General features: G+C 48.5%; 1 protein-coding gene across 2 annotated transcripts; it reads left to right on the forward strand.

The window, feature by feature from the left end:
• The first annotated feature begins 4465 nt into the window (after positions 1–4465).
• Positions 4466–53132, forward strand: ZFP1 (ZFP1 zinc finger protein). Of its 2 annotated transcripts, none has more exons than XM_079759919.1 (4): positions 4466–4649; positions 12829–12885; positions 47934–48060; positions 49984–53132. In XM_079759919.1, the coding sequence occupies exons 2-4, from the start codon at positions 12871–12873 to the stop codon at positions 51057–51059; spliced, it is 1218 nt and encodes a 405-aa protein (XP_079616045.1). In that variant the 5' UTR covers positions 4466–4649; positions 12829–12870; the 3' UTR covers positions 51060–53132. The 2 variants fall into 2 exon arrangements, with proteins under 2 accessions (XP_079616045.1, XP_079616046.1); XM_079759920.1 differs by lacking the exon at positions 4466–4649 and adding an exon at positions 5024–5327.
• The last annotated feature ends 543 nt before the right edge of the window (positions 53133–53675 follow it).

Here is a 53675-nt window from a genome sequence, read left to right on the forward strand (position 1 = left end):
GAAACATCGATGAGAGAGAAACATCGATCAGCTGCCTCCTGCACACCTCCTACTGGGGATGTGCCCGCAACCAAGGTACATGCCCTTGACCGGAATCGAACCTGGGACCCTTCAGTCCGCAGGCCGACGCTCTATCCACTGAGCCAAACCGGTCTCGGCTAACCTGATAATTTTGTATGGCCCGTGAATAATGTTATAAATATCCAAATGGCCCTATGCAGAAAAAAGGTTCCCATAGGGACACCTGGACACAGTCACATTATCATTTTGAAACCATAAATAGATTATCTTTGTCAGAATTAAAACTTGCTGTTTTTATTTTGTTTCATGTTTTTATTGATCTTTACAGAGAGAGGAAATGAGAAGGATAGAGAGATAGAAACATCCATGATAGAGAAACATCATCTATCGGCTGCCTCCTGCATGGCCTCTACTGGGGATCAAGCCCACTACCCAGGCATGTGCCCTGATTGGCAACCAAACTAGTGACCTCTTGGTTCAGGGGTTGAGGCTCAACCACTGAGCCACACTGGCTGGGCAGAATTAAAACTTGTTGACTTCTCCAGGCTTTAGTTTTTTCCATTTATAAACAGATATTTGGACTAACAGGTCCCTGATCCTTTTTATCTCTGCGTCTGCACATATGGGAAGCTGTGGTTCAACTGCTTCATTTTCTAATAGTACTTTGCCTGATAATAGTTATACCTGTGTCGTCCTGACCTACATGAAGTTATCTCTAAATCCTCTATAAAAACAATACTTACAATACTAGAACTTACTCAGAATGGCGACGTCTCTTTTCCTTCTCAGTGTGGAATAAATAGGATAATCTTTAGGTGTTTCTCCACAAGGAGGGGATAGAGCAAGGAACTAGCTGGAGTTCTTTGCATTCCTGAGACCTGGCCAAGAGGAGAGAGGGGCTGAAGGGGCAGCTACCTACTCTGGCACTATGCAGGGGCACACCTGTTTCACTCACATGGGCGGCACTGAAAAATGGGGTGATGCTGGTACTGCCCACTCCAGCAGGATGCAGGATGCATGGGCAGCACTTGTTATACTCAGGTGGACAGGACCACAGGATTGGATGATACTGGTAGTAGTTGGGTTTCAAGCATCATCAGGTCATTCATCCATTTCTCATCTATGCCAAGCACAGTGCTGGGAAGGCAGAGATAAATGAGAAAGACAGTCCTCGTATGCCCAGAGGCTCCTTTCTAAGTCATTGGCCATGTAAGAATCCTTCATTCATCAAAGAGAAAGATTGACTTGTCAAATGCTCAGTAAAATAACTGGATTTTGCAAGTTTAGGCTGTTTCATTCCCCAGAGTTAACTTACGTTAAAAATAAAGGAAAGAGCATGAGATATTCACTTTGCTCCATGTCAGGATAATTGTTGCAGGCTTCCTGCTTTGTAATTTTGCCATGAGAAAAAATAGATTGAAGGCCACTTATGAGAGCCCAAATAAGGAGGGAAAAGCTGTGATTATGTATCATTCCTTCCCATCATCTCAGGTATAAAAGGAGACAGGTCCACTTGCCGTGAAGAATTGGTGCTTAGATGGAGTGGTGTTCTCAGACATTGGAAATAATCCAAGAAAAGGAACATCTGCCAATAGGGATCTGATTATGGATCCTAATATCTGATTATGGGTTCAGCCTTATCTGTTCAGTAAAGACTTCTCTATTCACTCTGTTCAAAAATGCACCACCACCACCGGCTGCCAGCACTCCTGATACAAACTTTTTAGCAGTGAATGCCACCTGACATGCTGTATTTCACTTAGTGCTTACTGCCTGTCCTCCCAACTGGAATGTAAGCTCACAAGGCGCTCCCAGCTGTGCCCTAGCATAGTGTCTGCTACCCAGAGGATGCTTGGCAATCTTTATTGCAGGAATGCTGAATAAAAGAGTAGGAACTAACAACACTGGGGGAGCCTTAGCCACTTTGTCTCAGTGGATAGAGCATCGGCCTGTGGACTGAAGGGTCCCAGGCTGGGCCTTTGGACTGAAGGGTCCCAGGTTCGATTCTGGTCAAGGGCACATGCCAGGGTTGTGGGCTCAATCCCACTGTGGGGTGTGCAGGAGGAAGCTGATCAATGATTCACATCATTGATGTTCCTATCTCTCCTTCCCTTCCTTTCTGAAATCAATAAAAATATATTTAAAAAAACAACACACACCTGGAGGAGAAACCTAAACCCATCACTCAATAACTTAAAAAAAAGAATAATTATAAGACCTGGCAAGGAGTGAGGAATCACTGCTAAAATTTGGCCAACATTTCTTAAACATCGACCTTCTCAAGTTCAGAGTCCAGATGAAAGAACAGAAATTGATAATTAAAATTTAAGGTCATTGCCCTGGCCGGTATGGCTCAGTGGATAGATCGTCGGCCTGTGGACTGAAGGGTCCCAGGTTCGATTCCGGTCAAGGGCATGTACCTTGGTTGCGGGCACATCCCCAGTGGGAGTGTGCAGGAGGCAGCTGATCGATGTTTCTAACTCTCTATCCTTCTCCATTCCTCTCTGTAAAAAATCAATAAAACATATTTTTTTTTAAATTAAGGTCATCAGGAAAATCCAGATTGCCTGGAAATACTTCAGAATAAACAACCCAGTGTTTTCAGCATATAAATGGCAAAGAAAACGAAAAGAAATGGAAGGTTGATTCAATGTAGTAAAAAACAGCAATCACAGGATATGGACTCATTTGGATCTTGAGTTTTAAAAATTTGAAGATCCCAGCTGGTGTGGTTCAGTGGTTGAATATCAACCTATGAACCAGGAGGTCACGGTTCGATTCCCTGTCAGGGCACATGCCCAGGTTGCGGACTCGATCCCCAATGTGGGGCATGCAGGAGGCAGCCGATCACTGATTGTCTCTCATCATTGACGTTTCTATCTCTCCCTCTTCCTTCTTCTCTGAAATCAATTAAAAATATATTTTAAAAAACTTTAAAAATTTGAAGAAATGTATAATGTCTATGAAAAGAATTTGGAACTATGAACACCAAATGGCCATTTGAATACTATTAAGTACACATTGTTAATTTTTTAGGTGTGATAATGGCATACAGTGATTGTGCTTTAAGTGTGATCTGAAGACCCCTGAGTTTTCCCAAGACACTTGCACACTTGCAAGGGATCCAAGAGGTCAATATTATTTAATAATAATAATACCTACACATTATTTCCCTATTTCATTGACTCGACATTTGCACTAATGGTGCAAGAGCAGTTGGTGGGGAACCTGCTGTTGCCATAGCAGGATTCCAGACAGTGGCAGCAAAGGGACCTAGAGTCATTGCACTCTGCACTCTCACGCAATTGCAGAAATGTTTCACTTAACTTATTGAAACAGAAAGAATTGCTAATTGTATTATTAAGTCTTAACCTTTGAGTGCATGTGATTTAATATTTTTATTGATTTCAGAGAGAAAGGGAGAGGGAGAGATAGAAACATCAATGATGAGAGAGAATTATTGATCGGCTGCCTCCTGCACGCCCTACACTGGGGATCAAGCCTGCAACCCAGGCATGTGCCCTGATCTGGAATCAAACCATGAATGAATAAATTATAGTATATCTAGACAATGGGATATTGTTCAGTGCTAAGAAGAAATGAGCTATCAAGCCTTAAATACATATACTAAGTAAAGAAACCAATCTGAAAAGACTACATACTGTATGATTCCAACTATTTAACATTCTGGAAAAGGCAAAAACTGTGAAGAAAATAGAGAGATTAGCCAAGGGCTCAGGGAGAAAGAGGGAGAAATGAATAGATGGAACACAGGGGATTTTTAGGGCAGTGAAACTATTCTGATACTATAGTGGTGGATACATGTCATTTCATATTTATCAAAACCCATAGAATATATAACCCCAAGAGTGGACCCTGATGTAGACTATTGACTTTGGGTGATGTGTCAGTATACATTGGATTGTAACAAATGTTCCACTCTAGTAGGGGATGTTAATAGTGGAGGAGGCTATACATGTGTAGGGAAAGGTGGTATCTGGGAACTTTTTGTACTTTTTCCCCCTCAAATTTTACTGTGAACCTAAAACTGCACTAAACAAAGTAAAAAAGCTAGTTGCAACACATAATAGCTTTATGGCCAATGCTATTTTAAATATGTGAATTTAACACAGTTATCTTTGAAAAGTGAGATTATGGGTATTTTTTTTCTTTCTTTCATTTTATACATAGATTCTATTTCAAATACAGATACCATAGATTACCTGTGTAACCTTTAAAAGGCAGGTTTTTGTATTGGGGGGAGGTAGTGATTGTAACCCATAACCTGACCTGGAGGAAATGAACAGTCCAAGCCAAGGGATTCAGCGCTCATCCCAGCGGGCTAAACCAGGCGAAGACTTTCCTGACAGTCCCTAGCTAGAGCATGGCCCCGCAGGCTTATGGGAAACGTAGTCTCGACGATCGCTGGACCGGTCCTCGGAGGACCCTGGGATGGCTAGCAGCCCCTGCATCTGCGCATGTGCAAGGCTGTGAGCGCACCGGTGGCTGCCCTTCCCCCACCTGTGGCCGCGAGTGGGTGTCAGGGCCCGGGGTTTCCACGTATCTTCGCCGCCCCGCGCTGTGACCGGGCCTGGCACTGAGCCACGCGTGGAGACTGGCCCCTCTAGGTATGAGGGAGGCTGACAGGCAGCTCCGTGGGGCCCGGGGACCGAGAGGAAGGAGATGAGGCATGGGCTCGTGCCCCCACGGGCTGGGAGCTCAAACTTCGGCGACTCGCTGGAGGCGGTGACCCTTGGGGCGGCGTCGGGGGCCGCCCGACGCTCTCCTCGGCGCGGGGTTGGCAGGGCTCGCCGGGCCGGACGTGCGGGGGCGGGGACGGCGGAGGGGCAGGGTGGCTGCGAGGCTTGCCTTCCTCCCTTTGTCCGGAGAAGCGCCTCGGACCGCGGCGAGGGTCCGGCGGGCGGGCGGGCGGGAGGGAGTCCGGAAGTCCGGCCGGACGCGCGTGACTAGGCCGGCGGGGGCGCGGCGAGGCCGGGGGCGGGGCCGGACACACCTGGCCGCGCTCACGTGCCACGTGCTGCGTCCCGCCGCGGCCTCGCGGGGTGGTGGGCGGATGGAAAGCGCCGGCAAGTTTCGCTGACGGAGAGCGCGGACCTCTCTGCAGGAGCCTTTCCGGCTAGGTGTTCCCCCAGCCCGCACCCCTGCCCTGGCACTTCGCTAGCCTCCCAGGCGCCCCCGAAGGAAAGGTCCGCTCCGCAGGGGAAGTGATTTGCGCGGGTCCCACGGCCCGTTGGGACTCATGTGGGTGGCACATCTCTCCCTCTGCCTTTTGACGCTGCTCACTGGTAGGTTTTGCTCTGCAGGCGTTTTCAATTTCCAGTTGACTTTGCGGCACCCCAAGCCTTCACCACTTGGGATTATACAAGTTTCCTGATGATTCCCACTGGTACTTGAGAATCGTGTGGGTTTTTTTTTTTTTAATTGCTGGTACTCTTTTTTGTGATCCCGGTAATGGTTACATTAAATTAGGGGGAATGTACACCTTTATGTTGTTGGGTCTTACTGTAGACCTTCCCCATTTGTTCAAATCCTCTTTTTTTTTTTTAATATATTTTATTGATTTTTTTACAGAGAGGAAGGGAGAGGGAGAGTTAGAAACATCGATGAGAGAGAAACATCGATCAGCTGCCTCCTGCACACCCCCTACCGGGGATGTGCCCGCAACCAAGGTACATGCCCTTGACCGGGATCCAACCTGGGACCTTTGAGTCCGCAGGCCGACCCTCTATCCACTGAGCCAAACCGGTTTCAGCTGTTCAAATCCTCTTTTATTTTTACCCCCCTGCAGTATTTTAAAATTCTTATAAAATGATTGCGTTTTTCTTAACTTTATTCTTATGTAGTTAATTTCATTGCTATTGAAGATGGAATTTTTCGATTATTTTATCTTTTTTCCTCTCGTATTTGCTATTTCCCATTTTTTTAAGTTTGTGTATTTGAGATTTGTCCCTTTTCCCCCTCCATTAGTGTAGCTAATGGTTATCTGTTTTATACACATAGGAAACATTCAGACCTGTAGAAAATTTTTGTGAGTTTATTTGAGCCAAGCTGTCGATAATTACCAGGAAGCAAAATCTCAACAGATTGAGAAAATGCTCCAGAGAATGGCAGTTTTGCATCTTATTTTATACTGGGATTGGATAAAAAGTAAAATGATAAACACATCTTTTACATAGGTGGGTACAGGATAGTTAACAGGATAACAATGAGAGGATTCTTGGTCTCTGCCTTGGTGAATTGGTTGTGTCCTGACCAGTCTGGAAAGAGGGAGGTATAAAAAAGAAAAAAGCCCTAGCTGGTTTGGCTCAGCTGATAGGAGCTTCCGCCTGTGGACTGAGGGGTCCCAGGTTTGATTCAGGTCAAGGGCACATGCCTGGGTTGCGGGCTGGATCCCCAGTAGGGGGCGTGCAGGAGGCAGCCAATTAATGATTCTCTCTCATCATTGATATTTCTGTCTCTCCCCTCTCCCTTCCTCTGTGAAATCAATAAAAATATATTAAAAAGAAAAAAAAAAAGGGAGGTTACCTTAACATTCCAAAGGTACGTTATGGTAGATGCTAAAAGACAAGAGGTTTAATTAAGGTAAAGGTTGACTTTTGTCAGGGAAGATTCTAGCCTAGAGAATATGACTACCTTTTAGAAACTCCTTTTAGTTAAAAAGTTTTTTTAAAAATATATTTTTATTGATTTCAAAGAGGAAGGGAGAGGGAGAGAGAGATGGAAACACTGGGGATCGAGCCTGCAACCCGGGCATGTGCCCTTGACCGAAATCGAACCCGGGACCCTTCAGTCCTCAGGCCAAGGCTCTATCCACTGAACCCAACTGGCTTGGGCAGTAATATTTTTAAATAACCAGCTTTGGTTTCATTGGATTTCCCTATTTTTCTGTTTTCAGTGTCATTGATTTCTGCTCTTACCTTTATTATTTCCTTCCTTATGCTTGCTTTGGGTTAAGTTTACTTTTTTTTTTTTCTTTCTCTTTTTTCTTAAGGTGGAAGGTGAGGTCACTGAAACCTTTTTTCTTATAGTAATAGTTTAATGCTATAATTGTCCCTCTGAATACTGCTGTAGCTACATCTCTCAAATTTTTATATATTGTTTTCATTTCTGTGTGTTTTTTTAAACATCCCTTGTGATTTTTTTTTTTTTCACCCATTGGTTATTTAGAAGTCTGTTTAATTTCCAAGTATTTGGGGATTTTCCAAATCTCTTTCTATTAATGATTTCTACTTTAATTCTGTTTTTTTAAAAATATACTCTCAAATTTCAATTCTTTAAAACTTGTTGAGGTTGGCCCTAGCTGGGTAGCTCAGTTGATTAGAGCATCGTCCTCATGTATGCCAAGATTGGGGGTTTGATTTCCAGTCAGGGCACATACAAGAGTTAAGCAATGAATGCATAAATAAATGGAACAACAAATTGATGTCTCTCTCTCTCCCCCCTCTCCTCTTCTCCCCCCTCCCCCACCCCCTAAAAACCAATCAGTAAATTAATTTAAAAAAACTTTGAGGTTTTGAATATGATTTATTTTGGTGACTGTTTCATATGTACTTAATGACTATTGTACTGTCAGTGGAGTCTTCTAGAAATAATACTAAATGGGTTAGGGTAGTTCATACTGTGGTTCAGTTCTTCTGTATCATTACTGGTTTTCTATCTGTTCTGTCACTGAGGAAAAAGTATTGACGTCTCCAACTATAATTATGGATTTATCAGTTTTTACTTTTTTAAATCATTTCTTCTTGTGTTTTGAAGTTCTTTTGTTAGATACATATACATTTAGGATTATTCTGTCTTAGTGGTGATTTGCCACATTTATTATTATGAATAATCACTCTTTATCCCTCGTAATATTCCTTCTGAAATTTATTCTGTCTGATATTTATATAATCATTACAGCTTTTTTTTTCTTTGGGTCTGCAAGGTATATCTTTTTTGATCCTTTTGCTTTTGACCTAGTTATGTTTTTATATTTAAAACAGTCTGCTTATATACAGCACATAATTTGGCATTGCTGCTTTTTTTTATTAAATCTTTATTGTTCAGATTATTACAATTGTTCCTCTTTTTTCCCCCCATAGCTCCCCTCCACCCAGTTCCCACCCCACCCCATGCCCTTACCCCCCCCCACTGTCCTCATCCATAGGTGAACGATTTTTGTCCAGTCTCTTCCTGTACCCCCCACACCCCTTCCCCCCCCCCCAGGATTGTCAGTCCACTCCCTTTCTATGCCCCTAATTTTATTATATTCACCAGATTATTCTGTCCATCAGATTTTTTATTCACTTGATTTTTAGATTCACTTGTTGATAGATATGTATTTGTTGTTCATAATTTTTACCTTTTTCTTCTTCTTCCTCTACTTAAAGAATACCTTTCAGCATTTCATATAATACTGGTTTGGCGTTGATGAACTCCTTTAGCTTTTTCTTATCTGTGAAGCTCTTTATCTGACCTTCAATTCTGAACGGTACCTTTGCTGGGTAGAGTAATCCTGGTTGTAGGTTCTTGCTATTCATCACTTTGAATATTTCTTGCCACTCCCGTCTGGCCTGCATAATTTCTGTTGAGAAATCAGCTGACAATCGTATGGGTACTCCCTTGTAGGTAACTAACTTTCTCTTGCTGCTTTTAATATTCTCTCTTTGTCTTTTGCTCTTGGCATTTTAATCATGATGTGTCTTGGTGTGGTCCTCTTTGGATTCCTTTTGTTTGGGGTTCTCTGCGCTTCCTGAACTTGTAAGTCTATTTCTTTCACCAGGTGGGGGAAGTTTTCGGTCATTATTTCTTCAAATAGGTTTTCAGTATCTTGCTCTCTCTCTTCTTCTGGCACCCCCATAATTTGAAGTTGTCCCAGAGTCTCCTTACACTATCTTCATATTTTTGGATTCTTTTTTCTTTTCCGGTTGGGTGTTTTTTTGCTTCTTTGTATTTCAAATCTTTGACTTGATTCTTGCGATCCTCTAGTCTGCTGTTGGATCTCTATATTATTCTTTATTTCAGTTAGTGTATGCATAATTTCTGGTTGGCCCTTTTTCACATCCTCGAGGGTCTCACTAAATTTATTGGCCTTTTCTAGAAAGTTCTTGAAAAACCTTATAACTGTGGTTTTGAACTTTATATCCAGTAGTTTGCTTTCCTCCATTTCTTTCATTTGTGACCTGTTTCTTTGTCTCCGCATTTTGGCTGCTTCCCTGAGTTGATAGAGTGGCTTTGTGTGCTAGGTGTCCTATAGGGCCCAGTGGCTCAGCCTCCCCAGTTACCTGAGGTGGACACTCTTGGTGCACCCTTTTGTGGGCTGTGTGCAGTCTTTTTGTTTTGTTTTTATTTTTTTATTTTTTACATAGAGGAAGGGAGAGGGATAGAGAGTTAGAAACATTGATCAGCTGCCTCCTGCACTCCTCCTACTGGGGATGTGCCCGCAACCAGGGTACATGCCCTTGACTGGAATTGAACTTGGGACCTTTCAGTCTGCAGACCGACACCCTAGCCACTGAGCCAAACTGGTTAGGGCTGTGTGCACAGTCTTGTTGTGTTAAGTCTTGATTGTTGGTATCACTGGGAGGAGTTGACCTCCAGGCCAATTGGCTGTGAGGATCAGCTGTTTCTACGATGGGAGAACTTCTGTGCTGGAGACACCCTTATGAGGCAAGACTTGCTTCAGTGGGGCTTTGGTGCTCACTGAGTCTGCCCCCTAAGTGTGTCCCTTGTGGATCTGAGGAGTTGTATCTGGATGGTGCCACTCTGACCACTGAGTACACTGGCTCTTGGATTTCCAATGAGGTGCTAATTTAGCCTCTGCCTGAGGCCACCCAGCAGAAGCTACAGAGAGATCTGCAGATTCCTCTCTGTTTGGGGTTTGGAGGTGCCCAGATGAGGCCCAGCTGTGAAGCAATGCAAGCTGCTGTGGGGCCTTGGGCCTTCTTTTGGATATTCTTGGTCTCTCTGACTCAGCTGCAGTTTGTTAGGTAATTTTAGATTTTAAAGAATCAGGCCAGTGGTCGGCAAACTCATTAGTCAACAGAGCCAAATATTAACAGTACAACGATTGAAATTTGAGAGCCAAATTTTTTAAACTTAAACCATCTTGCTATGTAGGCACATTGTTATTTAACTTAATTAGGGTACTCCTAAGCTGGCCTTTGCTAAAAACTCAAGGGACCAAAGAGCCGCATGTGGTTCATTTGCCGACCACTGGACCAGGCCATTCATATGCAAAAGCCTCTGTGCACAGCTGGGGTGGGGCGAAGTCTCAGGGCAGAGCAAACAGCAATGGCTTTCCGTCAGCCCTGCCCTAAGAGGCCACCAGGTCTCAGTGTCCTGCGGTAATTGCTGCAAGCACCTCTGAGAGAAAGCCGCCCTTGTGTTCCAGCCCGATGCCAGACAGTCCAGTTTCTTCCCATATGAGTCTGGGTCCCCAGAGTCCTGCCCGGAACTGGAGTTCAGAGCAGTCGGGAGCTTGTGTCTCCCTCCCGCTTGAAAAAGCCAGCCATGTACTCAGTTGTCAGCCCTCTCTGCACACGCTCCTCTATACTTCTGCACTTTACTTCCGCAGCTCCTCTGAGTCTCAGTGTGCTTTTCTCTTCCCTTCTAGTTGTAGAATTTCCATTCAGCCAGCCTTCCTGTGGTTCTGGATGATGTCTGTTTTGTCTTTTAGTTGTAGTTTTGAAGTGGTTGTGCAAGGCAGCAAGTTCAGGTGTTTACCTATGCCATCTTGGTTTCTCCTGGCATTGCTTTTTTATTGGTAATCTTTGTCATTTAATTGGTGCGTTTATACCAGTTGTTGATGTGGCTGCATTACAATCAACCATCTTGCTAGTTTTTTTTCCTACTTGTCCCATGTGATCTTTGTTCTTATTTTCCTCTTTTTCTGACTGCTTTTGGATTTTGTGAGGATTTTTTATGATTTCACTTTTTTCTCACCATCTGCTTATCATTTATACCACTTTTAAATTTTTTTTCTGTTGTAATCACAGTGGACCTTTAAATAATATTATGCTATGTAATGTAAAATAGTACACTCCCAATTTCATTACCTCACTCTTTGTGCTATTATTTATCTTTATTTTTAACCATTGGGGAGATCATTATTTCTTTGTGTAGACCCAGGTTTCTGTCTGGTATTATATTCCTTCTATCTGAAGAACTTGTTTAAATAAAATATTTCTTACAGTAGAGGTCTATTGTAATGAATTCTGTTTTTGCTTAAAAAGGATTTTATATCTTTTTTTATTTTGAAAGGTATATTTGGCCCTAACTGGTTTGGCTCAGTGGATAGAGCTTTGGCCTGTGGACTGAAAGGTCCCAGGTTCGATTTCAGTCAAGGGCATGTACCTTGGTTGAGGGCACATCCCCAGTAGGAGGTGTGCAGGAGGCAGCTGATTGATGTTTCTCTCTCATCGATGTTTCTAACTTGCTATCCCTCTCCCTTCCTCTCTGTAAAAAATTAATAATATATATTAAAAAAAAGAAAGGTATATTTGCTGGGTATAGAATTCTGGTTGATAGGTGTTTTTTTAAAGCACATTAAAGATGTCAGTACATTGTCTTCTGACTTGTATATTTTCTGATGAAAATGGCTATGATTATTTCTTTCTCTGTATATAGTATGCCTATTTTTCCTCTGGCTGCTTTCAAGACTTCCTCTTTGACTTTGGTTTTCAGTGGTCTGACTATGATGTGTCCTTGTGTGTCTTTGTTTTTTGTGTGTGTTTTTTTCTTTTATTGATTTTTTTACAGAGAGGAAGGGAGAGGAATAGAGAGTTAGAAACATCAATGAGAGAGAAACATCGATTAGCTGCCTCCTGCGCACCCCCTACTGGGGATGTGCCCACAACCAAGGTACATGCCCTTGACTGGAATTGAACCTGGGACCTTTCAGTCCACAGGCCGACGCTCTATCCACTGAGCCAAACCGGTTTTGGCTTGGATCTGTGATTTGATATTCATTATTTTTGGAAAATTCTTGGCTATTATGTCTTTAAATATTTCTGTCCCATTTTTCCCCCCTCCATTTGGGTTTCCAATGACATGTTTGTTAGGTCATTTGATATTGTGCCACAGCCCTTGGATACTCTGTCCTTTTATTTTTTTTTTCTTCCATTTTCTCTTTTTATTTCAGGTTGAGTAATTTTTTAAACCTATCTTAAGATTTCCTCAGTTTAATAATGAGCCTGTTGAAGGTGTTCTTTCAACTTGGTTACTATTTTTCTTTCTTAGCATATTCATCTGATTCCTTTCTTGCAGTTTCCATCTCTTCTGAAATTTTTTATTTATTCGTGTTGTGGATAACCTTTCCCATTAAAGCCTTTAATATATGAGTTATATTTGCTTTAAATTCCCTGTCTATATTTATTAGTTGAGGTTTCTGTTGATTACTTTTTCTCTTGATAGTGGGTGTTTTTACTCATGCCTTTTCAGGTGTGTCATAATGTGTGATTGAAGGTGAATGCTGCCAATATGATTCTTTCTGCCCCTTTTTGGTTTTTTTAAATATATATATTTGTATTAATTTCAGAGAGGAACGGGGAGAGAGAGAGAGAGAAACATCAATGATGAGAGAGAATCATTAATCGGCTGCCTCTGGGAATCTAACCGTGACTTCCTGGTTCATAAGTAGATGTTCAACCACTGAACCACACCAGTTGGGCCTTTCTTCCCCTTTTGAAGAGGCAAAGTGACTATCCCAGGAGGTAATGTTTTCCCAGGTGATGTGCAGGGATTTCTTGGAGTTCTGAAGCAGGTCATATCTTTAATAACAGTACCTTCCTTTTTGCTTTATTCCAGGTCTGCCTTTATATCTGTGCCTTTACCTAAAAGCTACCGAAAATGAACAAATCCCAGGTGAGTTGTTTATTCCCAATTTTGTTTTTTTAGTACATTTGAGGAAGTTTATAAGGATTCAGAATATGAAACAGAAAAGTATAGATAAGTGAAATGCAAGGAAAACAGAGTAAATACAATACCAACAGCTGAAAAGCAAACCAAGTTAATTAAATGCCTTACATTGGTTATGAATATCATTTTCTTGGTTGTTTAGCATTAGGTCTGAAGAAATTTTATAGACCTTCATTTAGATGGTGTTTTGGACAGCATCTGCAGAAACAACCCAAATTAAAAGGGTTATTAATTTGTCTACAGTTATTTCATGTACCATTCTTTAGTACAAATGCAGAATTTTATTATATGTATTTTATTCTTCTAATCAAATTAGCATAATGCAGAAAACTCAGTAAATACTTGGGTGTGTATTTAAATTCTCATCTAACTTCACAAGTTTCATTGTTATTATTTTCTTGAGTAGCTTCCCAGAGTTTATTTGTACATATGTACAAAGTACAAATATAGGTTATTATAAGGTAGATTATTAATCATACTGTTCTATTTATATGTTTTGTTTTTAATTAATAGGCTTCATTTTTTAGAGCAGTTTTGGATTTACAGAAAATTTGAGTGGAAAAGTACAGAGAGTTCCCATATACTCCCTCTCCACACAGTTTCTCCTATTATCTACATTAATGTGGTATACCTTAGAACTTTTGAGTCAATATTGATACTTAAACTAAAGTTAGAACTGATGAGTCAATATTGATACTTAAACTAAAGTACATAGATTACATTGAGATTCACTCTTGGTATTGTATATTCTGTGGGTTTTGACTATATATAATGATGTGTATCTACCATTTTAATATAGCGAATAGTTTCACTGTCCTAAAAATCCCATGTGCTCTATTTATTTATCCTCACTTCTCTCTGAGCCCCTGGCAGACACTGCTTTTTTTTTTTTTTTTTTTTTGGACAGCAGTTATTCTCTTTTACAGATGGAAACTGAGGCCCAGAGTGGGCAAATGCTTCCTAAGATTGCAAAGAAGTAGGAAGTGTGGAATCTAACTGTTTGCAGTTATTGGGGCCTTTTTCAAGCCCAGTTTCTCTTATGATTCCTTCCAACATCCTTGTAGGGGAAGAATTACCTTGTAAAGCTGAGGAAACCAAGTTCTGAGATAAGCTACTTGCCCAAGGCCAGGCCTACAACATGTTGGTGGGTAGTCCTGGGCCTTCCCGTGCCAAGGCTTACCCGTGACCCCATGGGCCCAGTACCTTGTAGCTGACTTCTTGTTCTGTGCCTTGGCAATGGAGTCATTGAGCTTCCTCTCAAATTGCCAGGGGGGAATCCACACAGCATTCATCATCTCCACCAAAACAAACATTCCGGCCCACGCTGGGGGTTTGCACATCTACACGCAGCTGGCATTGCATGACTTTCCCACTGCTCTTTTTACTGTCTTTGTTGTTGAGCTTTTCCAGAATATAGTTGGAACCATACAGTATGTAGTCTTTTCAGATTGGTTTCTTTCGCTTAGAAATGCATTTACGATTCCCCTGTGTCTTTTCATAGCTTGATAGCTCATTTCTTTTTAGCACTGCATAATATTTTGTTATATGCCTGTACCACCATTTATCCATTCACCTGTTGAAGGGTCATCTTGGTTACTTCCACGTTTTGGTAATTGTGAATAAAGTTTCATATAAACATCATGTGCAAGGTTTTGCATGGACATAAAATACTAAGCATAAATTTCCAGATTGTATGTCAAGAGTATGTTTTGTTTTGTAAGAAAAAGCTAAACTGTCTTCCAAAGTGGCCGTATCATTTTGTATTCCCACCATCAGTGAGTGAGAATTCCTGTTGATTCACATCCTTGCCAGCATTTGGTGTTGTCAGTGTTGTAGATTTTGGTCATTGTGTAGCAGTGTCTTGTTATAATTTACAAGTCCCTGATGACATGATATGGAGCATATTTTCATGTACTTATTTTCCATCTGTATATCTTCTTGCATGAGGTGTCTGTTATGACCTTTGACCCCCCCCCCTTTTTTTTAAAGATATGCCTGTTTTTTATGTGTGTGTGTGTATTTTGTTTGTTTTCTTTTAATCCTCACCCGAGGATATTTTCCATTGATTTTTTTTTTTTTTTAGAGAGTGGAAGAGAGAGGGAAAGACAGAAAGAACTATCCATGTGAGAGAAACACATGGATCGGTTGCCTCCTGCACAAGCCCCAACCAGGGCCCTGACCAGAGAGGAGCCCACAACTGAGATATGTGCCCTTGACTGGAATTGAACCCAGGACCCTTCGGTCCGCAGGTTGACACTCTATCCACTGAGCCAAACCGACTAGGGCTTTTGGCCCATTTTTAAATCAGGTTGGTTGTTTTCTTATTGTTTTTTAAGAAAAACAATCTTATAAGATTTTTTAATCTCTTATAAGAGATTTTTTTTATACAATTTGGATACCAGTTCTTTATCAGATACGTGGTTTGCAAAGATTTTTTTTCCATCTGTGGTTTGTCTTTTCATTTTCTTGATTATGTATGTTTTTATTACTCAGTAACATATCTTTAGTTTTTCCATACCTGAGCATAGTTTCCTAAATTTTTATTGTGTAATGTAACATGTATACAGTATTATAATACTCTTTACTTGTGGTATAACAAATATGTATACTTTAAATAAAATGGGCACCCATATACTTACCTAGGTTAAAAAATAGAACATTATCTGTTTTCTTTCTTTTTTTTTCTTCTTTTTTTGGTGTCTTTAAAAATTTTTTTATTTTTCAATTACAGTTAACATACAATATTATATTAGTTTCACAATACAGCATAGTGATTATACATTTATATATCTCACAACATGATCATCCCAGTAAGTCTAGAATCAATCTGACACCATACATAGTTATTACAATATTATTGATGATATGCTTCAATACATCCCTGTGACTATTTTTATAACTGGGAATTTGTACTTAATCCCTTTCTGCTTTTTCATTCCTCCCCCCAACCCTCCGCTCACTTAGCAATCATCAATTTGTTCTCTGTATCTATAAGGTTGTTTTTGTTTGTTTTTTAGATTTTATGTCTAAGCAAAATCATATACTTGTTTTTCTCTGAAAGACTTATTTCATGTATCTCTTTTGGGATTCTTCTGCACTTCCTGGATTTGTATGTCTCTTTCCTTTGCTGGGTTTGGGAAGTTTTCAGTTATTATTTCTTCAGATAGGTTTTCAGTCCCTTGCTCTCTTCTTCTGGTACCCCTGTGATGTGAATGTTGGTATGCTTGATGTTGTCCCAGAGTTCCCTTAAACTAGTGGTTGCCAACAAGTGGTCCACCACTGGTGGTCCATGAGGTCCAAGGTTGGCGACCACTGGTTTAAGGAAACCTTTGGAGCAGTGGTCACCAACCGGTGGTCCGTGGACCACTGGTGGTCCATGAGGTCTGAAAGTTTGGCAACCCACTGCCTTAAACTATCCTTTTTTTTTTTTTCTTTTTCTTCGCTGTTCCATTTTGGGTGTTTTCCAGGTCACTGATTCAATTCTCTCCTTCATCTAATCAGATGTTGATTCCCTCTAATGTATTCATTTCAGTTGTTGTATCCTTCATTTCTGACTGGTTCCTTTTTTTTTAAATTCTTTTTCTCTCTTTTATTTTTCTTATAAATATATTTTATTGATTTTTTACAGAGAGGAAGAGATAGGGATAGAGAGTTAGAAACATCGATGAGAGAGAAACATCAATCAGCTGCCTCTTGCACACCCCCTACTGGGGATGTGCCCGTAACCAAGGTACATGCCCTTGACCGGAATCGAACCTGGGACCCTTGAGTCCGCAGGCCGACGCTCTATCCACTGAGCCAAACCAGTTTCGGCCTGACTGGTTCCTTTTTATGTTTTCTATCTCTTTTTATGTTTTCTATCTCTCTGTTGAAATTCTCATTGAGTTCATCTCTTCTTCCCCTGAGTTCATTGAGCATCCTTATAACCAGTGTTTTGAACTCTGTATCTGATAAATTGCTTGTCTCCATTTTGTTTAGTTATTTCTCTGGAGTTTTGTTCTGTTCTTTCATTTGGAACATGTTTCTTTGTCTCCTCATTTTTGCTGACTCCTAGTGTTTGTTTATATGCATTAAGGCAATCTGCTAAATCTCCCGCTCTTGACAGAGGGACTTTATATAGAAGCTGTCCTGTGGGGCCCAGTGGTACAGTCTCCCTGGTCACCTGAGCAAGTTGCTCCCTGGTTGTTATCCCCTGTGTTGGGTTGTGTGTGCCCTCCTGTTGTGGTTGAGCCTCTATTGCTGTTGGTCTGTCAGTGGGTGGGGTTGATCTTTAGGATGACTAGCTGTGAGGCCCGGCAGTGACTACAGCAGACAGGCTGTTGTACTGTGGCTGACCCCATGACGCAGAAGTCACTTTAGTGGGGCTCTGGTGCCAATCAAGTTCTCCTTTCAGGTGTCTCATTTGTGTAGCTGGTTGGGTGGTGTTCTGGTGTGGTCTGAAGCCAGCCACTGGGTATGGTGGTTCTGGAGCAGGCCAAGTTCATCTGTCACCTGTGCCAAGCTTGGGGCCTCTTGGTAGGAGCTACAAAGTGATCTGTAGTTGGTTGCCACTTGTTCTGGTCTTGGAGGCACTTGGGAGAAGCTACAGTGCAAACTGAGGCTAGCACCATAATGTGAGATGAGGCCAGCTGCCCACGTATGCTGGGCTTGTGACTTAATGGAAGCTATATTCCAGACCAAGACTGGCTGCCACTTATGCCAGGCTTGGGCCACTGAGGGGAGTTACAATGCAAGTTGAGACTGGTCACCATTTGTGCTGGACTTGGAGGCGCTTATCAAGAGCTACAAGGTACACCAAGGCTGCCTGCTAATCATTCGGTGTTGTGGACCTTTGAGAGATTTTGGGAAAATTCACAGCATGAGCCAAGGCAAGCCACTTATAAAGATGAACCACTGGAAGAGGCTTGGGCCGATGGGGTGGGGTCTTGGTGAATCACCAGGGCCGGGTGAGCAGTGTTAGCCAGGCTAGTGGAGAGCACAGATTTGATGTCTGCCTGCATCTGGCCAGCTGGGTGGGAGGAGAATTACACAAAGGAACAATGGCTGGGGCCTGCCAGCACTTTCAGCCCCAAAAGACTTGCCCTGACCCTACCCCTCTGGCCCTACCCCTCTAGCCCCTTCCTGAAGTTAGTCAATGTAGTTCCTTTCCTTACCTCCCTGGCTCTTGTGTGCTGCTGCCCCTGCACTGAAACTTGTAGCGAATTGGTGCGCAATTGAGTCTTTGCATGGCCCTTTAACACGTTAAGCACCATGTCAGTCACTGGTGACTGACACTATACTTTCTGTCCAGACCGGTCAGTCACTGGTGCCGCCAGCTTATCCGTGAAATCAGATATCGCAGGCTAAACGGAAAGGAAGACAAAACAGGCTTGGCGCTTAACATATTAAGACCTGTAAGGCCTCAGTCTCTAGCAGCCCTTTATCTTTCTGGGATACAATCCCCACTGGTTTTCACAACCAGATGTTATGGGAATCTCAGCAGCTGAGCTATCTCCCCATCATGGGAGTGGGACCTGTTTCAAGTCTCTGCCCCTTTTACCAGTCTCCACATTGTTGTTTCTGTATATCCTTAGTTACAGGAATTCTGTTCAGTGGTTCTCAATGATGGTTCTATCATTTAGTTGTAATTTTGATGTGGTTGGAGGAGAAGTGATCACAGGGTGCACCTACACTGCCATCTTGACAGGAAGTCCAATTGTCCAATATCTGTTTTTATGATACCTTCTCTGATTGAATCCTCCCAGTAGGTAGCTATCTTTCTTTGTTTATAAATATGTTTTTATCGATTTCAGAGAGAGGAAGGGAGAGAGAGAGAGAGAAATATCAGTGATGAGAGAGAATCATCTATCGGCTGCCTCCTGCATGCCCCAACTGGGGATCGAGCCCACAACCCGGGCATGTGCCCTGACCAGAAATTGAACCAGGACCTCCTGGTTCATAGGTCGATGCTCAACACCTGAGCCACACCAGCCGGGTGGTAGCTATTATTTTTATATTTTTGATAATTATTTCCTTAAAGATTTTACCACTTACATGTGCATCTCTAATCAATATAAACCCTAATAAATCAGGTTTGTTTTGTTTTTTTATCCTTACCTGAGGATATGTATGTTTGTTTTAATTTTTAGTTAATCCTCACTTGATATTTTCCCATTGATTTTAATTTTAATTTTTTTAAAATTAATCCTCATTCTATGATATATTTTTTCATTGATTTTTTTTTTTTTTTTTTTTTTTTTTTTTAGGGAGAGTGGAAGAGAGAGGTCTTGAAAGACAGAGGGAAAAAATTTTTTTTAAATATATCTTTATTGATTTCAGAGAGGAAGGGAGAAAGGAGAGAGAGAGATAGAAACATCAATGATGAGAGAGAATCATTGATTGGTTGCCTTCTGCATGTCCCCTACTGGAATTCAAGTCTGCAAACCGGGCATGTGCCCTTGACCGGAATCAAACCCGGGATCCTTTGGTCTGCAGGCCAACGCTCTATCCACTGAGCCAAACCGGCTAGAGCTACATTAATCTTTAGAGAGAGGGAGAGGGAGGAAGGGAGGCCAGGGTGAAGATAAGTTTTTTTATTTTTACAGAGAAAGAGAGATGTCAATTTGAGAAACAAACATCGATAATTTGCCTCCCATACACTCCCCGTCTGGGATCGAACCCATAACCTAGGTATGTGCCCTGACCAGGAATCGAACCCACAATCTTTTGGTATACAGGATGGTGCTCCAATAAACTGAATTGGCAAAAACTCAGTTTTGGAAAACTATAACTGGAATTTATATTGCCATGTTTTACATAATTTTCTGTCTGATTGGTGGAGGGTTTTGTTTTTTTTTCTTCCAGATTTGAAAGATGTTCTTTCGTGCATCCATGTTCCTTGTGTCAAGATTCAGGGTTTTTGTTGTTGTTTTTTCAAGTTACATTAGCAAATGTCAGCTAAAGAGAAGTGATTCCACTCATGCATTTCTGGTGGTAGTATAAAATGATGGTTTTACTGGGGAGCAAGCAGTGTAGCAAAACTTATCAAGCAAACACAAATCTAGTTGTGTCTAGAAATTTTGCTGGTATTGGATAAAAGCTTTAGGAGAAGATGAGCTGAATAGTCTCTGGATTTACAAAAATTTCTATTGGAGAAGTCATTGTCATTGGCAAGGTCATGAGAAACAGGAAAACATAAGATTGAGCCATCTGGCAGGGTCATAGTGTGGATCAGGTCTGGCAGGATTATAATTAGAATGAGTGGGCTGCTCTTTATTCTCTGACTAGAGGCTTGGTGCATGAATTCATGCACCAGTGGGGTCCCTCAGCCTGGCCTGCGGGATTGGGCCAAAACCGGTTCTCTGGCATCCCCTGAGGGGTCCTAGATTGCGAGAGGGCACAGGCCAGGCCAAGGGACCCCACTGGTGCACAGTTGGGACTGGGAAGGGACCGTGGGAGGGCTCCAGGGCATGTCCAGCCCATCTCACTCAGTCCCAATTGGCCGGACCCCAGCAGCAAGCTAACCTACTGGTCAGAGCCTCTGCCCCCTGGTGGTCAGTGCACATCATAGCGAGTGGTTGAGCGGCCTTAACATATCATTAGCATTTGATTGGTTGAATGGACTACCGGACACTTAGCATATTAGGCTTTTATTATATAGGACTAGAGGCTCGAGGCACAAAATTTGTGCAAGAGTAGGCCTTCCTTCCCCTGGCTGCTGGCACCGGCTTCCCTCTGGTCACCAGCAGGCACCCGGGACCTGGGCTTCCCTCACAGCCCCGGCTTCATCTGGAAGGTCATCTGGAAGGACGTCTGGTCTAATTAGCATATTATGCTTTTATTATTATAGATTCTTAGCTCACTAGTTAACTGCCAACTCTCAGGAGTAGATCAGAGTAGAACACTTCTGTGAGATGAAATGAATATCCTCATTTGATCCAAGGCAGTCTGGTGTGAAGGGGAGAGATAAATGTCATCACCACATGCTCAAGATAAGCCAAGCCATGTACAGATAAGAATTTGGACTAAGAATCTTGTGTATCAATTCATACGTGTGAGAATATCTATATATATAAAAAACCCTAATATGCAAATAGACCAAATGTCGGAACAACACTCTATCCACTGAGCCAAACTGGCTAGAGCTCTGAACAACTGGTCGATATGACTGCGCTGACCACCAGGGGGTGCGTGCGGAAAACATGGCGGGTGTCAGTCGTGGCGGGATGGTAGAGCAGGTGAGTGGAAGCGTGCCAGACCAAAGTGGGATACCGTTCGCTGTCATCCAGGTGAGCCTCTGGCGGTTACTGAAAAATACTTGCTCCCGTGTGCCGCGGTCCCACCCGGCGCTCATACCCACTGCCGGTGCTCAATGCCATCAGCAGGTGTGAGCAACGGCTGCCAGCCCCAATTACCCCTCAGGGCTTCTCCATCTCTCCCTGCTCCTGAGAGGCGATCGGGGCTGGCAGCCGCTGCTCGCACCCGCTGCCAGTGCTGGAGCCACCGCTCGCACCCACTGCCAGCGCCTGGCGCTGGTCCTGATCGCTTGGCGCTGTCAGTGGGTGTGAGCGGCGGCTACTGGCCCCAGTGACCCCTCAGGGATTCTCCATCTCCCCCTGCTCCTGAGGGGCAATTGGGGCAGCAGCTGCCATTCACACCCACTGATGGCAATGGTCCCGCTCGCACCCGCTGCTGGCACCAGCCACAATTGCTCTGCACCATCAGTGGGTGCGAGCGGGGCTGGTGCCATCAGAGCGTGGGAGCGGTGGTGGCGGGAGTGGGGCTGCGGTGGGAGGGGCCGGGCAGGGGCGCGGAAGATGGGCCGAGACTTGCCCCTGTGCCCACCACAGCTTCGTGGCCTGCAGTTCCTTTCAAAGTACATGAATTCGTGCACTGGGCCTCTAGTGTGTTTATAAAGCGTGGATCTTGCAAAAGAAAAAGAATTTGGGCCCTAGCTCGTTTGGGTCAGTGGATAGAGCGTAGGCTGTGGACTGAAGGGTCCTGGGTTCAGTTCCGATCAGGGGCACATGCCCAGGTTGCAGGCTCAATCCCCAGTGGAGGGTGTGCAGGAGGCAGCCAATCAGTGATTCTCTCTCATTGATGTTTCTATCTCCCTTCCTCTCTGAAATCAATGAAAATATATTTTAAACAAAAAGAATTTGGGCCAGGTTCACTCAGGCATTCTGCCTCAGGTTGAAAAGGTTAATCAGTGGTTGTAGGCATCATTTTAATGACAGCCTTCAAAATGTCTTCTTTTGAATCACACTATTCCAGTTTGTACAAGCAATTTGATACCAGTAGAGAAACTGCCATCTTGCAGTCTCCTTCAAATCCCTCTTAGGAATTTCCTTCAGCTCCTTCCCATATCATTGTCTTTTTGGATTACTATTGCTTTATTGGAATCCATTGTTAATTAGCTTCTTGAGAAAGGGTACGTGAGAAATACATTTTTTTGATACTTTGTAGTTCTGAAAATGTCTTTGTTCAGTTCTGATACTTGATTGATAGATAATATGGGGATTTCTCCATTCCTTGCTTTAGTTTAGCTTAGTTCTGTCAGTTTTAGCTTATGTAATTTGAACTATGTTATTGAGTACATACACATTTATTATGTGCACATTTATGTATGTTCTATCGCCCTGATGATTTACCCTTCTATCATTTTGGACTGTCATTGTTTATTTCTGGTTATAATCCTTGTTTGATATAAATATAGCCTACCTACTTTTTTGTGTTATATCCTTTTCTTTTTCCAGTCTTGTTTCAACCTATATGTGTCTTATGCATTTCCTCTAAGCAGCATATAGTTGAATCCTTTTTTTAAAAACAAACTTGACAATTTTATTTTTATTTCCTTTATAATTAATTTAATTATAGGCACTGTTGGATTTGTGTCATCTTGCTATTTGTTTTTTTATAAATTTTGTTTGCACATGCATTTTTTATTTTTTTAAATATATTTTTATTGGTTTCAGAGAGGAAGGGAGAGAGAGAGAGAAACATCAATGAGAGAGAATCATTGATTGGCTGTCTCCTGCAAGCCCCACACTGGGGATCAAGCCCGCAACCCGGGCATGTGCCCTGACCAGGAATTGAACCGTGACCTCCTGGTTTATAGGTTAATGCTCAACCACTGAACCACACCAGCTGGAGTGTACATGCATTTTTTTATATATATGTGTGTGTTTTTTATTGATTTTTTACAGAGAGGAAGGGAGAGGAATAGAGGGTTAGAAACATCAATGAGAGAGAAACATCGATCAGCTGCCTCCTGCACACTCCCCACTGGGGATGTACCCGCAACCAAGGTACATGCCCTTGACTGGAATCAAACCTGGGACCCTTCAGTCCGCAGGCTGACACTCTATCCACTGAGCCAAACCGGTTAGGGCTGTACATGCATTTTAAAAAATATGTTTTTATTGGTTTTAGAAAAAGAGGGAGAGGGAGAGAGATAGAAACATGATTGGCTGCCTCCTGCACGCCCCCTACTGGGGATCAAGCCAGCAACCCCTGGCATATGCCCTGACTGGGAATCGAACCAGCGACCTCTTGGTGCATAGGACGATGCTCAATCCAATGAGCCACACTGGCCAAATTTATTGGGGTGACATTGGTTCACAAAACTATACAGATTTCAATTGTACAATTCAACAAAACGTCACTTGCTATTTGTTTTTTAATCTGTCTTTCTGTGCTCTTTTCCTTTGCATCTTTTGTTTTTAAGTGGTTTCTGTAGGGGTTACAGTTTATATACCTTACCGATCACCTTGAAGTAATATTATACTACCTTACAATTCAAGAATACTATACAGTATAAATCAGTGAATTCTTGCAACTTTTGTTTATCTGTATAAGCTTTTATTTTGCCTTCATTTTGAAAAGTATTTTTTCCTGGATATAGAATTCTAGGGTGTTTTTTTTCCTTTCAATATTTAAAAAATGGTATTTTACTTTTGACTCAGTTCTCTGGTGTGTTTGTTAAGAATTAAGTCTTCATTTTTATTGCTGTTTCTGTAGGTAATGCATCTTTTTCTTCTGGCTACTCTTTTGTTGTTGTTAATCCTCACATGAGGATATTTTTTTCCCATTGCTTTTTAGAGAGAGTGAAAGGGGGCAGGAGCGAGAGAGAGAGACACATAGACTGGTTGCCTCCTGCACACCTCCTGACCAGGGGCAGGGAGTGAACCTGCAACCCAGATACATGCCCTTGACCAGGCATCGAACCCGAGACTCTTTGGTTTACAGGCAGGTGCTTTAACCACTGAGAACACTGGCCAGGGATGCTTGGGCTTTTTTGAGTTTTTTAGATTTATGGTCAATGCCTTGTTTTTGTTTTTTCTTTCAACATTCTAAGCGATAATAAGTTAAATTTTTTTACCATGTCTCAAATCTCTTTTATATTTTCCCCCCATTTTTTCTCTCTGTGCTTCAGTTTGGATATCTTCTATTAACCAATATTCAAGTTCACAATTCTTGTCTTCTGTTGTGTCTAGTCTGGTATTAAGTCTACACAATTATTTTTTATTTCAGTTACTATATTTTGCAGTTTTAGAATATCTATCTGGTCATTTGCCTTTTAATTTTGTTGGTTTCTTTGCTGTGCAAAAGCTTTTTCATTTAACTTAGTCACACTTGTTTATTTTGCTTTTCAGCCATTTTTATGGCTTGGCTATGGTGGAGAGATCTTTATGCCTGATATTATGTCTTATAACGAAATTAATATTTTGCCTTTAAATATTCCAACCTGTGTGTAGGCTTCGCCACACCAACAAGCAATTCTCAGAATTCAGCTTAATTCTGACACTGTCTACTTGGAATCAGATTCCACAGGTTAAGGGTTCAGTCCTACCCAACTTTAGTTGCCAGTTGGAAGCCCAGGTTGTTACCTGTGCTTCTAACCAACTGGCTACAGATTGGAGGTTCCATCAATCACCCTTCCCCCAACCCAGGATGCTAACTGCAAGTCTGGTATGTTCGCTGTGCTTCTGACTGGCTATGAATCAGAGTTGGGTTCAGTTGCTTTTATAGAGTAGCTCACAGAACTCAGAAAAACATTTTACTTAGTAGATCGCTGGTTTATTGTAAAGGACATAACTCAGGAACAGCCAGGTGGGAGGGATGCATAGGGCGAGGTTTGAGGAAAGGGCACAGAGCTTTCATGCCCTCTCCAGGGGTGCCACTCTCCCAGCTCCTCCAAGTGCTCACCAATCCAGCTCTTTGGATCCTTTCTCCTTCAGTACATGGTCGTAATTGATTACATCATTGACCGCTGACCATCCATCTCTTCTCCGTAGAGGTCCTGGGACTGAACGTTCCAACCCTCTAATTCCAAGATTGGGTCTCCTGGCCTCCAGCACCCACATCTTTGAGTGTTTTCCAAAGGTCACCTCCTTAACAGAACAGAAATATTAGTCACTCTCCACACTTAGGAAATTCCAGAGGTTTGGGGAGCTGTGAACAAAAATCAAATATATATGAGAAATATAATTTGGTCATCTGAATAACCAAGTGTATATTTCTTATAAATCATAATACAGTCTGCCCCTGATCTTCAAACACATCCTGGTATAGTAAAACAGTCATAAAGGTCAAAAGCACATTATTTAAATCCCATTCAGTTATTAATAACTATCCTGCCCATCATCATATTGTAAGAAGAGTCTCCCAGGCCAAATTCGCTCAGGGTTGCAGACTTCTGTTCCAGCTTGTGAGGTTCCAAAAGCTGTATTTGGCTTCACCCCTTCAGGTGTTGGGAGTGAAAATTTTTGTCTTGCCCTGGCCAGTGTTCTCAGTGGTTAGAGCATTGGCCCTCGCACCAAAGGGTGGTGGGCTTGCTCCCTTCCCTGGGTCAGGGCACGTGCAAAGGCAACCAGTTTATGTGTCTTTCTCACATTGCTGTTTCTCTCTCTCTCCCTCCCGCCCTTTTACTCTCTGAAAAGCAATGGGAAAATCCTCTGGTGAGGATTAACAAAAAAATTTTCTGATCTTCTCTTCTAGGTTCTTGTGGTTGGTCTAATAATCAAATTAACATGAGACAGGTTAGCAGGAGAAATACAAATTGAATTTTAAGAACATGTATACTTCCTGTATGTGTGGGAGAGACCCAAGAAAATGGAATAACTAGCCAAAATGGGGGAAGCCATCACCTTCAGCTACAGACAAAAGATGTTGGGGGAGGGGAGTCAGTTTGGGGAGGTTACCAAGAAAAGTACAGAGAGGGAAAGAGGAATGAGCTAGTAGAAAGAGAGTGGGAGAGGGAGGAGTAGAGAGAGAGAAACGAGAGAAGAGAGAATAGACATAGGGAAAGAGAATACAGAGAAGGATGTGAGAGGAGAAGAAAATGAGGACTGAGAGGAGGGCAAGAGATGGAGACCATGAGGAGGAGAGGGAGAGAGAAGAGCAAGGGAGGAATGAGAAAAAGACAGGGTTAAGAGAGGAGGGAGAGAGAGGGAGAGGACAAATTAAAGAGGTGGTGAGAGAGAGACTAGACAAGGAGAGGGTGTAGCGAGAGAGGAGGTCAGGGAAAGAGATGAGTGGAGAGAGGATGAGGAGTGAGAGAACAGGGATAGATGCTACATGAGCAGAGAAGGAAAGAGATGAGCGAGAGCAGGGAAGTGAAAGAGCAAAAGAGTAAAGTAAGCAGAGCCAGAGAGGAATGAGGGAGGTAGAGGGAGAAAAATGAGTGAGACACAGGGAAGAGTTGGGTGTGTGTGCAGGGGGAGGGGGGCGGCGGTGAGAGAGAGAGAGGAGGAGACTGAGGAGTGAAAGGGATAGAGGAGAGAAAATGAGCATAGGAAAGATAGACGGGGAGGCGTGAGACAGATTGAGAGAAGGCAGAAAGGAAGCATGACGAGATAGAGGAGAGGAGAGACTAGCAAGAGAATAAAGAAAGGAGTGAGATAACAGAGATAGGAAGGAGTATGAGTATAGTGTGGGGAGAGGGAGAGAGATGGGGAAGAGCTTGTCAGGGAAGTGATAGAGGAGGGAGAGAAGACGAATGAGGAGTGTGAGAGAGGGGAGTGATAGAGACAAAGAGAAAGGAGTTAGGGAGATTAGAGTTGGGGAGAGATTAGGGAGAGTAGAGCAAGGGGGTGGCAGAATGAATGGGGGGGGGAGATACAAAGAACAGAGTTAACAAGAATGAGAGAAATGGAGGGAATAGGGGGAGAAGTAGGCAAGTATAGAAGGGTCCTGGGAAAGAGTGTAGAGAGAGAGTTGGAGAGAAAGTATACATGGGGGGAGGGGGGTAGTGTGTGTAGAGAACAGGAGCAGCAGAGGGAGTAAGAAAATGGAGAGAGAGAGACTAGAGAGTGTGTTAGAGTTGAAACAGTATGAAAGAGTATAGAGAGGACCAGTAGAGAGGGTGGAGAGAGGAAGTAAGAGAGTAGAGAATGTGCGACAGTGGAGAGGAAAATGAGAGAGTATAGAGAGGTGCTGTAGAGCGAGTCCCCAGAACACAGAATATAGAGAGGAGCAGCAGAGAGAGGGGGAGATGGGGTTGGAGAGAGTAAAGAAAGCAGCAGTAGAGCGAGTCTGGACAGTGAATAATGAATAAGTGGAGAGAGCATAGAGAAGAGCTGTAGAGCGGGTCTAGAGAGGGACTAAGAGTATAGCGAGGGTGGAGAGGGATTTGAGAGAGTTTATAGAAGATCAGTAGAGTGAGTCCAGAGCAGGAGTAAGAATGTGACATGGGCTTGAGGGAGTTTAAAGAGAACAGAGACTGGAGAGGAAGTTCGAGCGTGGAGATGGGGTCGAGAAAGTATAGACAGACGGTGGAGATGGAGTCAGAGTGGAGAGGGGGATGAGAGAGTTAGAGAGGAACAGCACAGCCAGTCTAGAGAGGGATTGAAGAATAGATAGCAGTACAAGAACGTATAGAAAAGAGCAGCAGAGAGACACTGGAGAGGGAGTTAGAGAGGGTAGATGGGGCTGAGAGTATAGAAAAGAGTCATTGAGAGCAGCAGTCACCAACCTGTTGGACCTCACATACCATCGGTTGGCGACCGCTGGTTTAGAGAGTCTAGGGAGGGAGTAAGAGCATGGAGAGAGAATAGAGAGGTAGTAAGAGACAGTGGAGAGGGGGGAGGAGAGGGACGGAGAGGGAGGGAGAGAGAGAGAGAAACAGGAGTGGGGCATGAAAGCATAGAATAGAAAGGCAGAGAAAAACGAGGGAGGGAGGGAGGGAGGAGATAGAATAGAGAATGTGTGATAGACTGGAGGGGGAGGGAGAGAGTGACATGGATTGAGAGAGTATAGGGGCGTGAGAGAGTATAGAGAAGAGCAGTCGGGAGTGGAGAAAGAATAGAGTGTATGACAGAGTGGAGAGGAGGATGAGAGTGAAGAGAGACTGGAGCGGGAGTTAGAGAGTGGTCTTGGGATTGAGAGAGGAGAGAGAGGAGCAGTAGAGTAACTCTAAAAAGGGTTAAGAAAGTGGAGAAGGGAAGGAATTAGTATATGGAGGAGCAGTAGAAAGTGTAAAGAGGATGTTAGAAAGTGTAAAGAGAACGGATGAACGAGTTCACACAGGAGCTGCAGAGGGAGATGGGAGGGGGTAAGAGAGTTGAGAATGTGCGACAGAGATTGGAGAGGAGGATGCAAGAGTGGAGAAAGGGTAGAGGGGGATTAGGCATTTAGAAAGGAGCTGGAAAGAGCCTTAGAGTGTGTGAGAGCTAGGGGGGAGGGTGGTGAGAGGGTATAGAGGGGAACAGCAGGGAGCATCTACAGAGGGAGAGAGACGGCAGAGCGGAGCTAGAGGAAGTGGAGAGAGTAGAGAAGTGGGAGAGAGACAGAGTGCCAGGGAGTGGGAAGGGGAGATGTTAGAGGAGTAAGAGAGAGACTAGAGTGGAGGGAGGGGGGGCAGCAGGAAAGAGATTGCAGGGGTGGGGGCAGCAGGAAAGGGTAGAAGAATAGAGAGTGGCTTTGAGAGAGAGAGGATGGGGAGACAGTGGGGCGGAGAGAGGGGAGAGACAAAGAAGAGAGAGAAAAAAGAGTGAGATAAGGAAGAGAGGGAGTTGGTGAAGTGTTCCAGCCAGAAGAAAAAGGAGTGAGACAAAGCAGAGAGGGAGTAGAAGTGAGGGGGTGAGAGAGAAGAGGGACAGAGGCCTGAGAGAGAGAGAGAGGGAGGGAGGAACCTGAATGAGAAGGTGGTTAGATTCAGAGAAGAGAGTGGCAAAAGGGAGAGGGCGTAGAGGCGGGGGAAGGAGAGAAGGGAGATGAGCGAGAGAGGGCTTGAGAGAATCGAGGAGGTCAGGGAGATTAGAGAGAGCTGGAACTAGGGAGTGAGGTGAAGCTACAAGAAGGGGTGGAGAGAATACAGTGAAAACACTGTTAGAGAGTAGAGGGAAAGTGGTTAAAAGGTAGGGCCGCAGGAGTAAGATCGGAGAGCAATGAGAGAGAGAAGTTGCAGAGAGTGGATGGGAAGAGTGAGGGAGGGGAGACGTTAGAAGTTAGGAAGAGCGGAGGGAGATTATAGGGACAGGAAGAAGACTTATAGAGAGACGGAATTAGTGAGAGACAGAGCAGAAAGAGAGAAGACAGAGGGGAGGGGAGTGAAAGGGAGAGAGGACTGAGCAGTCTATAGAGAGGGGAGTGAGTGTGAGAGGAGGAGACAGCAGTGGCAGTAAAGAGTTGTGAGAGAGGGGGATGGTGAGAGAGAAAGGAGCAGGGAAGAGAGTAGGGACAGAGAAAGGGAGATGTGTGACCCAGGACAGGAGAGAGAGAGACTAGAGAGGGAGGATTGATAGATGAGGAGAGAGAGAGAGAGAGAGAGAGAGAGAGAGAGAGAGAGAGAGAGGAATGATAGAAAGAATATGGGGAGATTGAGTGTGAAAGGGAATGGTTTGAACATGGAGACTGGATTGAGAAGCATAGGGAGGAATGAAAGGAGAGATGAGAGACTGAGTAGAGACTAGAGAGTGGACTGAGAGGAGTGGAAGACTGGAGACAGGCATGAGGGGGGGGGAGACAAAGGAGAGACTTGAGAGAGGGGTGAAGAGAGCTGAAGGAGAGACCAGAAAGAGAGAGAGAGAGAGAGAGAGAGAGAGAGAGAACACGGAGAGACAAGGGGGAGAGACCAGAGAGCGAGACTGAGGCCGGAGAGACCAGAGGGAGAGACAGAGAGAGAGAGATGATGGAGAGACAGTGGACAGAGAGACCAGAGCGAGAGACAGGACGGAGAGAACAGAGGGAGAGACCAGAGGGAGAGACAGAGAGAGAGACAGATGATGGACAGACAGAGGACGGAGACCAGAGCAAGAGACAGAGAGAGAGAGACAGAGGACGGAGAGCCCAGAAGGAGAGACAGAGGACGGAGAGACAGAGGACGGAGCGACCAGAGGGAGAGACAGAGGACGGAGAGACAGAGGACGGAGAGACACAGGACGGAGAGACCAGAGGGAGAGACAGAAGACGGAGAGACCAGAGGGAGAGACCACAGGGAGAGACAGAGCACGGACAGACCAGAGGGAGAGACAGAGGACGGAGAGAAAGAGGAGGGAGAGACAGAGAGAGAGACAGATGAAGGAGAGACAGAGGAAGGAGAGACCAGAGAGCGAGACTGAGGCCGGAGAGACCAGAGCGAGAGACAGAGGAACGAGAGACCAGAGGGAGAGACAGAGGGAGAGACAGAGCACGGAGAGACAGAGGACGGAGAGACAGAAGAGGGAGAGACCAGAGAGAGAAATAGAGAGAGAGACAGATGATGGAGAGACAGAGGACGGACAGACCAGAGCGAGAGACAGAGGACGGAGAGACCAGAGCGAGAGACAGAGGACGGAGAGACAGAGGGAGAGACAGAGGACGGAGAGACAGAGGGAGAGACAGAGGACGGAGAGACCAGAGCGAGAGACAGAGGACTGAGAGACCAGAGTGAGAGACAGAGGACGGAGAGACAGAGGATGGAGAGACCAGAGAGAGAGACAGAGAATGGAGAGACAGAGGACGGAGAGACCAGAGAGAGAGACAGAGAACGGAGAGACAGAGGACGGAGAGACCAGAGGGAGAGACAGAGGAAGGAGAGACAGAGGACGGAGAGACCAGAGGGAGAGACAGAGGACGGAGAGACAGAGGGAGTGACAGAGGACAGAGAGACAGAGGGAGAGACAGAGGACGGAAAGACAGAGGGAGAGACAGTGAACAAAGAGACCAGAGAGAGAGACAGAGGACGGAGAGACAGAGGGAGAGACAGAGGACGGAGAGACCAGAGAGAGAGACAGAGGACAGAGAGACCAGAGGGAGAGACAGAGGACGGAGAGACCAGAGGGAGAGACAGAGGACGGAGAGACAGAGGGAGAGACAGAGGACAGAGAGACCAGAGGGAGAGACAGAGGACGGAGAGACCAGAGGGAGAGACAGAGGACGGAGAGACAGAGGGAGAGACAGAGGACGGAGAGACCAGAGGGAGAGACAGAGGACGGAGAGACAGAGGACGGAGAGACAGAGGACGGAGACACCAGAGAGAGAGACTGAGAACGGAGAGACAGAGGACGGAGAGACCAGAGAGAGAGACAGAGAACGGAGAGACAGAGGACGGAGAGTTCAGAGGGAGAGACAGAGGACGGAGAGACCAGAGGGAGAGACAGAGGACGGAGAGACCAGAGGGAGAGACAGAGGACGGAGAGACAGAGGACGGAGAGACAGAGGACGGAGACACCAGAGAGAGAGACTGAGAACGGAGAGACAGAGGACGGAGAGACCAGAGAGAGAGACAGAGAACGGAGAGACAGAGGACGGAGAGTTCAGAGGGAGAGACAGAGGACGGAGAGACAGAGGACGGAGAGACCAGAGGGAGAGACAGAGGACGGAGAGACAGAGGGAGTGACAGAGGACAGAGAGACAGAGGGAGAGACAGAGGACGGAGAGACAGAGGGAGAGACAGAGGACGGAGAGACCAGAGGGAGAGAGAGAGGACGGAGAGACCAGAGGGAGATACAGAGGGAGAGACAGAGGACGGAGAGACCAGAGGGAGAGACACAGGACTGAGAGACCAGAGGGAGAGACAGAGGACGGAGAGACAGAGGGAGAGACAGAGGACGGAGAGACCAGAGAGAGAGACAGAGGATGGAGAGACCAGAGAGAGAGAAAGAGGACGGAGAGACAGATGGAGAGACAGAGGACGGAGAGACCAGAGGGAGAGACAGAGAACGGAGAGACAGAGGGAGAGACAGAGGACGGAGAGACCTGAGGGAGAGACAGAGGACGGAGAGACCAGAGAGAGAACAGAGGACGGAGAGACAGAGGGAGAGACAGAGGACGGAGAGACCAGAGAGAGAGACAGAGGACGGAGAGACAGAGGGAGAGACAGAGGACGGAGGGACCAGAGGGAAAGACAGAGGACGGAGAGACAGAGGGAGAGACAGAGGACGGAGAGACCAGAGAGAGAGACAGAGGACGGAGAGACAGAGGACGGAGAGACAGAGGACGGAGAGACCAGAGAGAGAGACAGAGAACGGAGAGACCAGAGGGAGAGACAGAGAGACAGAGGACGGAGAGACAGAGGGAGAGACAGAGGACGGAGAGACAGAGGGAGAGACAGAAGACGGAGAGACAGAGGACGGAGAGACCAGAGGGAGAGACAGAGGACGGAGAGACCAGAGGGAGAGACAGAGGACGGAGAGACCAGAGGGAGAGACAGAGGACGGAGAGACAGAGGACGGAGAGACAGAGGACAGAGAGACAGAGGACGGAGAGACCAGAGGGAGAGACAGAGGACGGAGAGACCAGAGGGAGAGACAGAGGACGGAGAGACAGAGGGAGAGACAGAGGACGGAGAGACAGAGGACGGAGAGACAGAGGACGGAGAGACCTGAGGGAGAGACAGAGGACGGAGAGACAGAGGGAGAGACAGAGGACGGAGAGACCAGAGGGAGAGACAGAGGACGGAGAGACCAGAGAGAGAGACAGAGGACGGAGAGACCAGAGAGAGAGACAGAGGACGGAGAGACAGAGGGAGAGACAGAGGACGGAGAGACCTGAGGGAGAGACAGTGGACGGAGAGACAGAGAGAGAGACAGAGGACGGAGAGACCAGAGCGAGAGACAGAGGACGGAGAGACCAGAGGGAGAGACAGAGGACGGAGAGACAGAGGGAGAGACAGAGGACGGAGAGACAGAGGGAGAGACAGAGGACGGAGAGACAGAGCACGGAGAGACAGAGGGAGAGACAGAGGACGGAGAGACAGAGGACGGAGAGACAGAGGACGGAGAGACCAGAGGGAGAGACAGAGGACGGAGAGACCAGAGGGAGAGACAGAGGACGGAGAGACAGAGGGAGAGACAGAGGACGGAGAGACAGAGGACGGAGAGACAGAGGACGGAGAGACCTGAGGGAGAGACAGAGGACGGAGAGACAGAGGGAGAGACAGAGGACGGAGAGACCAGAGGGAGAGACAGAGGACGGAGAGACCAGAGAGAGAGACAGAGGACGGAGAGACCAGAGAGAGAGACAGAGGACGGAGAGACAGAGGGAGAGACAGAGGACGGAGAGACCTGAGGGAGAGACAGTGGACGGAGAGACAGAGAGAGAGACAGAGGACGGAGAGACCAGAGCGAGAGACAGAGGACGGAGAGACCAGAGGGAGAGACAGAGGACGGAGAGACAGAGGACGGAGAGACAGAGAGACAGAGGACGGAGAGACAGAGGGAGAGACAGAAGACGGAGAGACAGAGGACAGAGAGACCAGAGGGAGAGACAGAGGACGGAGACCAGAGGGAGAGACAGAGGACGGAGAGACCAGTGGGAGAGACAGAGGACGGAGAGACAGAGGACGGAGAGACAGAGGGAGAGACAGATGGAGAGACAGAGGACGAAGAGACCAGAGGGAGAGACAGAGGAAGGAGAGACCAGAGAGAGAGACAGAGGAAGGAGAGACCAGAGAGAGAGACAGAGGACGGAGAGACCAGAGAGAGAGACAGAGGACGGAGAGACAGAGGGAGAGACAGAGGACGGAGAGACCAGAGAGACAGAGGACGGAGAGACAGAGGGAGAGACAGAGGACGGAGAGACCAGAGAGAGAGACAGAGAACGGAGAGACCTGAGGGAGAGACAGAGGACGGAGAGACCAGAGGGAGAGACAGAGGACGGAGAGACAGAGGACGGAGAGACCTGAGGGAGAGACAGAGGACGGAGAGACCAGAGGGAGAGACAGAGGATGGAGAGACCAGAGCGAGAGACAGAGGACGGAGAGACAGAGGGAGAGACAGAGGACGGAGAGACAGAGGGAGAGACAGAGGACGGAGAGACCTGAGGGAGAGAAAGAGGACGGAGAGACCTGAGGGAGAGACAGAGGACGGAGAGACAGAGGGAGAGACAGAGGACGGAGAGACAGAGGGAGAGACAGAGGACGGAGAGACAGAGCACGGAGAGACAGAGGGAGAGACAGAGGACGGAGAGACAGAGGACGGAGAGACCAGAGGGAGAGACAGTGGACGGAGAGACCTGAGGGAGAGACAGAGGACGGAGAGACAGAGGGAGAGACAGAGGACGGAGAGACAGAGCACGGAGAGACAGAGGGAGAGACAGAGGACGGAGAGACAGAGGGAGAGACAGAGGACGGAGAGACAGAGGACGGAGAGACCAGAGGGAGAGACAGAGGGAGAGACAGAGGACGGAGAGACCAGAGGGAGAGACAGAGGACGGAGAGACAGAGGACGGAGAGACCTGAGGGAGAGACAGAGGACGGAGAGACCAGAGGGAGAGACAGAGGACGGAGAGACCAGAGGGAGAGACAGAGGACGGAGAGACCAGAGAGAGAGACAGAGGACGGAGAGACCAGAGGGAGAGACAGAGGAAGAGGCAGATGACGGAGAGACAGAGGGAGAGACAGAGGACGGAGAGACCTGAGGGAGAGACAGAGGACGGAGAGACAGAGGGAGAGACAGAGGACGGAGAGACCAGAGGGAGAGACAGAGGACGGAGAGACCAGAGGGAGAGACAGAGGACGGAGAGACAGAGGACGGAGAGACCTGAGGGAGAGACAGAGGACGGAGAGACAGAGGGAGAGACAGAGGACGGAGAGACCAGAGGGAGAGACAGAGGGAGAGACAGAGGACGGAGAGACCAGAAGGAGAGACAGAGGACGGAGAGACAGAGAACGGAGAAACAGAGGGAGAGACAGAGGACGGAGAGACCTGAGGGAGAGACAGAGGACGGAGAGACCAGAGGGAGAGACAAAGGACGGAGAGACAGAGGGAGAGACAGAGGACGGAGAGACAGAGGGAGAGACAGAGGAAGAGGCAGAGGACGGAGAGACCAGAGGGAGAGACAGTGGACGGAGAGACCAGAGGGAGAGACCTGAGGGAGAGACAGAGGACGGAGAGACAGAGGGAGAGACAGAGGACGGAGAGACCAGAGGGAGAGACAGAGGGAGAGACAGAGGATGGAGAGACCAGAGGGAGAGACAGAGGACGGAGAGACAGAGGACGGAGAGACAGAGGACGGAGAGACCAGAGGGAGAGACAGAGGACGGAGAGACAGAGGACGGAGAGACAGAGGACGGAGAGACCAGAGGGAGAGACAGAGGACGGAGAGACAGAGGACGGAGAGACAGAGGACGGAGAGACCAGAGGGAGAGACAGAGGAAGAGGCAGAGGATGGAGAGACAGAGGGAGAGACAGAGGACGGAGAGACCAGAGGGAGAGACAGAGGACGGAGAGACCAGAGGGAGAGACAGTGGACGGAGAGACCAGAGGGAGAGACAGAGGACGGAGAGACCTGAGGGAGAGACAGAGGACGGAGAGACAGAGGACGGAGAGACCAGAGGGAGAGACAGTGGACGGAGAGACCAGAGGGAGAGACAGAGGGAGAGACAGAGGATGGAGAGACAGAGGGAGAGACAGAGGACGGAGAGACCAGAGGGAGAGACAGAGGGAGAGACAGAGGACGGAGAGACAGAGGACGGAGAGTCCAGAGGGAGAGACAGAGGGAGAGACAGAGGGAGAGACAGAGGACGGAGAGACCAGAGAGAGAGACAGAGGACGGAGAGACAGAGGACGGAGAGACCAGAGGGAGAGACAGTGGACGGAGAGACCAGAGGGAGAGACAGAGGACGGAGAGACCAGAGGGAGAGACAGAGGACGGAGAGACCAGAGGGAGAGACAGAGGACGGAGAGACAGAGGGAGAGACAGAGGACGGAGAGACCAGAGGGAGAGACAGAGGACGGAGAGACAGAGGGAGAGACAGAGGACGGAGAGACCAGAGGGAGAGACAGAGGACGGAGAGACAGAGGACGGAGAGACCAGAGGGAGAGACAGAGGACGGAGAGACAGAGGACAGAGAGACCAGAGAGAGAGACAGAGGACGGAGAGACAGAGGACGGAGAGACCAGAGGGAGAGACAGAGGACGGAGAGACCATAGGGAGAGACAGAGGACGGAGAGACAGAGGACGGAGAGACCAGAGGGAGAGACAGAGGACGGAGAGACCAGAGGGAGAGACAGAGGACGGAGAGACCAGAGGGAGAGACAGTGGACGGAGAGAGCAGAGGGAGAGACAGAGGGAGAGACAGAGGATGGAGAGACCTGAGGGAGAGACAGAGGACGGAGAGACCAGAGGGAGAGACAGAGGACGGAGAGACCTGAGGGAGAGACAGAGGACGGAGAGACCAGAGGGAGAGACAGAGGACGGAGAGACAGAGGACGGAGAGACCTGAGGGAGAGACAGAGGACGGAGAGACCAGAGGGAGAGACAGAGGATGGAGAGACCAGAGCGAGAGACAGAGGACGGAGAGACAGAGGGAGAGACAGAGGACGGAGAGACAGAGGGAGAGACAGAGGACGGAGAGACCTGAGGGAGAGACAGAGGACGGAGAGACAGAGGACGGAGAGACAGAGGGAGAGACAGAGGACGGAGAGACAGAGCACGGAGAGACAGAGGGAGAGACAGAGGGAGAGACAGAGGACGGAGAGACAGAGGACGGAGAGCCCAGAGGGAGAGACAGTGGACGGAGAGACCTGAGGGAGAGACAGTGGACGGAGAGACCGAGGGAGAGAAAGAGGACGGAGAGACAGAGGGAGAGACAGAGGACGGAGAGACAGAGCACGGAGAGACGGAGAGACAGAGGACGGAGAGACAGAGGGAGAGACAGAGGACGGAGAGACAGAGGGAGAGACAGAGGACGGAGAGACAGAGGGAGAGACAGAGGACGGAGAGACCAGAGGGAGAGACAGTGGACGGAGAGACCAGAGGGAGAGACAGAGGACGGAGAGACAGAGCACGGAGAGACAGAGGGAGAGACAGAGGACGGAGAGACAGAGGACGGAGAGACCAGAGGGAGAGACAGTGGACGGAGAGACCAGAGGGAGAGACAGAGGACGGAGAGACCTGAGGGAGAGACAGAGGACGGAGAGACAGAGGGAGAGACAGAGGACGGAGAGACAGAGGACGGAGAGACCAGAGGGAGAGACAGAGGGAGAGACAGAGGACGGAGAGACCAGAGGGAGAGACAGAGGACGGAGAGACAGAGGGAGAGACAGAGGACGGAGAGACCTGAGGGAGAGACAGAGGACGGAGAGACCAGAGGGAGAGACAGAGGACGGAGAGACCAGAGGGAGAGACAGAGGACGGAGAGACCAGAGAGAGAGACAGAGGGAGAGACAGAGGACGGAGAGACCAGAGGGAGAGACAGAGGAAGAGGCAGATGACGGAGAGACAGAGGGAGAGACAGAGGACGGAGAGACCTGAGGGAGAGACAGAGGACGGAGAGACAGAGGGAGAGACAGAGGACGGAGAGACCAGAGGGAGAGACAGAGGACGGAGAGACCAGAGGGAGAGACAGAGGACGGAGAGACAGAGGACGGAGAGACCTGAGGGAGAGACAGAGGACTGAGAGACAGAGGGAGAGACAGAGGACGGAGAGACCAGAGGGAGAGACAGAGGGAGAGACAGAGGACGGAGAGACCAGAAGGAGAGACAGAGGACGGAGAGACAGAGAACGGAGAAACAGAGGGAGAGACAGAGGACGGAGAGACCTGAGGGAGAGACAGAGGACGGAGAGACCAGAGGGAGAGACAGAGGACGGAGAGACAGAGGGAGAGACAGAGGACGGAGAGACAGAGGGAGAGACAGAGGAAGAGGCAGAGGACGGAGAGACCAGAGGGAGAGACAGTGGACGGAGAGACCAGAGGGAGAGACCTGAGGGAGAGACAGAGGACGGAGAGACAGAGGGAGAGACAGAGGACGGAGAGACCAGAGGGAGAGACAGAGGGAGAGACAGAGGACGGAGAGACCAGAGGGAGAGACAGAGGACGGAGAGACCAGAGGGAGAGACAGAGGACGGAGAGACAGAGGACGGAGAGACAGAGGACGGAGAGACAGAGGAAGAGGCAGAGGATGGAGAGACAGAGGGAGAGACAGAGGACGGAGAGACCAGAGGGAGAGACAGAGGACGGAGAGACCAGAGGGAGAGACAGAGGACGGAGAGACAGAGGACGGAGAGACAGAGGACGGAGAGACAGAGGACAGAGAGACCTGAGGGAGAGACAGAGGACGGAGAGACAGAGGGAGAGACAGAGGACGGAGAGACCAGAGAGAGAGACAGAGGGAGAGACAGAGGACGGAGAGACCAGAAGGAGAGACAGAGGACGGAGAGACAGAGAACGGAGAAACAGAGGGAGAGACAGAGGACGGAGAGACCAGAGGGAGAGACAGAGGACGGAGAGACCAGAGGGAGAGACAAAGGACGGAGAGACAGAGGGAGAGACAGAGGACGGAGAGACAGAGGACGGAGAGACAGAGGACGGAGAGACCAGAGGGAGAGACAGAGGACGGAGAGACAGAGGACGGAGAGACCAGAGGGAGAGACAGAGGGAGAGACAGAGGACGGAGAGACAGAGGGAGATACAGAGGACAGAGAGACCAGAGAGAGAGACAGAGGACGGAGAGACAGAGGGAGAGACAGAGGACGGAGAGACCAGAGGGAGAGACAGAGGACGGAGAGACCATAGGGAGAGACAGAGGACGGAGAGACAGAGGACGGAGAGACCAGAGGGAGAGACAGAGGGAGAGACAGAGGACGGAGAGACAGAGGGAGAGACAGAGGACGGAGAGACCAGAGGGAGAGACAGAGGACGGAGAGACAGAGTGAGAGACAGAGGACGGAGAGACCAGAGGGAGAGACAGAGGACGGAGAGACCAGAGGGAGAGACAGAGGGAGAGACAGAGGACGGAGAGACAGAGGGAGAGACAGAGGACAGAGAGACCAGAGGGAGAGACAGAGGACGGAGAGACAGAGGGAGAGACAGAGGACGGAGAGACCTGAGGGAGAGACAGAGGACGGAGAGACCAGAGGGAGAGACAAAGGACGGAGAGACAGAGGGAGAGACAGAGGACGGAGAGACAGAGGACGGAGAGACAGAGGACGGAGAGACCAGAGGGAGAGACAGAGGACGGAGAGACAGAGGACGGAGAGACCAGAGGGAGAGACAGAGGGAGAGACAGAGGACGGAGAGACAGAGGGAGAGACAGAGGACAGAGAGACCAGAGAGAGAGACAGAGAACGGAGAGACAGAGGGAGAGACAGAGGACGGAGAGACCAGAGGGAGAGACAGAGGACGGAGAGACCATAGGGAGAGACAGAGGACGGAGAGACAGAGGACGGAGAGACCAGAGGGAGAGACAGAGGGAGAGACAGAGGACGGAGAGACAGAGGGAGAGACAGAGGACGGAGAGACCAGAGGGAGAGACAGAGGACGGAGAGACAGAGGACGGAGAGACCAGAGGGAGAGACAGTGGACGGAGAGAGCAGAGGGAGAGACAGAGGGAGAGACAGAGGACGGAGAGACCTGAGGGAGAGACAGAGGACGGAGAGACAGAGGACGGAGAGACCAGAGGGTGAGACAGTGGACGGAGAGACCAGAGGGAGAGACAGTGGACGGAGAGACCAGAGGGAGAGACAGAGGACGGAGAGACAGAGGGAGAGACAGAGGACGGAGAGACCAGAGGGAGAGACAGAGGACGGAGAGACCAGAGGGAGAGACAGAGGACGGAGAGACCAGAGGGAGAGACAGAGCACGGAGAGACAGAGGGAGAGACAGAGGGAGAGACAGAGGACGGAGAGACCAGAGGGAGAGACAGAGAACGGAGAGACAGAGGACGGAGAGACCAGAGAGAGAGACAGAGAACGGAGAGACAGAGGACGGAGAGACCAGAGGGAGAGACAGAGGACGGAGAGACAGAGGACGGAGAGACCAGAGGGAGAGACAGAGGGAGAGACAGAGGACGGAGAGACCAGAGGGAGAGACAGAGGACGGAGAGACAGAGGGAGAGACAGAGGACAGAGAGACCAGAGGGAGATACAGAGGACGGAGAGACAGAGGACGGAGAGACCAGAGGGAGAGACAGAGGACGGAGAGACAGAGGACGGAGAGACCAGAGAGAAAGACAGAGAACGGAGAGACAGAGGACGGAGAGACCAGAGAGAGAGACAGAGGACGGAGAGACCAGAGGACGAGACAGAGGACGGAGAGACCAGAGGGAGAGACAGAGGACGGAGAGACCAGAGAGAGAGACAGAGAACGGAGAGACAGAGGACGGAGAGACCAGAGAGAGAGACAGAGAACGGAGAGACAGAGGACGGAGAGACCAGAGGGAGAGACAGTGGACGGAGAGACCAGAGGGAGAGACCAGAGGGAGAGACAGAGGACGGAGAGACAGAGGGAGAGACAGAGGACGGAGAGACAGAGAGAGAGACAGAGGACCGAGAGACCAGAGGGAGAGACAGAGGACGGAGAGACCAGAGGGAGAGACAGAGGACGGAGAGACCAGAGGGAGAGACAGAGGACGGAGAGACCAGAGGGAGAGACAGAGGACGGAGAGACCAGAGGGAGAGACAGAGGACGGAGAGACCAGAGGGAGAGACAGAGGACGGAGAGACAGAGGGAGATACAGAGAACGGAGAGACAGAGGACGAAGAGACCAGAGGGAGAGACAGAGGACGGAGAGACAGAGGACGGAGAGACCAGAGGGAGAGACAGAGGGAGAGACAGAGGACGGAGAGACAGAGGGAGAGACAGAGGACGGAGAGACCAGAGGGAGAGACAGAGGACGGAGAGACAGAGGACGGAGAGACCAGAGGGAGAGACAGTGGACGGAGAGAGCAGAGGGAGAGACAGAGGGAGAGACAGAGGACGGAGAGACCTGAGGGAGAGACAGAGGACGGAGAGACAGAGGACGGAGAGACCAGAGGGTGAGACAGTGGACGGAGAGACCAGAGGGAGAGACAGTGGACGGAGAGACCAGAGGGAGAGACAGAGGACGGAGAGACCAGAGGGAGAGACAGAGGACGGAGAGACCAGAGGGAGAGACAGAGGACGGAGAGACCAGAGGGAGAGACAGAGGACGGAGAGACCAGAGGGAGAGACAGAGCACGGAGAGACAGAGGGAGAGACAGAGGGAGAGACAGAGGACGGAGAGACCAGAGGGAGAGACAGAGGACGGAGAGACCAGAGGGAGAGACAGAGAACGGAGAGACCAGAGGGAGAGACAGAGGACGGAGAGACCAGAGAGAGAGACAGAGAACGGAGAGACAGAGGACGGAGAGACCAGAGAGAGAGACAGAGAACGGAGAGACAGAGGACGGAGAGACCAGAGGGAGAGACAGTGGACGGAGAGACCAGAGGGAGAGACCAGAGGGAGAGACAGAGGACGGAGAGACAGAGGGAGAGACAGAGGACGGAGAGACAGAGAGAGAGACAGAGGACCGAGAGACCAGAGGGAGAGACAGAGGACGGAGAGACCAGAGGGAGAGACAGAGGACGGAGAGACCAGAGGGAGAGACAGAGAACGGAGAGACAGAGGACGGAGAGACCAGAGGGAGAGACAGAGGACGGAGAGACCAGAGGGAGAGACAGAGGACGGAGAGACAGAGGACGGAGAGACCAGAGGGAGAGACAGAGGGAGAGACAGAGGACGGAGAGACCAGAGGGAGAGACAGAGGACGGAGAGACAGAGGGAGAGACAGAGGACAGAGAGACCAGAGGGAGATACAGAGGACGGAGAGACAGAGGACGGAGAGACCAGAGGGAGAGACAGAGGACGGAGAGACAGAGGACGGAGAGACCAGAGAGAAAGACAGAGAACGGAGAGACAGAGGACGGAGAGACCAGAGAGAGAGACAGAGGACGGAGAGACCAGAGGACGAGACAGAGGACGGAGAGACCAGAGGGAGAGACAGAGGACGGAGAGACCAGAGAGAGAGACAGAGAACGGAGAGACCAGAGAGAGAGACAGAGAACGGAGAGACAGAGGACGGAGAGACCAGAGGGAGAGACAGTGGACGGAGAGACCAGAGGGAGAGACCAGAGGGAGAGACAGAGGACGGAGAGACAGAGGGAGAGACAGAGGACGGAGAGACAGAGAGAGAGACAGAGGACCGAGAGACCAGAGGGAGAGACAGAGGACGGAGAGACCAGAGGGAGAGACAGAGGACGGAGAGACCAGAGGGAGAGACAGAGGACGGAGAGACCAGAGGGAGAGACAGAGGACGGAGAGACCAGAGGGAGAGACAGAGGACGGAGAGACCAGAGGGAGAGACAGAGGACGGAGAGACAGAGGGAGATACAGAGAACGGAGAGACAGAGGACGAAGAGACCAGAGAGAGAGACAGAGGACGGAGAGACAGAGGACGGAGAGACCAGAGGGAGAGACAGAGGACGGAGAGACCAGAGAGAGAGACAGAGGACGGAGAGACAGAGGGAGAGACAGAGGACGGAGAGACAGAGGGAGAGACAGAGGACGGAGAGACCAGAGGGAGAGACAGAGGACGGAGAGACAGAGGGAGAGACAGAGGACGGAGAGACCAGAGGGAGAGACAGAGGACGGAGAGACCAGAGGGAGAGACAGAGGACGGAGAGACCATAGGGAGAGACAGAGGACGGAGAGACAGAGGACGGAGAGACCAGAGGGAGAGACAGAGGGAGAGACAGAGGACGGAGAGACCAGAGGGAGAGACAGAGGACGGAGAGACAGAGGACGGAGAGACCAGAGGGAGAGACAGTGGACGGAGAGAGCAGAGGGAGAGACAGAGGGAGAGACAGAGGACGGAGAGACCTGAGGGAGAGACAGAGGACGGAGAGACAGAGGACGGAGAGACCAGAGGGTGAGACAGTGGACGGAGAGACCAGAGGGAGAGACAGTGGACGGAGAGACCAGAGGGAGAGACAGAGGACGGAGAGACCAGAGGGAGAGACAGAGGACGGAGAGACCAGAGGGAGAGACAGAGGACGGAGAGACAGAGCACGGAGAGACAGAGGGAGAGACAGAGGACGGAGAGACCAGAGGGAGAGACAGTGGACGGAGAGACCAGAGGGAGAGACAGAGGACGGAGAGACCTGAGGGAGAGACAGAGGACGGAGAGACCAGAGGGAGAGACAGAGGACGGAGAGACAGAGGACGGAGAGACCAGAGGGAGAGACAGAGGACGGAGAGACCAGAGGGAGAGACAGAGGACGGAGAGACAGAGGACGGAGAGACCAGAGGGAGAGACAGAGGGAGAGACAGAGGACGGAGAGACCAGAGGGAGAGACAGAGGACGGAGAGACAGAGGACGGAGAGACAGAGGGAGAGACAGAGGACGGAGAGACCTGAGGCAGAGACAGAGGACGGAGAGACCAGAGGGAGAGACAGAGGACGGAGAGACCAGAGGGAGAGACAGAGGACGGAGAGACCAGAGGGAGAGACAGAGGACGGAGAGACAGAGGACGGAGAGACAGAGGGAGAGACAGAGGACGGAGAGACCTGAGGGAGAGACAGAGGACGGAGAGACAGAGGGAGAGACAGAGGACGGAGAGACCTGAGGGAGAGACAGAGGACGGAGAGACCAGAGGGAGAGACAGAGGACGGAGAGACCAGAGGGAGAGACAGAGGACGGAGAGACAGAGGGAGAGACAGAGGACGGAGAGACAGAGCACGGAGAGACAGAGGGAGAGACAGAGGACGGAGAGACCAGAGGGAGAGACAGTGGACGGAGAGACCAGAGGGAGAGACAGAGGACGGAGAGACCTGAGGGAGAGACAGAGGACGGAGAGACAGAGGGAGAGACTGAGGACGGAGAGACCAGAGGGAGAGACAGAGGACGGAGAGACAGAGGACGGAGAGACCAGAGGGAGAGACAGAGGACGGAGAGACCAGAGGGAGAGACAGAGGACGGAGAGACAGAGGACGGAGAGACAGAGGGAGAGACAGAGGACGGAGAGACCTGAGGGAGAGACAGAGGACGGAGAGACCAGAGGGAGAGACAGAGGACGGAGAGACCAGAGGGAGAGACAGAGGACGGAGAGACCAGAGGGAGAGACAGAGGACGGAGAGACAGAGGACGGAGAGACAGAGGGAGAGACAGAGGACGGAGAGACAGAGGGAGAGACAGAGGACGGAGAGACCTGAGGGAGAGACAGAGGACGGAGAGACAGAGGGAGAGACAGAGGACGGAGAGACCTGAGGGAGAGACAGAGGACGGAGAGACCAGAGGGAGAGACAGAGGACGGAGAGACCAGAGGGAGAGACAGAGGACGGAGAGACCAGGGGGAGAGACAGAGGACGGAGAGACAGAGGGAGAGACAGAGGACGGAGAGACAGAGGACGGAGAGACCAGAGGGAGAGACAGTGGACGGAGAGACCAGAGGGAGAGACAGAGGACGGAGAGACCTGAGGGAGAGACAGAGGACGGAGAGACAGAGGGAGAGACAGAGGACGGAGAGACCAGAGGGAGAGACAGAGGACGGAGAGACCAGAGGGAGAGACAGAGGACGGAGAGACAGAGGACGGAGAGACAGAGGACAGAGAGACCTGAGGGAGAGACAGAGGACGGAGAGACAGAGGGAGAGACAGAGGACGGAGAGACCAGAGGGAGAGACGGAGAGACAGAGGACGGAGAGACCAGAAGGAGAGACAGAGGACGGAGAGACAGAGAACGGAGAAACAGAGGGAGAGACAGAGGACGGAGAGACCTGAGGGAGAGACAGAGGACGGAGAGACCAGAGGGAGAGACAAAGGACGGAGAGACAGAGGGAGAGACAGAGGACGGAGAGACAGAGGGAGAGACAGAGGACGGAGAGACAGAGGACGGAGAGACCAGAGGGAGAGACAGAGGACGGAGAGACAGAGGACGGAGAGACCAGAGGGAGAGACAGAGGGAGAGACAGAGGACGGAGAGACAGAGGGAGAGACAGAGGACAGAGAGACCAGAGAGAGAGACAGAGGACGGAGAGACAGAGGGAGAGACAGAGGACGGAGAGACCAGAGGGAGAGACAGAGGACGGAGAGACCATAGGGAGAGACAGAGGACGGAGAGACAGAGGACGGAGAGACCAGAGGGAGAGACAGAGGACGGAGAGACAGAGGGAGAGACAGAGGACGGAGAGACCAGAGGGAGAGACAGAGGACGGAGAGACAGAGGACGGAGAGACCAGAGGGAGAGACAGTGGACGGAGAGAGCAGAGGGAGAGACAGAGGGAGAGACAGAGGACGGAGAGACCTGAGGGAGAGACAGAGGACGGAGAGACAGAGGACGGAGAGACCAGAGGGTGAGACAGTGGACGGAGAGACCAGAGGGAGAGACAGTGGACGGAGAGACCAGAGGGAGAGACAGAGGACGGAGAGACAGAGGGAGAGACAGAGGACGGAGAGACCAGAGGGAGAGACAGAGGACGGAGAGACCAGAGGGAGAGACAGAGGACGGAGAGACCAGAGGGAGAGACAGAGGGAGAGACAGAGCACGGAGAGACAGAGGGAGAGACAGAGGGAGAGACAGAGGACGGAGAGACCAGAGGGAGAGACAGAGGACGGAGAGACCAGAGGGAGAGACAGAGAACGGAGAGACAGAGGACGGAGAGACCAGAGAGAGAGACAGAGAACGGAGAGACAGAGGACGGAGAGACCAGAGGGAGAGACAGAGGACGGAGAGACCAGAGGGAGAGACAGAGGACGGAGAGACAGAGGACGGAGAGACCAGAGGGAGAGACAGAGGGAGAGACAGAGGACGGAGAGACCAGAGGGAGAGACAGGACGGAGAGACAGAGGGAGAGACAGAGGACAGAGAGACCAGAGGGAGAGACAGAGGACGGAGAGACAGAGGACGGAGAGACCAGAGGGAGAGACAGAGGACGGAGAGACAGAGGACGGAGAGACCAGAGAGAAAGACAGAGAACGGAGAGACAGAGGACGGAGAGACCAGAGAGAGAGACAGAGGACGGAGAGACCAGAGGACGAGACAGAGGACGGAGAGACCAGAGGGAGAGACATAGGACGGAGAGACCAGAGAGAGAGACAGAGAACGGAGAGACAGAGGACGGAGAGACCAGAGAGAGAGACAGAGAACGGAGAGACAGAGGACGGAGAGACCAGAGGACGGAGAGACCAGAGGGAGAGACAGAGGACGGAGAGACCAGAGGGAGAGACAGAGGACGGAGAGACAGAGAGAGAGACAGAGGACGGAGAGACCAGAGGGAGAGACAGAGGACGGAGAGACAGAGAGAGAGACAGAGGACGGAGAGACCAGAGGGAGAGACAGAGGACGGAGAGACCAGAGGGAGAGACAGAGGACGGAGAGACCAGAGGGAGAGACAGAGGACGGAGAGACCAGAGGGAGAGACAGAGGACGGAGAGACCAGAGGGAGAGACAGAGGACGGAGAGACAGAGGACGGAGAGACCAGAGGGAGAGACAGAGGACGGAGAGACAGAGGGAGATACAGAGAACGGAGAGACAGAGGACGAAGAGACCAGAGGGAGAGACAGAGGACGGAGAGACAGAGGACGGAGAGACAGAGGACGGAGAGACCAGAGGGAGAGACAGAGGACGGAGAGACCAGAGAGAGAGACAGAGGACGGAGAGACAGAGGGAGAGACAGAGGACGGAGAGACAGAGGGAGAGACAGAGAACGGAGAGACAGAGGGAGAGGGGAAGGGGAGAGGAGATTGAGGCCTCAGAGGAGGGAGTAGAGAGAGAATGTTGAGTCCAGTGACAGAAGTAGGAGGGAGAGAGGAGAGACAGACAGACTGCAGAGAGCGTAAGGAAGGTAGAAGGAGAGTTGGCAGGGAGGATTGAGTGAGAGTGTAGAGAGGGAGGATGAGAAAAGCAGGTGGAGATGCAGCGATTGGAGCGAGAGAAGAGTGGAGTATGGGGAGGTATGGGGAGCAGTTAAGAGCGCAGAGGGAAGTAAAGGGCATAGAGGAGAGGGAGACTGTACCCCACAGGTAGAGAGGGGTGAGAGGGCGTGAGGGAGGGAGGATTAAAGGAGGAGCGGGAAGGGAGAGGAAGGGGTCACGGAGGCGTTAGGGGGGTCAAGTACTTGCCGGAGCTTCCAGGGCTTCTCCCAGGCGGCCCCTCTCCTGCGTCTCCTGTGCTGTAGCCCAATGGTTCTGGGAACCTGTCCTTTGGATACTTACGCCGCCGTTGTTACATAATGGTGATCAGTAACCTCATTTACCGTGGCGTTTGGTACCCTCCAACCCCTCTGCTCCACCAGAGGTCACAGAGCCGGGCTGGATTTCCAACCCTCTAACCACATGGTCAGGTCTGATGATGACCAGCCCCTGTCCTTATGCAATTTCCCAAAGTCACCTCATTAGGATAACGAACCTTTGTCAGTCTCAGTTCCTAGGTTAATCTAGGGGTTTGGGGAGCTGTGAGCCAGGAACTATGGACAAAGACCAGATCTATTCCTTATAGATCATAGTATCACAGAAAGTCTCATTTACTCTAATATGGTCTAGTTTGATACCACAAGAACAGTGCCTGTGTGAGCGTCACCCCGCACTGGTGCCATTCACTGCTGCGTAGAGGCGCGGGGTTTCATTCATCCTAGATGCCTGTGCCTGTGACAGGGCCAGAGATAGGGAGACTGAGTACATGCTCAAACCACTATAAACACACTTTCTGACAAAACGTAGTGAAGATGCACGGTTGGTGTCGTGTAAGTTTCCCTGTCGAATGACTTACAACAGTGTGGTAAGAATAACTTCGTATGTCCTTTCTGTGTCACCAAATGCTCGTCACTGCAGAATGAATAGCAATATGCCATTTCAGGGGTCAGTGTCATTCACGGATGTGACTGTGGACTTCACCCAGGAGGAGTGGGAGCAGCTGGACCCATCGCAGAGGATCCTGTACATGGATGTGATGCTGGAGAACTATAGCAACCTCCTGTCCGTGGGTAAGGGCAGCTTCCAGGCGTCAGTGTTTACCTAGGAGCGGTTATGTCCTTTCTCAGGTACCAGGAAGAATGAGCTGCTAAATTACTAAGTGATTTGGCCTCAAGCGTCACATGTTACAGCTGAGAGTGAAGACTGAAGTTCTAAAATCCAAGCAGTTAGGGGCTGCGATCAAACCAGATGTGGTTTTTAAGGTGGAGCAACCGGAGCTGTGCTAGCAAAGTTAGAACTGCCGTTGAGAACTCTCTAGGGAAGCTGTGGAGGAGAATCAGAAGCCACTAGAAATGATATCCCAAGGATTATGAGTTGGTACCTTTCAAATATTAAGACTCCCCCCCCCCCCCAAATCCCTAAACCTTTAGAGACGGCTGCCAGCAGATGCCCTGTGCCCCAGATGTCTGAGTCCTGTGTATTTTAGCTCAGGGCCATGGGCATGGCCTCGGGAAATAGATTTCTCAGACCAGGAGTGACGTCCTTGTCCTGCACACAGATGGCAGCAGCATCTCAGGCGTCAGGAATGACTAGTAATGCCCAGAGGCAAGTGACGGTTATGTAAGACCTAGGTGGAGGCTGGGTAGTCTGATCCTTAAGGTCCCTTCAAATAAAAGTAGGGGCAAGACTGGTTTGGGGAAGAAATTAAGCATATTAAAAGGAGAGAGAAAGATACGATATAATAATGAAAACACATTCTCCAACAGCTTCAATAGAAAAAAAGCAATGAGCCCTCGCCAGATTGGCTCAGTGGATAGAGCCTCAGCCTGCGGACCGAAGGGTCCCAGGTTCAATTCTGGTCGCAAGCGCCTGGCCCTGGTGGGGGGTGTGCGGGACGCAGCCAATCGATGCGTCTCTCACATCGGTGTTCCCCTCTGTCTCTCCCTCTTCCTTCCACTCTCCCTAAAAATCGATGGAAAACGTCCTCAGGTGAGGGTTAAATCAAGTTTAATTTAAAAGAAAAACGCAATGAAAGCAGCAGTAGCATTGAATGTATCAGAAGGATCTTGGGTCCTTGCATCAGTTTTATATTTCCTACAAAATGTGAGTTTCTGGGCCTTTTCATTCACTTGCAAAGTCTTACTTCAAAGCAGCAATTTTCAACCTTTTCATCTCATGGCACACACAAATTAATTTAGAAAAATCTGCAGCACACCAAAAAATATTTTTTGCCAAACTGACAAGAAAAGGGGGTATAATTTTGATCCATTCACACCAGACAGCTATTGTTGTGTTGGCTGTTGTCATTTTTAAATTTGACAATCTAAGGGAAAAGTGGTTGGTTCCCCTGACTAGTCAGGTTTGCATGTTTTAAAGTTCTTGTGGCACATCCGTGTGCTGCAGCACAGCAGTGGGAATCGCTGCCTTGGAGGTCGGAGCTCTTTAATACGATTGTTTCTGCAAAACAGAAATGCTGCCCGTAGGAAGGGAGAAGGCGGGGCGAGAGCCTGGACGCATGTAGACGAGGTCCTGGTCCACACAGTGATGCAGAGGCAGCGTTTGGGTGCTCAGCTCAGGTCTGCCTGTGTCCTTCCCTTTCCATCTTCCTCCACTTGCGTGCCTGCCTCTGTGCTAACTGCAGCGTCCCTGAGGACAGTCTCCTTCGTCCCTGCATTGCCAGCCTTCCCACATCATTGGTTCCTGTTGCTGCCCTGCGTTTTTATGTCACGTTACCCCTCTGCAGGGTCACTGTGTGATCTGGCAATGCTACTTGTGTTCACTGTCAGTTTCTACTTCCTTTATTGCCACGGGCTCTTTTTTCCCCCCTTTTCCTTTCAAAGTTTAAGAGCGAGGACAAATTTGCACTGGGGAATGCAATTCTGGAAGACTGGGTCCCGGACTAAAGAGGCAGCCCAGGAGGGGATATTTGTGGGACGTTCTGTGACATTACAGCGAGAGGCCTGATGAAGTGTCCTCCCTGTGCTCTTTCCTAGAGGTGTGGAAGGCTGACCAGGTGCAGAGGGAGCCCCGTGACCCCGAGGAGCAGGCGAGGCCATTCATAATCTGCAAGAACCAAACCCCAACTGAGGAAAGAAGTGATCTCTTTGAAAAACCATTCAATCTGAGCACAGACTTTGTTTCTTTAAGACAAGTGCCCTATAAATATGACTTATATGAAAAAACTTTGAAATACAGTTCAGACTTACTTAACGGTAACAGCTATATAAGGAAGCAGGCTGATGAGTATAACGGATTTGGAAAAGCACTTCTCTATCTAAAGCAAGAGAAAACCCATCCTGAAATGGAATATGCAGAATATAACAAAATTGGGAAAGCTTTCAGCCCTAAAGAAGCCATTTTTAAACATCAGAAAATTAGAAATTTGGTACAACCCTTCATTTGTAATTACTGTGACAAGGCTTTCTCCTTTAAGTCACTCCTCGTCAGTCATAAGAGAATACATACTGGAGAAAAACCGTATGAGTGTAACGTCTGTAAGAAAACCTTCTCCCATAAGGCAAACCTCATTAAGCATCAGAGAATCCATACCGGGGAGAAACCCTTTGAATGTCTTGAATGTGGAAAAGCCTTCACCCATCAGTCCAACCTCATTGTACACCAGCGAGCACACATGGAGAAGAAGCCCTATGAGTGCAGTGAGTGTGGCAAGACCTTTGCCCAGAAGTTCGAACTCACTACACACCAGAGAATTCACACAGGGGAGCGACCCTATGAGTGTAATGAATGTGCAAAAACCTTTTTCAAGAAATCAAACCTCATTATACATCAGAAAATTCACACAGGGGAGAAACGCTATGAGTGCAGTGAATGTGGGAAATCTTTTATCCAGAACTCACAACTCATTATACATATGAGAACTCATACCGGGGAGAAGCCCTATGAGTGTACGGAATGCGGCAAAACATTCAGCCAGCGGTCAACTCTTAGGCTACACCTGCGAATCCATACGGGGGAGAAGCCATACGAGTGTTCTCAGTGTGGGAAGGCCTTCAGCAGGAAGTCCCGACTCAGTGTCCACCTAAGAGTTCATATAGGTGACAAACCCTGACCTGCAACAGGTCGGACTGTGCAAAACCCTCCCACCAGAACCCTTCCGGTGGGGGAGAAACCTCCTGAGGTCCTGAGGGAGCATGGGAATTCATACTGAGATACCATCCCTCAGCTCAAAAAATGCCAAAATAGGGTCCCCTGCAAACAACGGTACTGAAAGTTAGATATGAGGCCCAACTGAAGAACACAGACCAAGAATATCCAACTGAATAGACATGCTTAATTAACTGTATCACAGTGAGATTTTTTAAACCTTGAATGAATTATTTAAACCTTGAATGAATTTAAGGATGAAATCATCTGGAAAGCAGCAGAAAGGATATACAGACAGTACCTAGGGATAGAGTGGTTGTGTGTGATTATGCCACAAAACCACAAAAGTGTATTTTAAATCTGCCTGTGTGAATTTAAGTCACTGGGAGTTTGAAATTTCTCTAATAATTAGGACACATCAAACAAGATTTTCCATATTAAATATCACGGTGTTTTTTTCTTCCAGTTTTTTTTAAAACTCAGTATGCATTCCAGATGCAATACGGAACAGATTTTAAAGTAGCATGTAACATTTTCTCCTGCTTGCTGGCATATGGAAGTTGGTGTGGCCATTGTTTATGAGCTGCCTCTTAATAAACAGAAGACAGTGGTGAAGTTTTAACCTGCTTCTGGGCTTCCTGAAGCATTTCTATAAGCATCACTTACATAATTATGCAAATATGAGATAATTAAGAGGTTAGGAGTGAGAGGAGGCAGCTGTGGGCTGTGTTACTCAGGATGCACCACAGGTGAAAATGGGCTACAGAGAAGACCCATGTCCATCATGCCGGTGTTTTCTCCTGGCTGTTCACACACAAATGCATGTCAGTTACCAAAATGTTGTGTAACCCAGAAACCACTTGTATTTTTGTGTTTCCCTGTTCCTCTTAATATTTTATTAATTGTCTTGTAAAAAATGGTAGGATATGTATGCAGTGCACAAATGTTAGTTACCTTTCAGAGACTTTAAAGGGAATATTAAGAAAACTATCACATGCCTAATTGCTTTTTAAAATTTCTATGTGCATAGTCCACTTTAGAGATACACTTTTGCTATTCTGTTTAGGGGATGCACTTCTACTTCCTTGAGTTTCACGATTATCAGCCTAAAACATTTCCCTTTGGAACCTTAGTGTAAGTTATGCCTTTCCATGAAAGGTTCACAAACAGCTTTATAAATTATACAATAGATGGAGAGATTACTAAACAGTATAACTCAGAGATATGTCATCTTAGGCTTGATTTCAGATTCACACGTTCCTCCTTTTCCTCCATCACAAATCATGCATTAGAATTGTAAATGGCAACCGAAACTGGCTCTAAAAAATTTTTGAAGACCATTTATGTGCTGTGACTGAATGTGAGTGACTCTGAACAAATTTACTGAAACATCCATAGTCCAATAAGTCTTTAAGTTGTCATCTGATCTACTGACAGCCAGGAAGCAGAGAAGGTTAATTTCATACTCTATGGTTAGAGTAAACTGTGAGGGCCTCCTTGGGAATCATTGTGACTCTGTCTTTTCACTTTAAGAATATACATACTCCTCCACCCACCACTCTCATGTTTGGGAACCTATCCCTGAGAAAAAACTAAAGTGCCAGTACCTGAGATTATGTTTATCAATATATATTGTGTATTTTGGTAAGGAAAAAGGCAACAGTGTAAATGACCACCAGTGGGAATGATGGAATAAATTGTGGCGAGAACGGATCACGGTTGATGGCATTCTACAGAAAATGTGTAGGAGCAACTCCTCCAGGTCCCATGAGGGCAGCAGGAGGAGAGAATCTACCAAATTTGCTAAAATAAAGATCTAAGAACCTTGTGTGTGTGTATTTGTATATGACTTGATGGGCCCGGAGAACAAGGTTCTCCTAAGTCGGAAATAGAATTGGAAAATTGTTCATGCATTCCTTAGTCCCTAAATTAACACTCATACTAAAACCACACATAACCCATTAAAATGGACATGTTAATAACATGAGTTAACACAACATCACGTAAGGCAAGCTCTAGCTGTTGTGGCTGTTGTACACTTGAGCACTTTCTCAACAAAAGCACGTATTTGACATTCATTGTTCGCTCTGTAAGTTATGAAGTCCAAACGCTTTGTGAACACACACCCACCCTTAAAACAGACACGGTGGTCACAGGTATGACTGTCCTCTCGAGCTGTTTGCTCCCAGGGCCTAGAAATTCAGATCAGAACCTCTAATTTTTTTAAGTGTGTCATCCTAATCCAAAGTGGTTTTAGATGAAACATCATCTAAAGACAGATCCTGTAGCCTGACCCTAGGCCTCGTATCCTCTGTAAGCCCGGAGGCCGGGTCACTTGACTGGCGCCAGAGGCCAGGAGGCAGTGCCCTTTGCACAAGAAAACCCAGCTCACAGGTGTTTCCAGACTTAGACCTGCACCTGTCTGACCCCAAAGCCACTCCCGCTGCGCTCGACTCTGGGACCTGTTCTTATCCCACTGTTTTCATTTTGGGGATTTTCTATTTCCATAGGTATCTCTCGTAACTGAAGTGCTGGAAATATTTGCTTTTTCACATTGTGTTATGCTTTTTAAATCTAAAGT

The sequence above is a fragment of the Cnephaeus nilssonii genome (assembly GCF_951640355.1).
Source record: "Cnephaeus nilssonii genome assembly, chromosome: 20".
In the NCBI taxonomy this organism is placed as follows: Eukaryota; Metazoa; Chordata; class Mammalia; order Chiroptera; family Vespertilionidae; genus Cnephaeus; species Cnephaeus nilssonii.

Bases quoted from the DNA above. Each gene is read 5' to 3' on its own strand.
- ZFP1 (XM_079759919.1), top strand. The intron at 48,061-49,983 runs GTAAGGGCAGCT...GCTCTTTCCTAG, and splicing joins TAGCAACCTCCTGTCCGTGG to AGGTGTGGAAGGCTGACCAG.